Genomic DNA, 71,912 nt, shown 5'->3' on the forward strand with positions numbered 1-71,912 from the left:
ATCAATTGGGATTTACCCATTGTAGATATTCAGTGAAGGGAGTCTGAACCGCCCTGGCCGCGATTATCTCAGCAGCCAATGATACAAATAACATCCCAACCATGCTTCTCAGCTTAGATGCTGAGAAAGCCTTTGACGCTGTTTCCTGGGTACATTTGCAGCTGGTGTTCGAAATCAGGGCCTTCGGAAATGATTTCTCCCAATTCTTTAGGTATCTCTATACTTTGCCATCTACTTCATTGATAATTAATGGCGAAAAGGGCCCCCCGATCCCCAATGCACGAGGTATGAGGCATTGTTGCTACTTGTCTCCCCTCCTATTCAATATAGCCCTGGACCCTCTCTTAAGACTTCTGCAATTATGGCCAACTCTTCCAGGTTTTAAATTAGGTTCATGTGAAACAAAGATCGTGGCTTTTGCGGATGACCTTTTATTATATATTTCACATCCAGAAACCACTTTACCCTCTGTATTACATATTTTGGAAGATTATGGTCAGGTCTCTGGTTTTACCATTAATCATGATAAATCACAGGGTATGGTGAGCAGATCATAGGATCAAATGGACCTCCAATTCCATTAAATATCTTGGAATTTCCCTTCCCAAAAATATACATAATTTATATAGTTTGAATATACAAAAGATAATTAAAGCACTAGGGGAAGGACAGCATTTAATGTTATCCTACCTAGGACGGGTAAATATATTACAAATTATTATATTCCCAAAACTCCTTTATCCATTTCAGATGCTTCCGATACTGTTGTCTGTAGTGGATGAATAATTAATAAACACCACATTTAGAAAATGTATTTGGCAGAATAAGAGACCACACATAAGTTTAATCAAACTACAACAGCCTATAGCCAATGAGGGGGTAAATCTTCCAAACTTAATTATATAACCAGGCAGGTGTTCTCCGCTACATACGAGACTGGATTCATGGTACGGATCATTATACAATTTCGGATATTGATCAATCCTTTTTACAACATCAGCACCTCTTATCATTAAAAAGTGGGAGGCACATATAGAAACCGTAGTAATTCCTACACCGTTCACCTGATTTGGATGTAATTACCCTCAAATTAAATCAGAAAGTCTGCAGGTAAAGCACATCTTGTTTGTTTCATTTCAAAGCCATTGTGGTGGTGAATAGAGGCCAAAATATGAAAATTCTGTCAATGTCCCAATATTTATGCACCTGACTGTATGTATGTACACATATATATTATTTGTTTTATTCTATTTTTCGATTATACAATGTTAATTGTGACACTGTTGAAGAAAGTATACAATTTTGTGTGTCATTTTCCAAAGTTCTTTTCTGAAATAAAAAATAAATTAAAAAAAAAAAAAAAAGACAAGAGAAAGGTGAAATCGATCTCGAAGTCTTGAAAGAAACTAAATGGGGCGGTCAGGTAAATACGTAATATTGCACTTGGGGGTCTGTTTCAGCATAGATCGCTAATGCGATCGCAGCTGCGATTATGCACTGGGTCTACTGCGAAAATATGCTAATGAATGCAATCGCAAAGCCGTTGCACAGCCAGCATAGAGACACCCACTACCGCTATTTCACATCCGTAATACCTAGCAGTCCTGCGTATCGGTAACATCGCCCCCTCACGAGAATTACAGCAGGCCTGACCTGCCGCAGACACTGCAAGTCTTGTTGCACGCAGTGAGTACACAAGCTGCGTGTGCCACCGCACTTGTTGCTAATTTATGCACGCCCAGGCAACGGCGTTCAGACAGGCGCGCCTATTTCTCTGACCACTCCCCCGTCACCACCCCGAAATGCTCACAGCCTGTCACTCATTCTGCGATGGCTTTCATTCTGCATGAGTTATCGCAATGCTAACTCACGCACGCTGCACTGCCTACGCATGCGCAGTACGCACCATCGACCGATCTGCGTACATTGTTGCAATAGCGATCCATGCTGAATCAGGCCCTTGGTCCACACTCTACAGTTGGAAAGGTTTGTGGTCCCGCCTGGCCTCTTCAGCAGTGTCACCTGTTAAACCTCCTCCTCTCTTCATACTGGTCAGCAGTGTCACGTGTTATTCTGCATTGTCTCCATGCATTGTCTGGCAGTGACACACGTTTTTCTGCGCTCTCTCCTTGGACTGTTCAGTAGTGTCACCTGTTACACTGCGTTACCTGTACTATCCAGCAGTGTCACCCTTTACTCTGCATCCTCTCCCCGTACTGTGCGCCGGTGTCACCCGGTACTCTGCGTCTTCTCCCCGGACAGGTCAGCAGTGTCATCCGTTACTCTGTGCACTCTACCCGGATTGTCCGAATGGGTCACCAGTTTCTCTGCGCCCTCTTATCGGACTATTCAGTATTGTGACCCGTTACGCTGTGTCCTCTCCCTGGACTATCCAGCAGTGTCGTTACTCTGTGATCTCTCCACAGACTGTCCAGGCATTGTCACCTGTTACTATGCGCTCTCTCTACAGACTGTCCGGCAGTGTCATCTCTTACTCCAAGCTCTCTCCCCAGGTATGCAATCGGGAAGCCGACTGCCTAAATACCGGCAGCCGGCTTCCCGACTGTCATATCCCGGCAAGGGTGAAATGCCGGGCGTCTAGATGTAGAAGCCCGGCATTTCCCCGACGCCGGGAGAACGGCGCCCGGTATCCCGATCGTAGTGATGCCGGGCGCCGTGAGCGGACAGCCGCGGGGGGGAGGGTTAGGTTTAGGGCTCCCGGGGGGGACTTAGGGTTAGGCACCCCCACGGGAGGGTTAGGCTAGGGGGAGGGAGGGTTAGGCACCCCGGGGGGGGGGGGACTTAGGGTTAGGCACCCTCCCGGGGGACTTAGGTTTAGGCAGTGGGGAAGGGGGTGGTTAGGCACTTAGAGGGGGGATTAGGGTTAGGCACTTGGGGTGGAGGTTAGGGATAGGCACCCCTAAGGAGGGTTAGGTTAGACAATACTTACCTATCCATGATTGGGATCTCCAGCGCTGTCGGGCTTCCGCTGCCGGGATCTCTGCTGATGTCGGGCTGCCGCTGCCGGGAATCGAACCGCTGGCCGTGCGGCCGGCGGTATTTCATACCAATTCCCTCTCACCATCCTCTCCAGCAGTGTCACCCTGTTTCATCTACCTGGACATTATGCAGAGTTCTCTCCTCAGACAGGTCTGCAATGTCACCCATTACTCTGTGCTCTCTCCCTAGATTATCCAGCAGTGTCACCAATTTCTCTGAGCCATCTCCTCTGACTTTTCAGTATTATGACGTGTTACGCTACGCCCTCTCCCTGGACTGTACAGCAGTGTCACCCATTACTCTGTGTCCTCTCCCTGGACTGTCCAGCTGTGTTTCTCTGTGTCCTCTCCTCGAACTATCCAGCAGTGTCACCGATTACTCTCAATCCTATCCCTGGACTGTTCAGTAGTGTCATCCATTACTCTAAGTGTTCTCTACCCGGACTATCTGGCGGTGTCACCCGTTACTCTGTGACCTCTCCCCAAACTGTCTGGTGGGGTCACCTGTTACCCTGTGCCCTCTCACTGAGCTGCCTGGCAGTGTCATCATCAATCTACGCTATCTCCCTAAACTGTCCAGCGGTGTCACCAGTTATTCTGTGTCCTCTCCCCGGACTGTTTTGAAGTGTCATCTGTTACTCTGCGCTCTCTCCTTGGATTGTCCGAATGGGTCTCTAGTTTCTCTGCACCCTCTCATCAGACTGTTCAGTATTGTCACCTGGTACTCTATGCCCTCTCCCTGGACTGTCTGGCAGTGTCACCCATTGCACTGCGCCCTCTCCCTGAACTGTCTGGCAGTGTCACCCATCACACTGCGCCTTCTCCCTGGACTGTCTGGCAGTGTCACTCATCACACCGCGCCTTCTCCCTGGACTGTCTGGCAGTGTCACCCATCACACTGCGCCTTCTCCCTGGACTGTCTGGCAGTGTCACTCATCACACTGCGCCTTCTCCCTGGACTGTCTGGCAGTGTCACCCATTACACTGCGCCCTCTCCCTGAACTGTCTGGCAGTGTCACCCATTACACTGCACCCTCTTCCTGGACTGTCTGGCATTGTCACCCATTACCCTGCGCCCTCTCCCTGGACTGCACGGCACTGTCACCTCACCCGTTACCTGCACTCTCTCCCTGGACTGTCCAGCAGTGTCACCTCACCTGTCACCTGCACTCTCTCCCTGGACTGCCCAGCACTGTCACCTCATCCGTTACCTGCACTCTCTCCGTGGACTGCCCAGCAGTGTCACCTCACCCGTTACCTGCAGTCTCTCCCTGGACTGTCCAGCAGTGTCACCTCACCCGTTACCTGCACTCTCTCCCTGGACTGTCCAGCAGTGTCACCTCACCCATTACCTGCACTCTCTCCCTGGACTGCCCAGCAGTGTCACCTCACCCGTTACCTGCACTCTCCCTGAACTGTCCAGCAGTGTCACCTCACCCGTTACCTGCACTCTCTCCCTGAACTGTCCAGCAGTGTCACCTCACCCGTTACCTGCAGTCTCTCCCTGGACTGCCCAGCAGTGTCACATCACCCGTTACCTGCACTCTCTCCCTGGACTGTTCAGCACTGTCATCTCACCCGTTACCTGCACTCTCTCTCTGGACTGACCAGCACTGTCACCTCACCCGTTACCTGCACTCTCTCCCTGGACTGCCCAGCAGTGTCACCTCACCCGTTACCTGCACTCTCTCCCTGAACTGTCCAGCAGTGTCACCTCACCCGTTACCTGCACTCTCTCCCTGAACTGTCCAGCAGTGTCACCTCACCCGTTACCTGCACTCTCTCCCTGAACTGTCCAGCAGTGTCACATCACCCGTTACCTGCAGTCTCTCCCTGGACTGCCCAGCAGTGTCACATCACCCGTTACCTGCACTCTCTCCCTGGACTGTTCAGCACTGTCATCTCACCCGTTACCTGCACTCTCTCTCTGGGCTGACCAGCACTGTCACCTCACCCGTTACCTGCACTCTCTCCCTGGACTGTCCAGCAGTGTCATCTCACCCGTTACCTGCACTCTCTCCCTGGACTGTCCAGCAGTGTCACCTCACCCGTTACCTGCACTCTCTCTCTGGACTGTCCGGTAGTGACACTGTCACTTCTCCCAGTACTCTGCACCCTCCCCTGTGCAGTCAGACAGTGTCATCTCACCCATTATTATTACACTGCACCCTGTCCCTGGACTGCCCGGCTTTCTCATCCGTTCCCCTGTTTCCTCTTCCCAGACTGACCGGTGGTGTCACCCCACCTGCTGTCACTAACTGAGTCCCCTCTCCAGTCCCCGGATATATTCACCACCATAGTACCCACGTGCTGCTGCGGGCATGCTGGGGATGAGGGACCCGCCGGTGGGCGGCGCTCGGGAGCTGGGTATAAGTAATAGACGCTCCGGTCCGGGGACCTCTCTCTCAGTCACCGCTGCAGGGACAGAGTGGCTGCTGCCTGGGGAGGAGGAGGGAGCCCAGTCCTCGTGGTGCCGCAGCAGCTCTCACCGGCCTCCGGTGCACGATGGCGGATTACCTGATCAGCGGGGGCACCTGCTATGTCCCGGATGATGGGCTCTCTGCACAGCAGCTCTTCGGGGCCGGAGACGGACTTACCTACAAGTGAGTGACCCCCGACTCCCTAACTCCTCTCCCCCCTGCCCCCCCCTGTCTGTCTGCTAAGGAGAGGGTTCAGTCAGACTCCCGGGAGTGCCAGCAGTCAGGAGTTGTGGTACTAGAAGTCCCAGCAGTGCCCAGGGGGTCTGAGCGGACTATGGGTGCCAGCAGGAAGTGCCAGGAGGACTATAGGTGCCAGCAGGAAGTGCTAGGAGGACTATAGGTGCCAGCAGGAAGTGCCAGGAGGACTATAGGTGCCAGCAGGAAGTGCTAGGAGGACTATAGGTGCCAGCAGGAAGTGTCAGGGGGACTATAGGTGCCAGCAGGAAGTGCCAGGAGAACTATAGGTGCCAGCAGGAAGTGCCAGGGGGACTATAGGTGTCAGAAGGAAGTGTCAGGGGGACTATAGGTGTCAGAAGGAAGTGCCAGGAGGACTATAGGTGTCAGGAGGACTATAGATGCCAGCATGAGCATGCCAGGGGACCATAAATCCCAGCATGGTGTGTCGGACTGTGTGATGATAGAATATAAGCGTCAGCCACTGGGACTAGGCCCAGAGCTGGAGAGTCATAGTTTTCCTACTAATGGGTAAACTCTTATCTGCTCCCTATATAATCAGCTGTCCGTATATATCTCATATGTAATGTGTGAGACTCCCATACATTATATAGACTGTTATCATTACGCCTTCTGTAATGGGGTCAAAAGGGTTAAAGGCATATAGGAAAAAAAGCCGCTTTTAATATTTTATTGTTTTATCTCTGATCACTAATGTATGCAGGTTATTGTAGAAATGGGCATGAATTGGCATTTCAAGCCTCATGAGGCGAGAGCTGGGCCTTCCTTTGCTATGTGTAACACATTGTATCCTGCATTAGACCGGAGAGCGATCAAACTGAATTCTCTAGCACGTTGTTGTCTTATATAGGGGTATAACCAACTAGGTGCGAGCTAAAAAAAAAATCTTGCGCTCAATTTTGGATTACTGCGGGTATGCGCACTCCTAATATCCGCGGTATCCAATTTAAAAAAATAAAAATAAATAAAATTGTGGGGTTTTCAAAACTGAAAGAGATGTAGTTCTCCCAGCAGCCGCTACAGGGAGGAATCGCACACAATCCATCACACACTGACATAGTCACCCTACTGTAGGAGACCGGGTCCCGACGCTGGAGGAAGAAGACACCACTTCGAAAGGCGAGTAATTAAGGACTAATTGAGCTAATTGGAAACTTCCAATTGCTTAATTAGTCATTTGGAGGGGTGCTGCCGATGACTCAGAGAAAAGGGGTAAAGCGCATGTCACATGAGCCGGGCCAGGTGAGTTGGAAGGCGATTGGCAATTGTTCGGGGAGAAGACGGTGACCTTTTGTTAAGAGGAGAGAGTGCAGTTCTTTCAAAGTAATGCTTCAATGAAGAGAACTGTCTTTACACAAATTTTGTGCAGAAACAATGACTGAAGTTTAAGCTACGGAATTTGTGCGGAACAACTGGTTGATAATTTGGCCTGAAGTGTTCAACCACAACAAAGAGTTTGTGCGATGGGAACAGTGGGTTGTCAAGGCACAATTTAAGGTCAATAACCCTGCAAGGAATACAACGTATTGTCATCTGTCATTAAATAGTAGGCCAGCAACAAATGACAACTACTTCAGTCATTACAGCATGCCAAAACAGAAAATAGCATACTAAAACTTTAAAATCAAGGATGGCTTGACAATCATTCACCTTTAGTCAAAGGGTTGCTCTTTGGGACAGACTCGAGCCGCGATTGGCCATTTCACTAATCCAACATTGGTGGATTGGTGCAATTATTTATGCAAGGTTTGCAATTGGGCATTGAATGAAGCCTAACCAATGGGTGGTCCAGGGCAGACAATTCAAATTGTCGAGAGTTTGTTGAGGGGACGTTACAGATTCAACAGGGACTGAAAGCTCAAAGGAAGCCATGCTGTCCCTCGAAATAAAAATGATGGATTCTGTGAGGTTGGGTATTTAGCTTGGTTTAAAAACATCTCCATGGTAAGCAAGACTTGTGCATTTTTCAGATCTGTCGCAGAAATTAAGCCATTTTGGGTGCCATCATTTGTTGTCATGTTGCCCCTGGTTCCAACATCATGTCCAACGAATGGGCAGCATATCAGAATATTGGAAAATTACACGGCTATAACTACACTCCATTGACTGAGAACCATCATGAAAATTTGGTTGATCCAATTACCGGTGCCCACACCCAAAGAATCGAAACCCACTGATGTCATGTCAAAAATCGGTATCCGGATGGAAGATCTACAGTGTCTAGATAGTCAGTCAATAGGTTTTTTTCCTGGCGTGTCTTCCTGTGAACGGGTCCTTGGGTTATTTCAACTGGGCCCTTTCACACTGCACAATAACACGGCTTGTTGCAAATTGTGAAGGAAATTCAGGGCGTGCTTGACTTTTTAGGGTCTAATTATAATACAGACAATCGAGTGCGAAGGGGGCAAATGTAGTGTTCCTGTTGGAACGGCAGGCGCTGAGGGAGGGGGGGGAGACAGGATGGGAAGTTCTGTGCGCTTCACAGGGGGCGTGACCTCCCGGAGAGGGGCATGTCCTTAGGACACAACTTTAATTTTGCCATGCTTGGGGGCGTGCCCAGGGGGCTGGGCTTCCCCCAAGCTCTCCCGTCACTGTGAATAGAAGCCGTGTGCGTTCGCATGGCGTCTATTCACCCGGCGGTGATCGATCACTAACTTTTCCCACCCGTTGGACACTGCGGCCTGTGGGTGGGGAAGGCTGGGGGCATGCTGTTTTAGGGGGGTGCTGCTAAAAAAGCAGGGTGCATTTTTGCCCTTTTAATATCAGGTGGGTCCAACTAAAAAAAAAGGTAGCGGGAACACTAGAATTGTCATTGCACCGGCACAGACGCCCGCAAAAGCACAACAATTTTCTTCCCAACCCTCCCGCGGCCTGATCTCACCCTATAAGGCTGCCAACAGAAATGTGAGTCCGTAGGTACCGTAAGTGCGGCATACAGCTTCACTTACTCCCAGGTGTGAGGCACTTGCACCTGATTGGATTGTAATGCCTGTAATTGACTGAATAAGTTGTTATATTGCGCAGTAACCAGGATTTATGACCACACTGAGGGCCTGATTGATCAAGGATCGCAGTTGTAAAGACGCACGATATCGGTCGATTAATTCACATTGCGTATGCAGTGCGCAAACTAGCAATCGAGATGGGAAATGCGTTTGCAGAGGCTACACAGACCCCGAGCAGTGATTGACAGGAAGACCGTTTGTGGGTGGTGACGGGCAGATGGTCGGGCGAACACAGGCATTGGGACGGCGTTGCAGGGGCGTGCCTAAATTAGCCACTGCGATACCATGCACAGCCTGAGGCCTCATAGCATGACCTGAAGTTAGCAATTCCTGAGTGAGGTCTGACCTGCCTTACCTGTGCGTATGGGTCCGATGTTACCGATTATTTCACTATGTTGCCCAAGTATAAAGATGTGAGTAAGGGGAAGTGGGCGTCATTCACACCGACAGCAGTGCTTGAGGGCAGCCCGGCCCCCAAGAGTGACGAAAAGGGGATGCGTTAAAGACGCACCCCTTTTAATTGGCCGTGCCCCTTTTTTGGACACGCCCAGATGTGTCCTCTCTCTAGGTCCGGTGCCGGACCTAGAGTGAACACTATATTGTGTGTATATGTGTATATATGTATATATATGTGTGTGTGTGTGTGTGTATGAATTATATATATATATATATAAAATGTGTGTGTGTATAAGGTTTACAAATTCCTGTATACGTCAGATTAAGCCTATGATTTCGTTTGTCAGGCAGAAACCACAGTACTATTAAGTTAAAACCTTGTTTATTTTGTTATGCGCAGATTTCTGGAAGGACAGTAACGCACATTTGGAAAATCGTTTCTGTAAACGGTGTAAAGCTGCTCTGGAGATATTCTCGCCTATCTCGTGGCTGTTGCCTGTGACTGTTTTCTTATGAGCTTGTTTACATTTACGTGGATATATTCCTTTTGCTGAAATGTGAAAGCATCCTGTAAATTATTGTTATAATCAGCCAGATATGACATCAATTTAGTAGTTATTACAGATGTCCTGTCAGTTCCTGAATTGTTACTAACAAAGTTGCATGATTTATGAAGAATGTTCAAAGCTTTTTACATCGGACCTGTGTTCCTTTAAATCTTTAAGTTATTAAGTTTTATTATGTGATGTCATACAAATCCATCCAGTGGAAGGCCCAGAACCGGCTCCCTGGGTCAAAGTTCTACCCGGCGCTCCCCATGTAAGGTCCGACTGGTACCACAACCACTCCATTAGGCATCCCAGATCAGTTGCCCCCCTTCTGAAGTTTTCATCCATATCCATCCAGTGGAAGGCTCAGAACAGGCTCCCCAGGTCAAAATTCTGCTCCTCGTACATCAACGGGAGGTCCGACCGGGACCCTAACATCCCTAAAACCTGGCCAGGATCCAACTGGACCACCTTGCATTGGGTTCATACCAATCGGTGCAGGGGTGTCCAAATGCATAACCGGACAAAGAAACAGACCAATGCATTTTATATAAGATAACCTGTATGCCTCTGCAGATCATAGTGCCAGACTGCGGTTCCCCTAGTATTGTTAGATGAGGCAAGGGCTTGCTCACTTCTCGGTAATATGGCGACCACACGCTGTCTCTAAATCGTAACGCTTTCATCCAATAATCATTTTGCATGGACACTGTATATGCAGCATTCAATATCACACACAACGCAGGCAATCTGTTCTATTGAATGTTAAGGTAAATTAAATGTGGTTTTTTTTGTTTTTTGTTTTTTATCTAATGTTGCTGGCCTTTTTCAGATACCTAAACAAAGGAAACATTTAAAGAAATTTTAAATGAACTGTTTTATTCTAATTTCCAGCGACTTTCTTATACTTCCCGGGTACATCGACTTCACGGCGGATCAAGTGGTGAGTAATGCCCCTAAATTTGTATTCCTTGCTGGAAGAGCCAATGTCTGTTTTATATATAACCTCTGGGCCTGTTGACTCCCTGCTCATTAGGTGCAATCTGTCATGTGCGTGACTTTGTTTATTGTAAATAACCTGGGATTGGGTGGGGGGGTTGGGTATCGTATGATACTTCTGATTACTTGCCACTGGCCTGTGTGTGTTTTAGGACCTCACCTCAGCCCTTACTAAGAAAATAACACTAAAAACACCTCTGGTCTCCTCCCCAATGGATACTGTGACTGAATCCAACATGGCTATAGCAATGGCGGTAAGCAAACTACTGCTTTGGTTTTTAAGTTGTTGTTAGTTTTGGGCATTCATTATGTTAAAAGCATCGTATCTCTCCCGTCTGCGTTCCAGCTGACTGGCGGCATCGGTATTATGCATCACAACTGTACGCCAGAATTCCAAGCTAATGAAGTGCGCAAAGTTAAGGTGAGCGTCCGACCCCTGTTGCTACTGTGCGATCATTACTGGGGCTAAAACGTAACCCACTTTACCTTAGCCATGGTTACTAAATACTGGTTGGCTCTTTTGAGGATGTGTTTTAAAGAAGCTATAACCTTAAATTGTTCTGTAATGGCCTGGCACAGGGTAATGTATAATGTAGTCACCGTTTTATGTTCGACCTTGCTGGAAGCAATCCTAGGGACTACTTACTGCCTGATTACCTGCTCCTTGTCCTGCTATGTCCACTTTGTGGTGTAAATAAATAAGTTCCCCAGCCACAAGAAAGAGTCTGCCCATGATCTGGATTACCCACTTAGGGCAAATTCCACATTTCAGCCTCTAACACAGGGGTAGGCAACTCTCTTGGCAGTAGTGCCACAAGGTGACACTCGAGGATGGTGTAAGTGGCACATGCGGGGTCAGTCCCTCCTCTGTGAGGTAAGCAGTGCTGAACACACACTCTCTCCCTCTCTCACTGGTCAACATAGACGTAGATCGACAGGGTCAAATGGTCGACACAGAAAAGGTTGACTCATGGTTTGTTTATTTTTGGGGGGGGATATCTGTTATTTTAATCCTAAACCTAACTCCTGGTGCCTAACCGAACCCTTCTGCAGACTAACCCTCCACCAAGTGCCGAACCCTAAAAATCATGAAACAACATGTCTACCTTTTGACAGTTGACCATTTGTCCCTGTCGACCTATTTACTATCTTGTATCTGGATACCGCCTGTTACAATTGCTCCTGTTCAGTCGAATGACAGTACAACGTTCTGAAGTGTCTTCATTTCCAGCCTACAAATTATCAACCTAACCTGAGCAAACCAGCTCCAAACAGGGAAGGACAGGGAAGCTACTGATCTTGTTTTAGTACCCATCTATTACCATTGTATATTCTGTAATGTTGGTGGTGCTCCTGAAACTTTTGGCTTGTAATTTTGAGAGAGACGGAATTTGGGGCAATGTGGAATCACCCATGCATTGTCGTTGCCTATTGTCACCAACAGAAATATGAACAAGGATTCATCACCGACCCTGTAGTATTGAGCCCCTCGCACCAAGTACGGGACGTGTTTGAGGCAAAAGCACGCCATGGGTTCTGCGGGATCCCCATCACGGACAATGGAAAGATGGGCAGTAAGCTGGTGGGAATCATTTCGTCCCGAGATATAGACTTCCTTAAATCTGAGGAGCATGATCTGCCTCTCAGTGAAGTAAGTATCTGGCCTGTGGGTTCTGCACCACAAAAATGGGGGGGATCATTATTGTCAGATTGAGGTTATAACAAGGATTTCTGGATGTCCTTTCAGCCACTGGTTAATATAGTGATATATTTATACCACATTTTTGTTTCCTTTTGGTTTGAATAACCAGATCATGACCAAACGGGAAGATCTTGTGGTCGCCCCAGCTGGTGTTAATTTAAAAGAAGCAAATGAAATTCTGCAGAGGAGTAAAAAAGGTAATTACACGTCCTCCTGTTTGGTATTCGCAAGTTCTTCTATTTTTTTTTTTTTTTTAACTGAAGCCACTTTGCTGAAATTTCTGCCGACTGCAAGGCGGCGTTCAAATCCATTGCGTTTCGTTTTTAGGGAAGCTACCAATTGTCAATCAGGACGATGAGCTGGTGGCGATTATTGCGCGTACAGATTTGAAGAAGAATCGGGATTACCCACTGGCTTCGAAAGATTCCAAGAAGCAGCTGCTGTGCGGGGCGGCCATTGGGACCCATGAGGATGACAAATATCGTCTAGATCTCCTAATGCAGGCCGGAGTGGACGCTGTGGTTCTGGTACGGTGTTTTTTATTTATTTATTTTTTTTCTTTCATAGTTTTTTTAAAACTCCACAACTAACGTGTCCACAGTAAATTTACCAATTGGCATTTCTGAGGCACCGTGGTCCCATCTTCCAATTTCAAAAAGTTGCCTGACAATGCTTCCAATTTCACATAGTCAAAAAGTTGCCTGGCATGGTCCCGGTTATAAACACCAGTGCCCAGCAATATTATTTGGCAGGATTGCCCATTGTGCGTATACTGTAGACTGAAATCTGTGGACTGACATGGTGCAAGTACGTGAATGAAAGACCATGGTTGACCATTTGTTAGAACATGGTGTCCAACAGACCGGTGTTACCTGCAAAGAGCGGTGCTCTCCATCTTGTTACAACTGAATTATACTGTAAAGGGCAGAAAATAAATCCTTGCCAATCATAGAATGGCATCAGGTTTCATAGGGCATTGGTCACTTACACACAGTGGAGACGGCCACTTTCTGGGCCAAACCTTATTTGCATGAAAATGGCCGTGTTCCCCTCCTCAAAGTCTCATTATTGGAAGTCCTACAGTCTAAGTCTGTCCAAGTAACACTGTGGGGGGAGACTTCTAAAGAGGACAAGTGGAGGTGTTTCCAGTAGCTACCAATCGGGTTCTAGCTGTCATTCATCTAGTATATGCTATAAAATGACAGCTGGAATATGATTGGTTGCTATAGGCAATGCCTCCATTTTGTCTTTCGAGTGCTTGCCTAGAAGTATGGTTTGCGTAACTGAAACTATCTTTCTACATTCCAGGATTCCTCCCAAGGAAACTCCATTTATCAGATCAATATGATAAAGTACATTAAGGAAAAGTACCTAGATCTTCAAGTCATCGCCGGAAATGGTAAAAAAAAGGATTTTTTTTGGTGCTGTAGAAGCTTAAAATTCAATTTAATGCTATTATTACGCATGGTGTCTAATAAACTAGAACAGGCTCTGTGACCAATTTGATATTCTGTGTTCCTGAGGTGGCCTGAAGCTGATCTGATTCCTTTAGTATACAGCACATTCCTGCTCTCTACGCCATGTTATTCAGTCTAACGCTGCACCAGTCCTGGTGAAACTAAAACAACCCCCTCCATCTTCTCCATCGAGATATTTGGCAGTTACGCTCATTGTTAAACGTATGGCCAGTCAGCCTTCAATACTAAATCTAATAAGAAAAGAACTTGTGTAATATTCACCAATATCTCTGATTAAAGAGTTAAGATATTTGACATTGCATGCACCTCAATTACCTACTTCAGTAAAAGACATTGGGGCAGATGTATTATAGCGGCACTTAACGCCTCTTTACCGACGCAAAGCAGGAAGCACTAACGATGAGATATATTAACATCTCATCGGCCGGAGCGGAGTAGCTGAAGTATGTGAATCTTGCTTTTTAAATGTATTTTATGTGGTTCTGGATTTCAAAATGAATTTTATGTGTTTTTTAAACCATATTTTATGTGGCTCTGGCTTTTTCAGTGTATTTTATGTGGATCTGGCCTGTATTTTCAATGTGCTGGGCTCGCCCCCAGCGTGACTAAAAACGGGGGTGTAATATATAATATATATATAATGCCCCCTCCCCCTAAAAAATCCTGCGTTTGCCCCTGATACCGACCAACAAGTGTCGGTATGTTAACCATTTTGAGATGCCGGCATACCGATTCCGTTGTGCCTATAATGAGAGGGGGAGGGCAGAAAAATGCGTCATTTCATAAAAAAATAAAATAAAAAGTTAACTTCTTTGCTGCCATAATCTACAACTTGTACAAAATCAGGGAGTTTCTGTGAGGGAGCAGAAAAAAGAAACCTTGCTGTGGGGGCACTCTGGAAAATAAATGTGTTTTAAAATATAACTCTTAATATGTTTGAAGAAAAATGGGGGTTAGGGTCAGGGCCAGTCTCCTATTAGAGTGAACGGTAAACAAGAAAAAAAAATGATGGACAGTCTGTCTTTTATAAATATATACAACTTGCCTATAATGACTACAGTTATATTATTTTGCTTTACCGCCATGATCAAAACTAGATTTATTTTGACTGACGAGCTCACCTATAGACTTGCGAATGAGGAAACAGCGTTTTATTTAATACAACTTGCATTTTGGGTAACATTTTTAGAAAAAGGTTTTTCCGTCAGTACGACCTGTGTATGAGAACTGCGGTGGTCATCAGTCCAGGGCTGCCTGGAGGGTGAAGGTCTGTTGTGTGCTGCAATACAATGCTATGCTGTCATCTCCTGAGACCCCAGGAAGTGTCTGCAGAGTTATATATAGACCGGTGGCACATCCAGCAATGTGACACTAGAATGTAACGCTGAATGGGGCTGACGGGCAGGGACATGTGTCCCGGGATCACTCTGCTATCTTTATCATGTGCCAGCATAATAATTCCCTTTTTAAGTCACGTGTAAAGGAATAGTCATCAATTCTACATGGGATAATGTACCCCCTGCTGTAAGGTATAAATATAGATGGGGAGAAACCCCTGTTACCATATTAAATATGTAAAACTCAACCGAATACTTGTATGTGTATATAATATTTTTTTATTACCCTAAACCATGTTCCTTTAATGTACACATTTGTTTATTTTCATCCTAACTCAGACTCCTAATGACAGTGATTGATTCACAGTGACACACTAGTAATGACAGTGGCTGATTCACAGTGACACACTAGTAATGACAGTGGCAGATTCACAGTGACACACTAGTAATGACAGTGGCAGATTCACAGTGACACACTAGTAATGACAGTGATTGATTCACAGTGACACACTAGTAATGACAGTGGCTGATTCACAGTGACACACTAGTAATGACAGTGACTGATTCACAGTGACACACTAGTAATGACAGTGGCAGATTCACAGTGACACACTAGTAATGACAGTGGCAGATTCACAGTGACACATTTGTAATGACAGTGACTGATTCACAGTGACACACTAGTAATGACAGTGACTGATTCACAGTGACACACTAGTAATGACAGTGACTGATTCACAGTGACACACTAGTAATGACAGTGGCTGATTCACAGTGACACACTAGTAATGACAGTGGCAGATTCACAGTGACACACAAGTAATGACAGTGACTGATTCACAGTGACACACTAGTAATGACAGTGACTGATTCACAGTGACACACTAGTAATGACAGTGACTGATTCACAGTGACACACTAGTAATGACAGTGGCAGATTCACAGTGACACACTAGTAATGACAGTGACTGATTCACAGTGACACACTAGTAATGACAGTGGCAGATTCACAGTGACACACTAGTAATGACAGTGACTGATTCACAGTGACACACTAGTAATGACAGTGGCAGATTCACAGTGACACACTAGTAATGACAGTGACTGATTCACAGTGACACACTAGTAATGACAGTGACTGATTCACAGTGACACACTAGTAATGACAGTGGCTGATTCACAGTGACACACTAGTAATGACAGTGGCAGATTCACAGTGACACACTAGTAATGACAGTGACTGATTCACAGTGACACACTAGTAATGACAGTGGCAGATTCACAGTGACACACTAGTAATGACAGTGACTGACACACAGACTCGCACAGATTCACCCATGAGCAGGGCTGGATTGGGAACTCAGTGCTGCTGGTCTAAATATGAAGGTGACCTGGTGTAGCTGGGACCAACACAAATGTAGATGGGATTAAAATAATCTTTATTAAGACGCATAAAAAAAATCTCAATGACTTCCATAACTTTACCCAAAACTTAGAGCATCCTAGTCACATGCAGTACAGAGAGCATCCCAGCAACTCTCGCATACCGTACAGAGAGCATCCCAGCGACTCTCGCATACCATACAGAGAGCATCCCAGTGACTTTCATACCATAGAGCACATCCCAGCAACTACGAAACAGAGCACCCCAGCAACCTCCACATAATAATATCCAATCATCAACATAAGGGCCAAAATTTACTAAGTGTCGGGTTCTAAAACTTGGCAGTTTGGTGGCGGTTTTGCTATCTGCAGATTTACTAAAGCCAAAAACGTTGCAAAACCGCCATCAAAACACATTTTTAGAATAGAACAAGGCTGTCCTTTTTAGAAAACGTTGCAAAACTACGACCAAACCCCCGGGGTTTAGAACGGAATAGAACCCTCTGTCAAACCTCCACCAAACAGACAGGGTTTAGAACCCGCCGCTTACTAAATTTTGCCCAACCACTCAATTCAAGCTTTAAAGTCATTAATTTCCTCATCCCCACTATTAAATGGGTGTGGTATAAGAGACAGTACAGGTTGAGTCTCCCATATCCAAAATGCTTGGGACAGGGGTATTTTGGATAACGGAATATTCCGTATTTTGGAATATTAGCATTTCATAATGAAATATCTTGGGAATGGGCCCAAATATACACACAGAATGCATTTATGTTTTATATACACCTTATACATACAGCCTGCAGGTCATTTTATACAATATTTCTACTTCAGGGTCCATAGGGGGTCCACAGGGTTGACCTTGGGGTATAGCTGGATCTGGATCCACGGGCACCACGCAGTTAAAGCTTTGCTGCTCCCAGGATGCACTTGGGTCCGCCCTCCTCTATACCCCGCCCCGGCCACAGGCACCTCAGTTTTAGTTGGTGCCCGTCCGGAGTCGGGTCACCCTGTTGCAGTGGGGCTGTTTTTAGCAGCCCCTAAGCTTTATTTTTGAAGATAGAAGATTTTATTTTTTACTCTTCAGAGCGGCAGCATCAGACTGTCCAGCTGGACGTCCACGCTGCCGCTCCAACAACCCCGCTGGCGCTGCGACGCCAGTACTGATCTGGGGATCGCAGCGGGACCCCAGAGTCAGTACTAGCGTGGCTCCGGGACCTCCCACTGACTGCTGCCGGGCTCACGGGGATTCAGGTAAGCCGCGTGTAGCGCTGTCAGCGCTGCACGCGGGGGAAATGCAGTCTCTAGCCGCCGGTCTCTGGGGACAGACCGGCGGCGCTAGTAGCGGCGGCGGGCTCCCCCCTCTGCAGGCATACCCCGCGCGTCCGCTGGACCACCAGGGAATAATGGCTGGAGGGGAACCAGCGTCCCTGGGGTTAATTACTAGCCAGGGGAGGAAGCCTTCCCTGGTTTAGCGGCTCCTCCCCTCAGCTCAGCGCGCCTTCTCTCACGTGTGCTGGCGTCGCTGAGCTGTTCTTCATGCGGCCACTCCTCCTCAGAGCTCTCCGGCGGCCATCTTCAAGGCTGTAACGCAGACTCCCAGGCGGTGCATGGACCGGTCCCCCTGGGTACCTCTCCTCTGCAAAGGGACAGTGTACGCAGCGCTATAGCCCTCCCAGACACTGAATCTGGGAGGTTGATTGTAGCGGAAGGTGCGGTGAGTCAAATCCTTACTGCATTGTATGTGACTTTTGCTAGTGCTGCTGTCTGTGACTTATTTCTAACTTACTGTCAGCTTGTACCTATCCCTTTCCTTTTCCATACGGCCCGACAGGTGTGTGGGGGAAGGGCTTTTTTCTGTGGACCTCGCTTGTATAAATCAAGTATTTGCGAGGTCGGTCACATACAGTTGTGTGCTGCACACTTCCATATTGTGGGCTGTTTGTGTTGCATGCTGTGAGTGCGGAGGTGTTTTCACCATATTCCCTCTGGTGATACGTTTTCATTGAGCATTTCTGTATCATGTCTGATGAGGAGACTGAGCACTCCGGAGCTCCTGTGCTGTTTTCCTGCAGATGCTGTGCTGCTGGAGTTTATAGGGGGGATCTATCTCAGGATGGTCTGTGCGGGCGGTGCCAGCTGGTGCCTGGCCCCTCTGTGCCCCCTATTTCACAGGATCCTCCTTGGGCGATGTTTTCCCAGGTGTTGGCATCTATTGTGGACCGTTTAGCGGTGCCGGCTGCGGTGCCTGTTAGGGCGTTGCCCCAGCCTAACATCCCCCATTCCCCGGGTATTCCGCAATTATTGCAGTCTCCCCCCGGGTCTCAAACCGTGGGTCCTTATGCGGGGGTGCCTGTGTATGTCCAGTCCCCCCCTGTGACTCAGCAGTCGATGGTGCCTATTCAGGGTTATCCTCATGCTGTGCCTCCACCTTGGGTGGATGTACTCTCCAGCTCTGTGCAGAGTCTGGCGGCCTCATCCTCTGTTTTTGTGTTGCAGAGTGATTTGCCCCCTAAGGCGCCCAAGCGTCAGGTTGTGAGTTCTCTAACAGTGCAGCTGTCGGACTCGGATGTGTCTTCGGATGATGGAGAAGTTCATGAAGACACTGACTCTGATGCCGCGGCCCAGGAGATGGAGACTAAATCTTCCATTAATGTGCCGACATTGGTTAGGGCGGTGCGCGCTATCCTTCATATAGAGGATGATGCACCGGCTCCTAAATCTAAGTACCCTAACTTTAAAAAAGCTAAGGTTACGTCGAGTGTCTTTCCCTTGTCTGACCAGTTGACGGATCATATGACGGGTGGCCTGGCAGTTGCCCAGTAAGAGATTCCAACCACTAAAGAGGTTGGCATCGAATTATCCTTTTCCTAAAGCGCATTGCAGGAAGTGGGAAACTCCACCGGCTGTGGATTCCCACGTCACTCGCTTGATTAAGAGCGCTATGCTCCCATTACCGTCTATTTCCTCTTTGAAGGATCCCACAGACAGGAAGGTCGAGATATGTTTGAAATCCATTTACTCCTTTTCAGGGGCGGTGGCGCGCCCGTCCATGGCCATTTCATGGGTGGCTAAGGCCATTGAGAGCTGGGCTAATGCTTTGGACGATACTTTTCCAGAGGATGCTCCGGAGATCCAGAGAGCGTTAATTGGTCAAATGAGGGATGCCGCTTCCTATGTAGGGGAAGCTTTGTTGGATGCTAGTCTGCTGACCTCTAGGGTGTCGGCTGCAGCTGTGTCTGCTCGTCGGTCCTTGTGGCTGAGGTCTTGGCGAGCAGATGCGGACTCTAAAAGGAGTCTGGAGTCATTGCCTTTTAATGGTGAGTTGCTATTTGGTCCGGACTTGGACAAAATAGTGGATACCTTGGCTAAATCCAAGTCGGCCTTCCTTCCTTCGGGTTCAGTGCCGGCTAAGGTTCGGAGCTCCGCCTTTCGGTCCTTTCTGGTTCAGGTAAGGCCAAGGGTCAGTCCTTCCCGAGACATTCGGCGACCAAGGCTGCACCCAAGCCCAAGAAGCAGGCGTGGAGTGCTCGGCGCCCTTCTTCCAAGCAGGAGGATAAACCTGCTGCCTGATGGGATGGGCCTCTCTCTGGGGGACCCCAGAGTGGGAGGCCGACTTCTCCTATTCGCCCAGTGTTGGCACAATACCACCACGGATGCCTGGGTTCGAGAAGTAGTCTCTCAGGGGTACGACCTGTCTTTTCGGTTCAGGCCGCCCCGCCAGTTTTTCTGTATGAGTCCTTCTCTGGACAAGACCAAAGCTGTCCAGATTCAGGTAGCTATAGAATCCTTGCTACAAGCAGGGGTCATTGTTCCCGTTCCGCAGACTCAGCGCGGGACGGGGTACTATTCTACTCTGTTTCTGGTGCAGAAACCCAATGGTTCTCATCGCCCTATCCTGAATTTGAAGTCTCTGAACAAATACCTCAGAGTTCCCAGGTTCAGGATGGAAACGTTACGTTCCATCATTCTGGTGATGGAACCCAGGGATTACATGGTCTCCCTCGATATCCAGGACACCTATCTCCATGTGCCCATAGCCACGGCTACGTGGGTGTTCACCAAGGTGATGGCAGTTATGGCTGCCCACCTTCGTGGTCAGGGTATACGGCTGTTGCCGTACCTGGACGATCTTCTTCTGCTGGAAAGCTCCCCAGAGGTGCTTCTTCGACATCTCCACCTGACCATTGCTTGTTTTCAAGCACACGGGTGGTTGATAAATTGGAAGAAGTCCTCTCTGATCCCATCACAACGGATGGTCCATCTGGGAGCACTTCTGGATTCTGGTCAACAAAGGATTTTCTTGACTCCGGAAATGGTGTCCTCCCTACGACTGAGGATAACAGTTGCCTGAGCAGTGGTAGAGTGTCGGTCCATTCAGCAATGAGAGTCCTGGGGTCCATGGTGTCGGTATTCGACATGGTGGAATTTGCCCAGTTCCATTCCAGGCCCCTGCAGGGGCAGATTCTATCGGAGTGGAACGGGTTACCTCACCGGATCCGATCCCAGATGCTGGTTTTGTCCCCGGAAGTGCGCCGGTCTCTGGCGTGGTGGCTTCAGTCAGCTCATCTCGTCCAGGGTCGCCTCTTTTGGATGCCGGACTGGGTTCTGTTTACGACAGATGCCAGTCTCCGGGGTTGGGAGGCAGTGACCGGCTCGTTGTCACTTCAGAGTCGTTGGTCTACGGAAGAAGCTCTTCTTCCCATCAACATTCTGGAACTGCGGGCAGTTTATCGGGCCCTGCAGTCGTCCGGTCCTGCTCTTCACGGAAGGGCGGTTCAGGTGCAGTCCGACAACGCCACCACGGTGGCGTATATCAACCACCAAGGTCGGCAGCGATGTTGGAGGTGTCTTGCATCCTTGCTTGGGCGGAGTGTCACATTCCAGCGATCTCGGCAGTCTTCATTCCCGGAGTCCTCAATTGGGAGGCGGACATCCTCAGCCGTCACGACGTGCATCCCGGGGAATGGTCGCTTCACCCAGAGGTGTTTCAGCTACTCGTGGACAGGTGGGGGCTGCCGGAGCTGGACTTGATGGCCTCCCGTCACAATCACAAGTTGCCCATTTACGGGTCAAGGACAAGAGACGCAGGCGCCAGTCTGGTAGACACGCTGTCGGTGAAATGGACGTTTCACCTGGAGTATCTGTTTCCTCCGATATCCTTACTTCCTCTGGTTCTGCGGAAATTCAAGCAGGACGGCGGCGCGCTCGTGCTGGTAGCTCCGGCGTGGCCCAGACGTCCTTGGTACTCCGATCTGAGGTGTCTCTCCATCGACGCTCCGTACCTTCTTCCTCAGCGTCGGGACCTGTTGTCTCAAGGGCCCTGCCTTTACCCGGATCTGGGTCGGCTGTCTTTGACGGCGTGGCTCTTGAGACAGCCGTCTTGAGGTCTAGGGGTTTCTCCGGTTCGGTCATTGGTACCATGCTTAGGGCACGCAAGCCTGTCTCCGCACGGATTTACCACAGGGTGTGGCGCACTTTCAGTGGTGTGAATCCGGAAACTATGATCCTCAGGTGTTCTGGGTTTCCAGAATCTTGGAGTTCCTTGAATCAGGTTTGGACCTCGGCTTACGCCTGGCCTCTCTGAAGGTTCATGTGTCTGCTTTGTCCGTGTGGTTTCAGCGACGGATTGCTACACTACCGGATGTTCACACCTTTTTCCAGGGTGTTCTCCGGATCCAGCCTCCCTTCGTGCCACCTGTGGCTCCTTGGGACTTGGCGGTGGTGCTACGGGTCTTGCAGGGTCCTCCTTTTGAGTCTCTTGAGGTGGTGGACCTCAAGTGGCTGACGTTCAAGACCGTTTTTTTCCTAGCAATTGCTTCTGTCAGGAGGGTGTCAGAATTGGGGGAGCTTTCCTGTCGCCCCCCTTTTCTGAGTTTTCATCAGGACAGAGCGGTGCTCCGCACTCGTCCTGAGTTTTTGCCCAAAGTGGTCTCGAAGTTCCACATTAATCAGGAACTTGTTGTGCCAGCTTTTCAGTCACCTGATCTTTCAGCTGGTGAGGATTCCTTAGATGTAATCCGGGCACTTAGAATCTATGTGGATCGGACTGCTTCGGTTAGGAAGTCGGATTCTTTGTTTGTCCTCTTCGGTTTTCACAAGAGGGGTTGGCCGGCCAACAAGCAAACGTTAGCCCGTTAGCTTAGTTCCGTTATTTGTGAGGCTTATGCACAGGAGGGTTTACCTGTGCCAGCCTCTGTTCAGGCTCATTCCACTCGTTCTGTGGGTCCCTCTTGGGCTGCTAGACGTGGCGCCTCCGCTGTTCAGCTGTGTAAGGCGACCACTTGGTCTTCCATTCAAACGTTTTTGAGGTTCTATGCGTTTGACACCTTCGCCTCTAAGGATGCATCCTTTGGGCGCCGGGTACTCCTTTCAGCACAGGAGCGTCCCCGCCCTTAGTTGAACTGCTTTGGGACATCCCCAAGGTCAACCATGTGGACCCCCTATGGACCCTGAAGTAGAAAACAAGAGATATGGTAAGAACTTACCTTTGTTATCTCTGTTTCTACAAAGTCCATAGGGTCCACAGGGCGCCCGCCCTGACGCACCTGGCTTCAAATGGGCTGTGTGGCTGGTCACCGGTTTTCCGTCTCCCATTTCTGTGAGTATGGTTTCTTGTGTGTTCCAGTCTTCCTTCTCTCTGTTTAGTCTCCTCCTCCGGCCTTAGCTGCTTACCAACTGAGGTGCCTGTGGCCGGGGCGGGGTATAGAGGAGGATGGACCCAAGTGCATCCTGGGAGCAGCAAAGCTTTAACTGCGTGGTGCCCGTGGATCCAGATCCAGCTATACCCCAAGGTCAACCCTGTGGACCCTATGGACTTCGTAGAAACAGAGATAACAAAGGTAAGTTCTTACCATATCTCTTGTTTTTTGTGTCTCAAACAAAGTCTGTGTACAGAAATGAAATTCATTTATGTTTCATATACACAGCCTGAAGGTAATTTTATACAATATCTTTAATAATTTTTGCCTTAGACAAAGTTTGTGTACATTGAACCATCAAAAATCAAAGGTTTCATTATCTCAGCCATGCCAAAATAATTTCGTATTTCAGAATATTTGGATATAGGAGACTCAACCTGTAATTAGTTAGACAATGTCTAGATAGACACCAGATATTACACAGTTAATAGTTAGACAGGGATAAAAGTTCGTCACAGACAAAAGTCAGACACACTGAAGTTAGACATGTAAAAAGTTCGTCGGGTACAAAAGGTCAACAGGATCACAAGTACGACATGAAAATGGTCGATTTTAATTTTTTTTTTTATTATTATTATTATTATTTTTTTTTTAACCCTATACTTCACCCTAACCCTCCCTCCTGGTGCCTAACCCTAACCGTCCAGTAAGTACCTAACCCTAATCTTAAAAAAAAAATACAAATAATAATAATGTGACAATTTTGTTTTTTGTGCCCTAATCACCTGAACTCTAATCCTGCCCATGGTGCCTAACCCTCCCTCCTGGTGCCTAACCCTAACCGTCTGGGTTAGTACCTAACCCTCCTTTAAGTGCCTAAACTTTAACCATAATCCTAAAGAAAAAAAAATGTGTTGACCATTTTTGTGTCGATCATTTTCATGTCGAACTTTTGTACCTGTCAAACTTTTTACATGTCTGACTTTTGTCTGTGTCGAACTTTTATCCTTGTCTAACTATCAACCGTCCAACATTTGGTGTCGATCTAGACATTGTCTAACTAATTACTGGGTATCTATAGTCCGGAACCCTTATTAAACTCCACTTTGTTAATTCCATTAATGCACATTATCTTTTCTAATAACCTACATTTAATAACATTAACTTGATCATCCTCCATATAAAACCTAACCGTAGCCCCTTATTCTTCTGATTACCTTCACATAGCTATACCCATTAGAGCCCCTTTTTCTCGCCAGATAAATTACCATGTTACCCCATGGAATCTGGAATAAGTTCCCGGACCTATGGGTTAACAAACTGGCTATTTGACACAGATTTCTTTTACTCTGGCTCAAAAAAAAATTCCTTGTGAATAGCCCTGCTGCTTCAATTAGCCTGCGCTAAATTACCATGGCTAATCTAATTCCCCCCCTTAAATGTATTTAGGATGAAAATATGATCGAGCTTCCCAGAAATCCTCATTTAATTTCTTTACAGTTGTGACCGCAGCGCAGGCGAAGAACCTGATTGACGCCGGAGCGGATGCCTTAAGAGTAGGAATGGGAAGCGGCTCCATCTGCATAACGCAAGAAGGTAATGTTACAGATGATCCATGAAGTGCCGGTGCCTGTGATCGCTACCCGGGTTATCATTGTTGAGCGCACCAGCAACTGCGCATGGTTTTGTTTGGTGGGTACTGCTCTCAAAGGAGAGACGGATGGGGAGGGGGGTGTAACTTTAAAAAAAGAAAGCTATATGGTACTTTTTTTATGGTGGGTTAGTTGGGTTGTCATTCCAGCTGCTTTGTACCTAAAAAGTGTTGTCATAGCGAGAAGCTTGCTGGGCATGCTGATACTTATAGTGCCTCAGCTGGAGGGATGCCAGTTGTTTTAACTTTGGTTAGGGTGGTGCTGAATTTAAATTTTTTTATTTATTTTTTTTCTGTGATTTTTGCTGCGGGATGTAAAACAGTTAATAATAAAAATATAAAAATAAAATTATTATTATATATATATATATTTTTTTTAAATAAGTCACAACCTGGCATTTTAAGTATTTACACCCCAAAACAATAGGTTTTGCTACTTTAAATCCTCCAAAATAATTGTTGCAAATTGCTGACTTTAGAAAAATGCTGTTCGTTCAATTTCCCCCTAAGTGAATATTTTGTAGGCCTCTTCATGCAGTGTCAAATAAATGGTTCTCTGTTTGCTGGAAAACCCTAATTCAAGGGGTAAACTAACTGAGCTGCTTCAGTTCATTCTAGGAAGCCAGTATTGCAAACTAAGGCCCTCATTCAGAGCCGTATGCTCTGAGCAGAGCGCACGCTCTGAATGAGGGCCGCCCTCCATTATTTTGGAGCGTCCTCCTGGACGCTCGTATAGCTGTGGGTCACCACCCACAGCCTATACAAGCGTGCAGTTTGATGGCCGCGATGGTCGTGACCATCGCAACCATCGAAACTGCGAGCCGGAGCCTGCGGTTGAGGTTTTCAACCGCAAGGCCCGGAGTGATTTTGGCTCTATCAGAGCCAAAATCACTCCCACTGACATCACTAGTGATGTCAGTGGGCCGGCTTCCGTCAGGGAGGCACGCCCACCAAAGGGGGCGTGCTGTCAATCATCATCGACAACACGCCCCCTTTGATCAGACACAACGAGCGAAGGACTTTCCTTCGCTCGTCGCGTCTGGCGCATGCGCACGACGGAGCTCCCGCCGTCGTGCGCATGCGCAGCATCGACCCACTTGCGAGCGGGTCTGAATCAGGCCCTAAGTACAAATTTTTCCTTTACAACACAAGACACGTCATTGAATTATATGGCTTCTGTAATGTGAGCAGCTAGTTTACACCTTTTATGACCTATAAGCTTCTTGCCTTCAAGAGTTATTAGTTTGTCCTGGTGGGCCGGACTTATGGCAGGAGGGCCTGGATTTGTCTAGAAAGACACAAAACCTACCAATGAGCTCCACTTTAGTAGTTGCCTGATTTGGGTGGTTTTTGGGTTTCATTGAAGGTATTATCTGGTTGTACGGCCAGAACGTGTATCTGAAAGAAGTTTAGGGATGAGCGGGTTTGGATTTACTCTGTTCTTATCGCCACTTTACCGCAAGTTCGGATTTATTTTATTGGCTATTCAAAACACGTGATCGCCGATAGCCAATAAAATGCCGATTTGAGAACCGAGTAAATCCGATTCCGCTCATCCCTAGAAAGAACTGGAATGCTGCGATCATATATGGTCACGTTCTCACATGAAACAGAGTTTTTCATTTGAATGTATTAATGTTATTAGCAGCTCGTCTCCAGCCAAATCCCTCATGCAATAACACTGCCATTGCTGCTTAATGTGGATCTGTCATCTACATACGGCTGACTCACCTACCGCTGAATCTAGCCCTGTAAGTAAACTTGCACTGCGTGCATAAAACTAAATTCCGAATTTATTTTTTACCTGTATGCATTAATGCGACCGTACTGCCCTGTCCATAACCTTTGTTTCGTTCATTATCATCGCGCGCTTGCAGCAGCCCTATCCTTTGGTGAAAATCTGATAAATCTCCACATGCGCACCATTCTGTATAACTCACGATTCCATCTCGCGCCCCGTTGCCACCCCTCAGCGGAAGGTGGAGATGATAAAGAAAAAAAAAATAATAATGTCTCCCATCCTCTACACCTCCGCATAATAAGACTCAGGAAAAAGCTAGGTGCGCTTGTGTAAATCTAGGCCCGAGGTGAGGCCAGAGCTGACTCTGTACAGGGAACACTTTGTACTTTATAAGTGACCATTGTCACGATCCGCTGCTAGGAATTCCTCGGTGGTCTTCACCAGTGACCCCTCCTCTTGGGATTTGGGTTTTCGCTGCACCAAATGAGCAGATCGTGGTCCTCTGGTTAGGTACCTGGGAGTGACGAGGAGACTAGGGAATGACACTGAAATAATGAATGTAATGGTGCACTGGTATGATTTATGAAACTTGGAAGCTCTGGAATCATTAGGTGTACAGTGGACCCAGAAGCAGGTCAGTGCATAGGCCCTCTGTAGATTCAGTCACGGAATACAAGTAACTGTGCAGGGAACTCAGACGCTGGTGAATGAACTTGATACAATCGTGTGGATAAGGGAAGGTGCTTCGTTAATCCAGACGCAGGGAAAGCTACAGAAACTAGTGCTTGGGAATGATACAGGAGGAGACACTGGAAACTGGTAAATGAGCCAGAGCTGAATAAACACGAGGATTAACTGAAGCAAAACTTGAGGTTAAACTGGTGTTTTAACACAGAGAGGTGCTGACATATACACAGGAGAATTAGATGCTGATTAGTGCTGGAGTCTCGGCATAGAGACAAATATTGAAGAAATCACTGGAGGAGTCTGAGCCTCGGAAACACTAGAAAGAGTCACTGGAGATAAACAGTATAAAGCTAGTTGCGAATCCAGACACTAGGATATAACACTGGTAGGAAAGAACGTGGAACTTGGAAAGCTGCAACAGCTAGTAAACTCAGTAATTGGAAAAGCGAAGTTGAACAGCAACTTCCTGTTCCTGGAGTCAGGCTAATTACCCTTAGGTAGTTGGTCATTGGGTCAGAGGATCAGCTGAGTGACTGCAGGACTACCATTGGGAAAGACTAGTCAGTTGGTATAGACCAACATGGCTGCGCCCATGCCCGCCAACATGGGAACCAGGACATACGCACGGAAGCCCTAGTAGACCCCGGGGAGAATACTCAGCCACCACTCTCCTCCACTCCCAGCGACTGAAAACCTAAGCCCAAGGATGCCAGCGCGGAGGTGAGTAGCTGCCGATCCCAGGCCGCATCCTGACAACCATCCAGTGACTGAATTCTGTAGGCTGAACTAATAAAGTAGCTTGTTGGTCCAGGCCACAAAATGGCCACTCCTCACTCTGTGTCCTCATTTATTTGTTCCATAATGCTCCGATGTTCCCAGCTGAGATAATAAAACATTCTGTGTGATTTGACGCTGTGGTATCCACCCATGAGTTCTACCACTATAAAAACTCTAGTGAATTGAAGTTACTGCTGCTGAATTTATTTTGTTTTTCTATTTTATTTGTTTTATTTGATTGTTTTTCTATTATAGCTGCACCCAAGATCCCCCCAGACCTAAAGTCTCACAGCCCCAAATGCCCCTCTAGTGTGACAGGCACTTATAGTAAGTCACAGGTTTGTTTGGCCTGAGCCCCGAGGCGGTGCCCTGCTTGACTGATTGGTAGTTGTAGATGCACTTGGGGTTTTGCGGCTTTGGGAAACTTGCTGAACACTGAGGGGGAAAGGCCTTTATGTAAGCAGGGTTCTACCTATGTGGTGTTTTTGTTTTTTTGTTTTTTTCTTTTCCTTTTTCACCCAACATCCTCCATGTTCCTTTGATGGCACTGTGCTCATGGTTGATGGGGTCTCAAGCAATAAACCACCCAAATGGTTTTGTTATTTATTTAGATTTCCCTTTCTTGCTATTATGGGAAAAATTATTCTCGTGTGACTCTTTTTAAATTCCAGACCACGCTGTAAAAGTACTATGTTCAGAAGCTCCTGGTGTGAAGCAGCCATAAGTGGGAATAATAAATGAAGGCCGCTGCCAGGCTCTGATTGTCATCCTGCGCAAGCGAAAAATCTCCTTTCCACCGCTCACCACAGGGTCTTCCAAACACTGCGCTTTTCTGACTGGCAAACTTTTTTTTTTTTTTTTCTTATGCAGACTTATTTTGATTTAGAGTACTTTTATGTCTCTCTTAAGCAGGAAAGGTGTTTAAAAAAAAAAAAAAACAACAATCCTAGGTCCCTATATGCATAATGCAGCTTCTCAATCCCTTGCTCTAAACTAAGACTAATTCTGTACCAGATAATCCCCTTGAACCCTGCTTTTTTTGTTTTTTTTTCCTGGGGAAGTGTTTATATCGTCCTAACCCCCTATCAATCCGTTTTGGGAATTTCTGACACTTAATAATAAAGTTGTGATGTGGAGCCTGTGTATTGTCACAGGCCTTCTCCATGTTTATCACCAGGCAAGTCCCATCCCCTCCTGCCTGCTCATCACGGGCAGCATCCTAATGGCTTAGGGCAGGGTTTCTCAAACTCCATCCTCAAGGCACCCTAACAGTCAAGGTTTTACGGATATACATGCCTGCATAATGAGACAGACTGAGGTACTAATTAACTTCTTCACACCCTTATGCAGGGGCCATTTTCTGACGTTGGCACTTGTCACATTACATCAATATCACTGTTTTTGGGGGGATTTTTGTAATGCAGTACTCACAATTTTTTTTTTTTTTTTTTAAAGAAGACCCTGTATTTTCAGAAAATACCATTGGTCTTTTTACTCATTCTAACATGGCCCAAAAAAAATTTTTAACCCACATGGCCAAAAAAAGTTTGTTTTTTTTGTTTTTTTAATTGTAATTTTAAGAAAGGGAGCCAAACGCAAACTTCAAAAAAAAAAATTTTTTTTTTCATCTTATAAGCACCACAAAAAATACTTTATAGTTTCATTTTGCCAATGAGTCACCACTTTCAAATTATGTGGCCCTACCTTAAGCTGGGCATCCACTATACAATTTTCTGTCAGATATCTGCCCAATCTGGCTGGTTGGAATGAAAACCTGGTAATGTATGGGAACAATTGACCATTTGCTCACAAACACTGGAAAATAGCCAAAAATGGTTCTTCAGACAAATTGGTTAAAACACAAATTTAACCATTTGAACAATTTTTTTTAAATTTTTTTTTTGTCCTTTTTTCAGTGTTTAAAACCATATGATCAACTGTCATTTGCTCTCAGCTTTAGCAGCTATTGTCTGGTGATCACCAAACAGTATCGCCCAGCGCTACGGAAAAAAATAGTTTTCCATAGAATCCTGCTTTTTAATATTTTGGATAGGTAACTTTTTCCGTAGCGCAGGGTAACATAATCCGTGATCACCAGACAAAAAGTACATTTCTAAAATGCCAGGTTGGGGGAGATCTTCCCCATCCCTGGACACCATAATTTTTCTATAGTGCAAGTGGTTTTGCCTGGTGATCACACTGATGCTGGGGTTGAGGAAATGGAGGGACTTTTAGTCTCTTCCATGTTCCATTTTTAATTTATTCACAATCTGGCCTGGAAACTGCCAGGAATTTCCAGCTCTCCTTAGGACGAGAGGTAAAAAAAATTAAATAATTTTTTTAGGAAAAAAGGAATCTGCACACACTTGCAGTCAATATGATAAAAATTTATAATTGAGGTGCCAGGTCCAGATAGATAATATAGAAGAATATCCAACGTGGAATATAGACCAGCACACTCCAATATAAAAAAAAAATATATATTTAAAAAAAAATATATATATAGAAGAATATCCACCGTGGAATATAGACCAGCACACTCCAATACAAAATATCATTTAATATCCATGATATTACAGGGGAAACAAGCCATCCATATAATAAATCAGTACTTATCATAGCCAACTTATAGAGGCTCCATGATGTCACCATGCCCATAGCATGCAGGGATGGCTTGTTTTCCCTGTAATATGGATATTAAATGATATTTTGTATTGGAGTGAGCTGGTCTATATTCCACGTTGGATATTCCTTCTATATATATTTTGTAAAGTGTTATTTTTTTTTTTTTATGTGGACCTTAGCTGTGGAGGACAAGTGGGGCTCTTCCGCCGCAGTCTAGTTGTATATCCGGGGGGACGAGCCGCACTCATCATCCCCAGTGAAGGGGTTAAGTCACCTGTGCCCTGAGGACAGAGGTTGGGAACCGCTGGCTTAAAGGATATTTTGGGGGAACGGACCATTGCCTTGTCAGCCTGCTTATTTCGGAGCACGAAAAACCCAGAAAATGTCATCTTTCAGCATTTTTTTTTTTTTTCTTCTTGCTCCGGTTTGAAAATATTATGTTACTGCACTGTAATTACTAATCCTGCATGTGTTTAGGGGACTTGCACAGTAGAATGCATGAGACAAACATTACTATTGTTAAAGCTGAACAAAAATATTAGGAAGTAAAAAAAACTCCCCCCTCCTTAATTAACGCCCCATCCCACCTAATATAACACCCACAAAAAGAGCTGGACACAAGGTTGTTTTCTGCTGCCAAATTCTATGTTTGATTATAGCATGTCACTGTGATCATCCTCATGTGGGCTTAAGTGTACTTGTCACCTACATACAGTGGAGGCGGTGGTTGTGTTTGTTTGTTTTTTTTTAGCTTGAACCCCAGCCTCTCTCTTATACCCCTTTTACACCGGAGCTAAAACCCGGGTTTTTGAAGGGTTAACCCGGGCAGCTCCCTGGTGTAAAAGGGCAGAGGGTTGGATCGCCGGGTCCAACCCAGGTAACTAGCAGGGTTTAACACGGGCGTAGCCCGTGAAACCCTGCTATGGGAACAGCGCACTCCGGGTCACGATGACCTGGAGTGCGCTGCTAGCCGGCCGATTGGTCCGGCTTCAGTGGCGCTTGGAGATGACGTAATCTCCAAGCGTCCACTTTCACTCCGCAAAAGTCGGGTCTCCCGAGTCAGCGCCGGCAAAATTCCGGGTCTGATCCGGATAGGAACCTTGTTCCAACTCCGGGTCAGACCCGGAATTTAGGTGGAAAAGGGGTATAACAAGAAAGGCCTCATAGGCATTAGGTCAGTGCACCTAGGTGTGATTAGGTAAAGGGTACGACTTCAATGATACAGAACGTGAAATAAAAAAATATTTTGATGTCTTTTATATGGCAGTGTTTCTCAACTCTAGTCCTTAGGGACCCCGTATAGGGCCCCATACATCAGCCTGGCCGATTCCCTGATCCAACCGGAAACATTGGTTGGAAATCCTAATCGATGGCCATCGATGACCGCCGATCTGTCTGGGAATTGGTGAAATTCTTCATGTTAAAAATCCCTGATTTGCTGATCATGATCATATTTTGATCTGCAAATTGGTGAAATCCAACATGCTGGATTTTACCTATGCCCCGACTATGGTGTCTGGGGAATTGGCCCAATGCATCACAGGTGTATGAGGGCCTTTAAAACAGTGCATGCTTTCCAGATCTCCTAATTGGTGCACAGTTGTGTTCATTACTGGCTAGCACATGTTAAGAGATCCACAGGTTGAGCTCATTTCAATTTGGGATACTGAGGAATGTAAAACATACACTGTTGGGGGGAGGGGTCCTGAGGACTGAACTTGGGGAAACACTGTTATACGGGCTAATAGTAAGATTTTGAATCTGCTAATCGTACGTACCTCTAATGATTACATTAATGCTGGCGGCGATGGATCGGTCTGATGTTGCAGTCTGTGCAGCCCACCAACAATGATGCTTAAGAACAATCCACTTGTATTGGATCATTAATGGTCCTACCAAGCCCCAAAAGGTGCTAGTAGTGACCGGACCACTCAGCCGGGGTAGACCTGTTGCCCTCGTGTACGGCCTTACAATTCATAGGAGGTTTCCTGATGCTCAGGCCTTACAGCAGGACTGGCCATTGCATGGGTCAGCTTCCCAGATGTAGCCTTCCAGATTAATGTCACCAGTGTAACCTAGAAAGATCATTTCACTGACACCGTATTTTGCAGTCCTTAGTTAGCTGATGGGGTTGATAACCTCTGTAATAAAATGAGATGTCATGTTTATTTTACATTTAATATAGTATAATGTTGATTACAGCGTGCTGCCTGTTCTGTCCTGTTAGTAGGTTAGGTTGATATCCCTATTGAATGTATTCGGTCAATAGAAACCTTAGCTGTAATCCCCAATTATGGAACCCTCTGCTTCTTGTGTCTGTCTATGCTTTGCAGGTGACAACTCAATGACGTAGTAAAAATAAGGAACATGCATTACAATGACACTAGTGATATTCCTTTAGGGCTATTGCTTAGACTTCAGCGCAATGTACGTTATGTTAGAAGCTTGTCTTCCTGCTACTGGCTATTGTCCCACAATTATAATGCTATTGCTAGTTATGCAATCACAGGCTTAAAACGAGACCAAACACCGGCTCCTTTTCTGTGTGTGAATGAATAATCTGTATAATACCTATGATGCTGAGACCTCCCCAGTCTCTAGCAGATTTATTGTGTGTTGTTGTGTTGCATATTGCTTCTCTGGAACAAAATGGCCGCCGTTTCAGTCTGCAGGCGACAGGTACACTTAGACGGGCAGTATTGTAATGCTACACAACACCCCTTTTTAAAAACCTAATTGCTCTTTTTTTTTTTTTTTTTTTTTTCAAGCTGATTTATCGATTAACTGTACAGACATTTGAATGTCCTCTCCTTGTGTCCTCACTGCAGTGCTAGCGTGTGGAAGGCCCCAGGCAACGGCTGTGTACAAAGTTTCTGAATACGCAAGAAGATTTGGCGTCCCAGTGATCGCGGATGGCGGGATTCAGACAGTCGGACATATCGCAAAGGCTCTCTCCCTCGGTGCCTCTACAGGTGAGTCTAATTTTAATATTTTATCATCAGAAAATGGCGGTTAACAATAGATGTAAAAGAAGCTGCCTTGTAATGTTCACAAGACCTACTGAGGTATGTAGGCATGCTGGGAGTTGTAGTTATTTGCACTCTGGGCTCCAGTCTTATCAGATGTTAGGTTTGTTGCCATAGATTATTATTTCTGCCAATGGGTCGGGGGAGAGGGAGGCAGGAGGAGTGTGCATTGAGGTAAATCCTCTTATGAATGAGTAAGGACTCCATACTCAGTGGGTGACCACTCTCCTTCTTAGGCTATGACAATCATGATTTATATACTGTTTTAATCTCTCAATTTTTGGCTGCAGTTATGATGGGGTCATTGTTGGCAGCGACCACAGAAGCGCCCGGTGAATATTTCTTCTCGGACGGCATACGGTTAAAGAAATACCGCGGCATGGGATCACTGGACGCCATGGACAAGAATGTGAGCAGCCAGAAGAGATATTTCAGGTGAGATTTAGGTGCATGTACTGTATCACTCACTGCACAACAGCGCCCTCTGCAGGCTGCTGGAACTCTCCTGTTTCCTCACTCATGTTTCTCTTCTCAGCGAGGCCGATAAGATTAAAGTCGCACAGGGTGTATCTGGCGCCATACAAGACAAGGGATCTATTCACAAGTTTATTCCATATCTGATAGCTGGAATCCAGCACTCCTGCCAGGATATAGGTGCAAAGAGCGTAATGCAACTCAGGTGAGTGATGAGCCTACAATATACTCCTTTTCCGCACGCTAGCTAGGAAGAGATTGGGATAACATTGGCGTGAGAACGGTGCTCTTACAAAGGGCTTTTTTTATGTACCTGTCATGGGCGATTTGGTATCTTCTGCCACTGGTCTCTAAGCGTACGATACCCATTCTCGAAAGAGTTCACGTCCATTTTTGTGTACACAGCCCAGTAATTATCCGTATTTCACAATGTGTCTGATCGAAGCCCAGCAAGCGGTCAAATCCTACTTGTATCTGATCTGTCCCATACTAGACCCTGATGCAGTATTAATCATACACAGCCCGAGTGGAGAAAGTTCTATACACCTTACTCTTGTGACTGCACAGACCACCACTCCAGGATAGTGCATTGGTGCTCAGACCCCCTTTGTCAGGGTTGATTCTTGGCACAAAGCTGCCCCTACACTAAAAGTTGCGATCGGCAACTTGGCAATATTCCTTGGGTGCCTTTTACCTGTATCGTGATGCAGGCAAACGCGCAGACTGAAGGTCTGAATCAGGGCGGATTTAAAAAAAAATTAAAAATCTGCCTCCAGGCCGCTTGCATAGCTGTGGGTGACCATCCACAGCTTTTGCGAGCGACCTGGCGATGGTCGTGATTATCGCGACCATCAGGCTTGCGACGAGACCCTTGTAGTAGGGTCTTGTTCCCGCAAGCCCAAGCCCATCACGAATGATGTCAGTAGGGCCGCCCACAAATGGCAGGCATTCCTTTGGGAACACCTCTGGGTGTCCAGCCACCCTACCTACAAAACGGGGCGAGCTGTCGATCAACATCGACAGCCGCCCCGTTTTGTAGCGAGCCCTGGAACGAGTGAAGTTCTCACTCGCTCTGGGGTACGCCGTGCATCAACCCACTTGTGAGCGCTATACATCAGGCCCCGATTCCGCAGTGGCACATAGAAAGAGCCATAAGAACCAGTTAGAGGAAAGTCTCCATCACTCCTTACATTGTATAAAGCTGCGATAGACCGTAGGGAGGAAATCTCACTGTGCTTGTATGGAGTGTGAGCTTCCGCTTTGTTACAGGGCGATGATGTATTCCGGAGAGCTGAAGTTTGAGAAGAGGACCATGTCTGCACAGGTGGAGGGAGGCGTGCATGGGCTCCACTCGTAAGTCTCAGACTTCATGTCTTGTGTTCTTACCTGTCTGTCTGTCTGGGTGGAGCTACAGCTATAATAGATATAAAATTATATATATCTATATATAAATAAACTTGATTGGCTATCTAAATAAATTATTCTGAGGCCATCTAGGGACACTGGGTACCTTGGATATAGAGGCTTGGCCAGCAGTGTGTGCATTTTACATTTATACACTAACACAGAGGTTCCCAAACTGTCCTCAAGGCACCCTAACAGTCCAGGTTTTAAGAATATCCATGTTAGACCACAGGTGACTTAATTAGTACCTCAGCCAATTTGATTTAACCCACATGTGCTCAACCATGGAGATCTCTAAAACCTGAACTGTTGGGGAGCCTTGTAGACCACGTTTGGGAACCTCTGCACTAAGAGGTAGATTTACTAACCTGCGCTTTGGCAAAGCTGCTATTGATCAGAGCCTTTGAAGGATTTATATTGGGAACTGTAATAAATGCTAAACCAGCTCAGGGCTCCCTCAGATGTACAGTGACTGTAGGACTCCACATCCAAGGGAGAGATATTAAATGAAACAAACGAATGTGAAAGTATGTAAACAGCAGGTGGAGATCACACGGAGCTGCACTTCCGGTAATGATTCGTTAGGAAGACAACTGAACAATCATAGAGCGAATGGATGAAGCTGCCGTGTTTTTGTTGTTGTATAACTCTGCAATGTAACGCCGGGTACACTCTAGACAATATGGCATGGCATATTGTCCACAGCGGGCAGTGTCAGCGACATCGCCCATCGGACCTGCATGCAGTATAGTCAGTGAGGGCCATGCTGCTGGCATCGGTCAGTGTGTACCCGGCGTAGAACTGTTCAGCAACCAGTACAATGGCTGCCACATACTCCTGTTACTCACAGCAAGTCCCCAGAGAACTAATCCAACCACCTCTCTGTTACCGGATCATCCCCTATCTAATGGGTGTAATAAAGGCCTCTGCCGCCTTTAAGAGCTGCTGTGTTCGGAATGGTGGTGGGCCTGGTTATCCACACAATGCGTATCTACCTTAGGAGGAGACACCCTTTATCCTCATGGAAGAGGGGGTGGTGGTATCTGTAACATATCTTAGACCTGGGACTTAGGGCCTGATTCTGTAAGGATCATAATTGCAAAGCTGCATGCAGGCTATAGATATGATGTATGCAATCAGGCAGCTTTGCAATTCTTTGCAGATATGGTAACGGAAGTTGTCGCCGCCCCCAAACGGCAGCAGGCTGTCAATCACTGACTGACTGCTGACAGTTTGCAAGCCGACTCTCAGACCCGTTCTGCACATGCGCAAAATGGGTCAGGCGCCTGTGCAGAGTCCCAAACATCGGGAATCTGTGTTCAGCAGTGCACGCTGAATCGGGCCCTCGTTTCTGACAGGTGATTGTTAAGTGAGAACTATCAGGACGTCCGTGTTCTGAATGTTTAATATGTGAACTGAATCAACAACTTTCTGCTGTCTACATCAGTGGTCGGGGAACGGGTAAATTACCCCATTTGCGGTAAAACTGAAATTCCTGGGGGTAATGGACGGACAGCTAGGCATGCATATGAATCATTGCATGCCCGGCCGTCCGTCCATTACCCCCAGGAATGCATCCGGCGTCAGTGACCTCCAGCCCGGCGCCGCAGGGAGGCTCTAAGCCAGACGCCCGCTGAGATGTTATTACCAGTGGGCGAGCGACTCCTTCCCTGCAGCGCCGCGTTAGCCGGAGTTCTCTTCTGTACTCCAGCTTCCGCCCCTCTCCATGCGCACTATGGGAGAGAAGTCATGACGTCTCTCCCATAGTTCCGAGGAGCAGCCGGGCAGACAGGACAGGACGGTGGCGGATGCAGGAGCGGGGATTAAGGTGGTTTTTTTTTTTTTTTGTACAAGCGGCACTACAGGGGCATTATATGGGGGCACTACTATAGGATTTCCTTCCTTTCAAATCAAGGGGCTAACGTCAGCGTATCTAAATATATTTTGGGGTAAAAGGTAAAAAAGTTCCCTGATCTACATGAACTTTTCCCAAGTGGAGGAATCCTCATTCGCTGCTGCTGTTCCGCCATCCTCCTGGGCAGAACAGTCTGATGGGTCACAGGACTCTTGTGTAAGATGTAGCTTGAGCAGCTCTCCCCAAGGAGTCACTGTCGTCTGTGACAAGTCCCTGCTTAGACATTACCAGGCTTCTAGCACAATGTGCTCTCATGTGGAGCCCCCTACTGGCTCCAAAGACCCTTAGCCCAGCTCACACAGGTGGTTCATTCCCTGCGGATGCTGCAGTCACAGCTGAGAGTGCTTAGCTACATTATAAACCATAGGTATTCAACCTGTGGCTGTCTAGCTCCTGAGGAACTACACATCCCATCATGCCCTATTAGTAAAACCTGCTAGGGTATGCTGAGATGTGTAGTTCTGCAGCAGCTGGAGGGCTTCATGTTGACTACCCCTGGGATGACACTTTGGGCAGGTAAGTAATAACAGACATGGTCTCTCTCCCATCCCCACGCTTAGGATGTGCTCTATGGATCTTGCCTGACAGGACAGCTGCAAAATACAGATTGGGTTTAGTATGGTAAAAGCCAGTCACTGCTGTGCGCGCTGTAACACTACGGCCTTCGATCTGGCAGAGGGCAACATGGGTCTGCACTCTTGGCTATCGCAGGGTACCCAGCATCTACAGCTGGATATGAGAGAGAATTTAAGGCCATCATAAATGATAACACTTTCCTTGACTGGTGCATTATAAGTGTATAGGAATTATTATTCTATCTGGACATGAACATTGGTATAAAGCAGGGATGGGGAACCTCAGGTCCGGGAGCCGTATAAGGCCTGCGGGATCATTTGGTCTGGCCCTCTGAGTTTTGTTGTGCTATCCTCATCTGGGTAGCAGGGTGCGTAGAATGGCACCCGGCAGCCAGAATCTATGCAGCAGTACCGCCTGGAGCATCCTTAGGACGTTTCAGACAGTCACACTGCTGCCCTTACAGCTCCCCGGAGCATCCTCAGGATGCTCCGGACATTTCTGTAATCACAGATGATTGTGGCCCCGCCCACATGTGGCATCACAGACAGGGGGGCGTGGTCTGCACCAGACCCGCTATTAATGTTATATATAGTAAAACGGCCCTCGGCAGAAAAAAAAAAAAAAGGTTCCGGTTCCTGGTATAAAGGAACTTTCTGGAAGTGATCGGTTGTCTCCTATAAAGGACTTTCCAGCCTTCTCTCTCTGTGGATCACTAAGAGGCGTGGGGGAGAGGACAAGGACCCCTTAGATGTTAAGGGTACAAACGTTTAATTCTAATCTATACACTTGTCTTTGACTTACATATCATGTTGATAGAGGTTTTATTTGGCAGCTCAGGTGTGTATGTGGCACAACAGCATCTCATCCATCCGTGTAGTAAAGAGAAGTCTGATGCACGTAATGAGAAACGCGCTCTGTAACCTATCCCTAGGGTGACATTCGCAATTCATCTTTATTTCTTCTAGATACGAGAAGAGACTCTTCTAACCAATGCCAAAAATCTGCACCCACCGCACAGAATGTAGCTGCTGCCGGCATTGCATGTTCCCGGTGCGGAGGCGGTTACACCAGGAGCTGCCTTGTCCTCATCCGCCTGCCCTCACAGTACTGTAGCAGTAAAGAATACCAATCACTACTGAATCTAGCGTTTTGCAATAAAAATATGAAAACCGGCTGTTTCTTTACTTGGAAATCAAACATGAGAAACTTATTTTTTAGTCATTTTGCATTTTTTTTTGTTTTTATAAATACAAATTCTTATTTATGCCAATACAGAGCTGATGGTAATATCTATAAAAGGAAGGAATATTCAGTAACGAGATGCCAGGAATTGGCTGAAATGTCAGTCTTAGTGGAAATCTGAGGATCCGGAGAGCTGCAGTAATATGCATTCAGCGGTCAGACCCATCACAGTGCCTCCTCCTGGGGTTATGCTGTTACCAGGTAGCAATAGTACACAAGTCTCTGGCTGGTTCCAGCTTCTAATCAGAGTTGATTGGAATAATCAGAGTTGATTGGAATTAGCGCTGCTGCTACTATCCGTCGTTCGCTGAGCATAAAGTTGAAGGTAGCGCAAGCGTTGGGCTGTGGAGTGTACAGAACAGTCACGTTATCTACAGCCTATTAGAGTTATACTAGATCTACAGTACTGTACATATCAAACTTGTTTTTGTTCATTATAACACAAATAAAGCTTGCTATATTATCCCCTTAATTCGGGACACGTGAATTACACAGGTTCTGTGGCCGATTATAAGATGGTGAAATGGAGACAGCCAGCCACAGAACCTGTGTAATTCCTATGTTTCCTGAATTAAAGGGATGATATGGCAAGCCTACACATATAGGGCCACACTCCCAATAGGACACGGAGCACTTCATATAACAGAGGAGGGTGAGGCAGCCATCTTGGGCACGCCCAGTTGCTGTTCTAGGCCCTGCTTCTATAGCGTGTACAGTGTAAATTCCATACGTCATATTTGTCACAAGCCAATTAACCAATGTATTTGGAAGCATGTGTAGAACATACAAAATGGGGACACAATTGGAATTAAACCTGTGAGCTCATTGATTAAATACATGGAGTAATATACTGTAACCTAGGAGGTTCCCAAACTCTCCTCCAAGGCACCCTAAAGCTAGGTACGCACTATAAGACAGAGGTTCCCAACCACGGCCTTCAAGGCACACTAATGGTGCATACACATGGTCAGATGAACGATTTGAAAGATTTTACCAATGATTTCTGACTGCATTAAAATGAATGGAATCGTCCAAGTCTGACTGCAAACACATCAGATGTCAGATATCGTTATCTGACCATCGGGAACGCACATGGTTCATAGGCCCTCAAGCAGAGCGCACGCTCTGAATGAGGGCCGGCCTCCATAACTATGGAGCGTCCTCCTGGACGCTCGTATAGCTGTGGGTCACCACCCACAGCCTATACGAGCGTGCAGTTTGATGGCCGCGATGGTCGCGACCATCGAAACTGCGAGCCGGAGCCTGCGGTTGAGGTTTTCAACCGCAAGGCCCGGAGTGATTTTGGCTCTATCAGAGCCAAAATCACTCCCACTGACATCGCTAGTGATGTCAGTGGGCCGACTTCTGACGGGAGGCGTTCCCTTGGGAACGCCCCCGTCAGGGAGGCACGCCCCCAGCACGCCCACCAAAGGGGGCATGCTGTCAATTAACATCGACAGCACGCCCCCTTTGATCAGACACAACGAGCGAAGGACAGTCCTTCGCTTGTTGCGTCTGGCGCACGACGGAGCTCCCTCCGTCGTGCGCATGCTCAGTGCAGAACATCGACCCACTTGCGAGCGGACAGCCACTCGCTAGTGGGTCTGAATCAGGGCCATAGTTTAGACATGTCAGATTTTCTTTTTTTAAATCGTTATCGTTCAGATCTGAAGAAAAATCTGACCGTGTGTATGCAACATAACAGTCCAGGTTTTACAGAAAGCCATAATTGAGCAAATTAGTACCTCTGTTATTTTGATTTAACCATCTGTGTTCAAACATGGATATCATTAAAACCTGGACTGTTAGTGTGCCTTGAGGACCAAGGTTGGGAAACACTGCTATAAGATCTGTCTGGTTGAAACGAAAATCTGGTAATATATGGGAGCACATTACAATCAGCCATTTACTCCTAAATGGCAGAAAACAAACAAACCAATTAAATCAAACTGATAAGTCTCAAAGTGTTGCTCTTATGGTGCATACACACGTAAAGATTTTCTGTACAACCAGCCAACTAGTTGATTGGTTGGAATGAAAACCTGGTAAGTGATGAAAGCAAATGACAATCAGCAATTTGCTCCAAAACACAGGAAAATGGACAAAAACTGTTGTTTGAACAAATTGTTTAGAGCAGTGGTTCTCAAACTCGGTCCTCAGGACCCCACACAGGTCACTTTTTCCAGGTCGCCCAGCAGCTGCACAGGTGTATTCATAAAGCTGCATACACACGCAACGATTTTTTTAATGAACGATTTTAGTAAACGATTTTTTCCCTTGAAAAAATTTACTAAAATCGTTTACTAAAGTTGTTCATTTACTAAATGTCATGAACGATTTTTATGAACTACAAACGATTTTTGCATATTCCCTTAATGAAAATCGTTGAGTTGACAAGTCTGACTGAACGACGAACTACAAACGTGAACGCGCATGAACGATAATCGTTCATCGTTTGACTCACAAAGTGAACGATTTTTGCCATCAATTATCGTTAAACGATATCGTTTAACGATAATCATTAAAAAAATCATTGTGTGTGTATGCAGCTTTACTCACTGACATTTTAACAGATACACAGGTGGAGCTAATTATTTCAGTTGTGATTCAGTGAAGAGACCTGGAAAACATGCACTGTTTGGGGTCCTGAGGACCAAGTTTGAGAACCTGTGGTTTAGATCAAACATTTAACAAACTTGTCTGACGACCATTTTCATCTGTTTTCTGGCATTTAGGAGCAAATTGCTGATCATCATTTACTCCCATAAATTACCAGATTTTCATTCCAACCAATCAACTAGTTGGATGGTTGGACAGAAAATCTTTCCGTGTGTATGCAGCTTTAGAATAGGTCTATCTAATTGATTACATTATGTTTTTTGTTTTTTTTGTACTGTTATTTATCCACTTCTCTTCAGACCACCCCAGTGATGTCTGGTTCAGCCACATTTTCTAGAATATTGGTTAAGCCCACAAAATGGCTGCCTCCAACCAGCTGAGCTAAACGGGCACATTTTAATCAATTAAAAACTATACTGAAGAATTGATTTAATTTTAAAAATGTTGCAGAACCTTATGTACATACCGTGTCCTGAACCTCAATAGCCATGCCTTTCTGCCTCATGAGCTTCAGCAGGGTGGGGTCCAATCTCTCAACGCGGTCTCCCGTCCCCACAACCAGCATTTCTGCCAGAAGAAATACAATTGTTTGTACGTATACCGTGCCCAGGATTTGAGGGCATCATATAGTCTGTATGTTACACTTATACATATGAGAAGATCTTGAGGTGGTTTGCAGGAGGCACCATTTTAGAACGGTAGCTGGCCTCTCTGTTCCTATTAGGACCGTATTCAATTAGAAGCAAAAAGTCCCGTACTTTTCACCGACAACACTGGTTTTGTATGCGACAAAGTATCGCGCTTATCCCCGTATTCAATTCCAAGGACCGCGAAAACACGTCCCGACCAAACTTAGACAGGCGAAAAGTGCTGGCAGATAAGGGGGAATCAGTCCGCCACCCCCCCTCCAAAGATGCACTGACATGGGGGATCACTATGGATACCTCCGAATAGCCCTGCTGAAGGTATGTGGGGTGCTTAAATGCTCTAAATTGGTGCTATTTAGCGTCTTTGCACAAGTGGTGAAGAATAGCATTTGCAGTTTTTATTGGCAAAAATAAGTAGTCCCAGCAAATTTGGGATACATGAAAATGGGTGCAAGCATGGTTTTAAATTGTTAAAGTGAGGTCTCAAAAAGCGTTGAAAACGCACCTGCAATCAAAAACACACCTCCCCCATGTCTATGTCGCTAGTTTTTAAGTTTGTACCCCAACTTTGAACTTTTTCGCCCCCTTTTTCAAAGTCATTTTTTGAGGTGTTCTTTCATTCTTTTTTTTAACGCAGTTTAACTTTGGGGACCTGTCCTAAGGGTGCAGGGTGGTTTCCCCACCTTTGCACCCCAAAACCGCAATTCTGCACTTTTATCCGCCGTCTATTCATAGGGAAACCTTTTCCGCCGGATACATTGCATTGCGTTTCCGCACCAACGAAAAGTCGCAACAATTGCATACAGGGATAAGTTTCCGCCGGCAAACTGACATCACCGGCGAAACTTTTTTGCAAAAAACGGCTTTTCGCTGCTAATTGAATACAGCCCTCAGTCACAGTAATGGACTATACTTCTCCATTGTCTTTGGAGGTGTAAAACATGGCCGCAATATAAAAGAGCGTATTTCCTGCTTGGTCTGTTTTCATATATTCGCTCGTGGGAGGGAGGAGCTGAGAGCAGAATAGGTGGTTACTGAGGGGAGAGATAATTAAGGGAATGGTGTCCAGCATAAAGGTAAGCCTACCCTATGTATTATGCCCCTTTCTGAGGTAATTAAAATGGCTCCTTCAATTATCACTTCAAGTTAAAGCAGCAAAAAAAACAGTCTGTGTTCTATAATCGTGGCGGAGCTAAAAAACGACATATACAAGCCTCAACCAGAAAGCCAGCTACACGGCTAAAACAGGCCGAAATGGTGTCGTCTGAGCCCGAAACCAACATGATTTAGACGGTCCTGGACCATAAGAGACCGGGGACTAATGGAGCATCTTGCACTAAAAACCTAAAAGCTGCAAATTAGATTTCTACTTCAGGGTCCATAGGGTATCCACAGGATACCTTGGGGTATAGGTGTGACGTCAGTCGCAGGGCACCAAAGAGTTAAGCTTTCAGCCTCCCAGGATGCACTAGGTCCCCCTCCTATACACCGCCCCCGGGCCAAGGCACCTCAGTTTAGTTTGGTGCCCGGCCGGAGTCGGGTGCACCTGTTGGAGTGGGGGCTAGAAGAGCCCCTGAAGCTTTTTCTTCATGCAGCTGTGGCTGCACATCTGGATGAACAGCATGGACAGTCAGTCCTGACGTCCATGCTGTCTTCCCTACACCCCGCCGGTACCAGAACGCCGGTACTGATCCGGGGATGCTGGTGGGCGTCTGGGGTCACAGCTAGCGGTGACCCCAGATGCTCCGGACCATGGCCGGATGCAAGGGGGACAGAGGTAAGCAGCGGGGTCCCGCGGTGGGTCCCCGCTGATCACATGGTCCTAAGTCCCCAGGCAGGGGGCTCCCTGGGGACTGGCTGCAGCGTGGAGCCAGGCGACCAACCTGCGCTTCCACTACCCCCTGGGACAGCGGACCGCAGCAGAGCGGTAGCGCTGCGGCGTCCCAGGGGTTAAATGCATGCCAGGGGAGCGCGCCTTCCCTGTCTCACAGCCGGCGCCTCCCCCGCTGCACACAGCCCTCTCTGCACTGTGCTGACTGGTCCTGTGTCAGCGCTCCTCCCCCAGGCCAGCTTCTCTCTGCTCCTCGGCGGCCATCTTCTCTGCAACGCATGGTGAACGCTGCTGGAAGTCTGGAAGGAAGCATCGTGGTCTGGGTCCCCCCGCATACCTCTCCTCCGCTGTGGCTCAGGTCTGTGTATGCAGCGCTGTGTCCTACCAGGCCCTGTGTCTGTGTAGTTGAGTGATCAGCGCTGTTAGTGCAGGAATTGTTATTTCTCTGCATTGTATGTGACTGTGCTAGCGCTGCCTGTAACTTTTCTTCTCTAAACTGTCAGCTTTATTACTGTCCCTGTTCTTTCTGCTAAAGCCCTTGCGGTGCGGTGCTGCAGGGTGGTCTCTCGCCTATTTAATACTTAATTGGTGAGAGAGGTCACATACATGGTGCCATCATGTCTGAAAGTGATTTTCCCCTCCGGCTACAGTGTACCACGTGCAAAGTACCGTTAGCGGAGGGGGAGGGTAGCGCGGAGGGCCTTTGCCGGCAGTGTTTGTCCATGGCGCGGCCTATTACGGTTACAGCACCGGTACAGGAGCCGCCCTGGGCTTGTTTCGCTCAGGCGTTAACAGCTTTAGTGGGCCAGTTAGCTCCGCAGCCCGCGTTTACTCCGATGGGTTTGTCCCAGCAGTCTGTGGTGTCGTCACCCATGCAGGGGTTCCCACGACAATTGGTGGTACCCCACAGTCTCCCTATTTCCCCGCTCCCGGGTTCTCAGGAGCCAGCGTGGGTTAACTCCCTGACGAGTTCTGTACAGCACTTGTCGGATGTGTTGCAAGGGGAGTCTGTGATGCGGCCTCATAAAAGGCCGGTGGCGTCTCTGTCCGCTCCTTATGAGGATGACGAAGGGACGTCTGATGATGGGGAGATTCTGGATCCTTACGATCAGGAACCTTTCCATACTAAGGACGCTGATGCTAAGTCCAAAGTATTTATATCCTTGACTTATTCGGGCGGTCCGCACAGCCTTGGTGATTGAGGACGAAGTTCCCCCAGCGGCTAAATCTAAGTATGCCTTTTTCAAAGATGTGAAGGGCGATGCCACAGTCTTTCCTCTTTCGGGTCAGTTGGTGGACCATTTAGAGGAGGCGTGGAAACAACCTGGCAAAAGATACCAGCCGCAGAGACGCCTGGCGGTGGCTTATCCGTTCGCGGATAATTATTTTGCTAAGTGTGAATCCCCTCCACAGGTGGATTCTCACGTGACCCGTCTTGTCCGTAGTGCCACATTGCCGATGCCATCCATGTCCTCCCTTAAGGATGCTACGGACCGCAAGGTAGAAATCTGCCTGAAGTCCGCTTATTCCCTTGCAGGGGGGGCAGCACGGCCGGCTATGGCCATTTGCTGGGTTGCCAGAGCGATGGAGCGCTGGGCGGATTCATTAGAGGCTTCTTTTGAATCCGACTGTCCGGCCGAACAGGCGGAGTTGATTGGCAATCTCCGTGATTCGGCCACCTACATCAACGAGGCGGCTCTAGACATTAGTACTCTGGTGTCTAGAATTTCTTCAGCAGCGGTAGCTGCTCGTCGCACCTTGTGGCTGCGATCCTGGAAGGCGGACGCAGATCCAAGAAAGGTCTGGAAGCGTTGCCGTTTACCGGAGAAGTTCTCTTCGGTCCGGATCTGGATAAGATTGTGGCCACGCTGGCGGCAGCCAAATCTGCTTGTCTCCCGTCGGCCGCTGCTCCTTCTGGTTCTGGACCATCGTCCTTTCGGTCATCTAGGGCCCAGGGCAGGCCCAAACCACAGTCGTTTCCTCGACAGGCTGGCCCTAAGAAATCAGTCAAGCCCCGGAAACAGGCATGGAGTACCAGACGTCCGGCCCCCAAGCCAGATGACAAGCCTGCGGCCTGACGGTCCGGGTCTCCCCTTGGGGGATCCCAGGGTGGGAGGCCGCCTGCTGCAGTTCTCCCGGTGTTGGTCGTTCACTACGACAGACACTTGGGTTCTGGAGGTGGTCTCTCACGGGTACGCCCTCTCCTTCCGGCACAGACCCCCGGCTCGATTCTTCACCACGGGTCTACCATCAGACCGGAACAAGGCTACGGAGCTGCGGAAGGTATTGCACACTATGCTCCAGGCTGGAGTTATAGTGCCTGTTCCATTCTCCCAGAGGGGCCAGGGTTTCTATTCAAATCTATTTTTGGTACAGAAACCCAATGGGTCATATCGTCCGATTCTCAACCTCAAAGCACTCAACAAGTCTTTGCGGGTCCCGAAGTTTCGGATGGAGACCCTACGGTCCATCATTCTGGCGCTGGAACCTGGGGACTACATGGTGTCATTGGACATACAGGACGCTATGGCGGTCATGGCGGCTTCTCTGCGGCTGCAAGGAGTCCGCATGTTGCCGTACTTGGACGACCTGTTATTGGTGGCAGGATCTCCAGAGCTCCTGTTACACCACTTGGACCTGACCATTGCACTGCTGCAACGGCACGGCTGGCTAATCAACTGGCAGAAGTCCACTCTAATCCCGTCTCGGAGGATTCTGCATCTTGGAGCCTTATTGGACTCGGGACAGCAAAGGATCTTCGTGACGGAGGACAAGATCTCTGCTTTACAGTCAAGGGTGCGCAGTTGTCTGCACAGCCGCCGGGTGTCCTTACACTCGGCGATGAGGTTACTGGGCTCCATGGTGTCGGTGTTCGACATGGTGGAATACGCCCAGTTTCACTCCAGACCTCTGCAGCACCTGATCCTGTCCAAGTGGAACGGGCTGCCTCAGTCTCTGAAGTTCCAGACGATTGTGCTCACCCCGGAGGTTCGCCTGTCCCTTGCGTGGTGGTTAAAGACGACCCACCTCAACAAGGGACGTCCGTTCTGGGTTCCAAATTGGGTCCTGTTGACAACGGACGCCAGTCTTCGGGGCTGGGGAGCAGTTTCGGGTCCACACTTGTTCCAGGGCAGGTGGACACCGACAGAAGCGGAGCTTCCAATAAATATCTTGGAACTCCGTGCGGTCTTCAATGCTCTCCTGCAGGCACAGCGGTTTCTCCAGGGTCACCCGGTGCAGGTCCAGTCGGACAATGCTACCACCGTGGCCTACATAAACAGGCAAGGAGGAACTCGCAGTCGGGCGGCTCTCGTAGAGGTCTCTCGGATCCTGGTTTGGGCGGAGCGCAATCTTCCGGCCATATCAGCGGTCTTCATCCCGGGAGTGCTAAATTGGGAGGCGGACTTTCTAAGTCGCCAGGACGTTCATCCAGGGGAATGGTCCCTGCACCCGGACGTTTTTCAACTACTGGTGGACAGGTGGGGTCTTCCAGAAATCGACCTCATGGCGTCCCGGCACAACAACAAGTTGCCGGTGTACGGGTCTCGCACAAGAGACGAAGGGGCGTCTCTGGTGGATGCTCTGTCCGTCCGGTGGACGTTCAGGTTCGCATACCTGTTCCCTCCGGTCTCCCTTCTTCCACGGGTAATCCGGAAATTCAAACAGGAAGGAGGGACGCTCCTGTTGATAGCTCCCGCGTGGCCCAGACGGCACTGGTTCTCAGACCTTCAGGGTCTGTCCATGGACAGTCCTCTGCGGTTGCCGCTACGACCGGACCTTCTGTCTCAGGGTCCTTGTCTTCACCCGGACCTGACTCGGCTGTCTTTGGCGGCGTGGCTGTTGAGACGGCCATGCTGAGGTCCTGGGGGTTTTCCAGCTCTGTGGTGCGTACCATGTTACGAGCTCGGAAACCGTCTTCCGCGAGGATATACCATCGCGTGTGGCATACGTTCTTCCAGTGGTGTCGACCGAGAGGTTATGCACCGCGGGAGTTTCGTCTGTCTCGGATTCTCGCCTTCCTGCAAGCGGGACTAGATCATGGGCTTCGCCTTGCTTCTTTGAAGGTACAGGTTTCGGCCCTATCTGTCTGGTTTCACCGTAGGATTGCTACAATCCCGGATGTGCGCACCTTTATGCAAGGTGTTCTCCGTATTCAGCCGCCCTTTGTTCCACCTGTGGCGCCTTGGGATTTGGCTGTGGTCCTGAGGGCTCTCCAAGGACCGCCGTTTGAACCACTGGGCTCAGTGGATATTAAATGGCTAACAGCTAAGACTGTTTCCTTCTGGCCGTTGCTTCAGCCAGACGTGTTTCTGAGTTAGGGGCTCTTTCTTGTAGACCCCCTTTCTTGGTTTTTCATGGGAACAGGGCAGTGCTCCGCACTCGGCCCGAGTTTCTTCCCAAAGTTGTTTCCCAGTTTCATGTTAACGAGGAAATAGTTGTTCCGGCCTTTAACTCACCGGGTCTTTCCGTGGGTGAGGCCTCTTTGGATGTTGTGCGGGCCTTAAGGACTTATGTTGACCGCACTTCTTTGTTTAGGAAGTCGGACGCTTTGTTGTCCTCTATGGCTTCTGTAAAAAGGGTTGGCCTGCTTCAAAGCAAACTTTGGCAGCCTGGATCCGTATGGCTATTTCTGAAGCTTATCTTCATGAAGGCCTACCGGTCCCTCCTTCTCTGAAGGCTCATTCCACTAGGTCTGTGGGTCCTTCGTGGGCAGCTCGACGTGGTGCCTCGGCAGTTCAGATCTGCAAGGCTGCTACGTGGTCTTCTGTCCATACCTTCGTGAGGTATTACAGGTTTGACACCTTCGCCTCTCAGGATGCTTCCTTCGGGCGGCGGATTCTCCTTTCTGCACAGGAGCGTCCCCACCCTTAAAGGATACTGCTTTGGGGCATCCCCAAGGTATCCTGTGGATACCCTATGGACCCTGAAGTAGAAAATATGAGATATGGTAAGAACTTACCCTTGTTATCTCTATTTCTACGAAGTCCATAGGGTTCCACAGGACTCCCGCCCTGTCGCACCTGTGCTGCAGATGGGCTTTGCTCTGGTCACCGGTTTTCCGTCTCCCTCTGGTGAGAATGTGATTCTTGTATGTGTCCAGATCTTTGTTCTCTCTCTTCCTTCTCCTCCTCCGGCCTATGGCTTGGTAACTAACTGAGGTGCCTTGGCCCGGGGGCGGGGTATAGGAGGGGGACCTAGTGCATCCTGGGAGGCTGAAAGCTTAACTCTTTGGTGCCCTGCGACTGACGTCACACCTATACCCCAAGGTATCCTGTGGAACCCTATGGACTTCGTAGAAATAGAGATAACAAGGGTAAGTTCTTACCATATCTCATATTTTTCAACTACACACGAAAAAAGGAGATAAGCAACAAGATGGCGCCTAGGTTAATACAAGAAGTAAAACTAAACTAACATTAGCATATGTGACAAGAGAACAGCAGCATATGGGCCAGGTTGCCGTCAGGAGATCTGGGCGACAGTGTTCGTATACTAAAGTAACAATACAGGATTTGTACACAATATAGAACTTTTAAGAAGGATACATAAGACCTCTTATATGTTTGAACAGTGACTGTAAAAGATAAAATCAGATTACAAAATAAGTATTAAGTTCAATTAAATATAAACATCCATCGTCTTCCCTGCTAAATAAAAAAACAATATTGGGAATCTGCTTTCATGCTGCAAACTGATTGCAACATAAATAATTAAAATCAACTGCAAGAGCCACATGGAGAATAGTTATAGTAGCAGAGGATCAAGAAGCACTCAGCCAATCACAAGTGGCTGCCAAGTTTCAAGCGCCTGCAAGTTATACAGCTCCCGAGAGGCACATATGGGTCTTTACGACTGTATGAGGCGAATTTTCAAGATGGCGAACTAACTGTATTTGGCCAGTACTATGCACTGTATAAAAGCATTATTTGTGCCAAAAACGTCCAACTCCACCGTCAGCCCCTAAGTATTTATTTTTACTTAATTCTTGCATTAACCTTGATGTTCCCCATTCACACTTGAAGCACCTTGCGGCGCAGTCAGTCAGTACACCGCACAACGGGGTCAAACCCCAATTTCTGGCCGTAGGCAGCTAATTATAGTCACAGATTAGCAGTCACGCTGATTGCAGCCTGCGTAACCAACATCTCAGCCTAGCCATTATTACATCAGATAAAGATGGAAAACAACAGGTAAGTGCAATTTCCCGTAGGTGCGGGATTTTTGCTATTCAATTAGGTGATTGTTTTTTTTCTATTTTCAGCACTGGGAGGTTTTCTTTTCCTCGCACCTCCAGAGCACGTCTGGTTTTTCCTAAAATCATTAATTTTAGAAAAAAAAATCAGTGGGACTGGCTCTGGGACCCTGGCGGCACCCCCCCCCCCCCCCATGAGTACTAATTAAGCAATTAGTCCTTAATTACTCACCTTCTGCAGCGCTGTCCTCTGCATCCAGAGCCGGGTCTGCAGCAGCGGTGAGTATGCAGCGTGAGTCAGTTTTGGTAAGTGTGTATAAGTGACCGTGTGACCCCCCCCCAGTGTGTTGCCTCCCCCCCAAGTGTATGTATGCACCCCCGTAATGGGAGCTGGGAGAACTACATCAGCCCTTGTGCCTCCCTGGAGCCTACCAGAAACCCCCGGGACTCCCAGCAGCCGCTGAAAAACCCTGCAACCACTTTTTTAAATAACTGGATACCGTGGGTATCGGGAGCACGCATACCCGCGGTAATCCAAAATTGGGCGTGAGGGGAGAGAGAATTTTCCTCGCTAAACCACGTGCTCAATTGAATATGCCCCTTACTCTGGCACATTACCCTCCCACATAGGAGACCCGTACTTAGACAACCTAATGGCCTTCCTTGGCGGATCAACTTCTTCGCGTCTTACTAACTCAAGGTCAATTCGTTCACTCCGCTTTACGTCAACTGCATTTAACGGTGCAGCGGAAACTGGACGCCCTTCTAACGCTTTTGTGTTATGTTTGTTCGTGTTTCTGTTCTGTCGGGACGGTTGGTTCTGTGTTTTTTCTCTCTTCACCCCTCCTTTCTCCCGTCTCTGGGTGGGGCTTGGTTAGAAATAAGGAGGAGTCCAGATTCAAATCAATCAACTTCTTAAAGTACCGCTCCTCACACACCACCATCTGTACCCCGGTGTCCCCCATGGAATCGGAGAAATGGATTTTACGCTTTTGCTCTATGGCACTTACAGTAGCTATACAGTATAACAGATACGTTGTGTGTTGCCGCCGTATCTGAAGGCAATGGAAATAAACAGAAGGACCTGGAAAGCCGTAATATTGGAGATCGTTCCTGTCTAAGTATCTCTTCCAAAAGTAAAATAATGCTGTTTACCTATTTTGGGGACCAGCAAGCGAAACAAGGATAAACTTTCGTAGGAGATGTCTTTATAGGAGCCCACCTGAAAGCAACACAGATTGGTAAAAAACTGATAAAAAAAACAATGAGCACCAAAGTTAATTTTCTTTTTGATCTGTCTTCATTGCTTCGTTATGGTCTTCCCCGATCCCTCCAAAGACTTCAGTGAACGTGTTATTAAATGTATCTCATTCGTTTTTAGTATAAAGAAGGACGGGGGGCGATTTCCTCGCTGCAGGTGGAAATGAGACTTATTTTTACTGATCGTTAAATGTAAACATTAAAGCTGGCAACCATAGGTGGATGCTGAACTAGGACCAACCAATCAGATTGCAGCTCTCATTTATCTAGTGCATTCTATAAAGAGAGAGCTACATGCCAATTGGTTGCTATGACCACTTTAGAAGGCTTCATACCATAGGTGGGCTACTAACGGCCCTCGGTATTTGTGGGACTGGCAGTCCCAGCAGGTGAGAGAAGGGAGCTGTGACATAGGGGGCTCCTCATATTATGGCTGCAGAGCAGGAAATGGAGAAGGGCTTATATAGAAGTATTAATCAGTGCACTAGATGAATTGTCCGTTACCTCGTCCTTTGCTCAGACTGGAATATCTCAGTGTTGGCACAGGAAGTATTGGGGCAGATTGGGAAGATAACGCTAGGGCAGTGGTTCTCAAACTCGGTCCTCAAGACCCCCAAACAGTTAATCAATTCCAGGTCACCTGTGGATCTTTAAAATGTGACAGTTGGTAATATATGAATATTAATCCTTTATTTATATGGCACCACAATGGGTCAGCAGCGCCTTACAATGTACATAAACAGGAATAGTATGAACATAACTCCCCCTTAAAAACCGTGACCGAGTACAGAACATTGCAGAACACGGACAAGGTTTATAAACAATGCTGCAACAGGCAGGGGCGTAAATATAGGTGAGCGAGCACTGCGCAGGGCTCTGTGGGCGGCACTGGTACTGCCCCACAACCCCAGGATCTGGCTATCAGGGTGCCTAGAATGGCAGGACAACTGAACATATAAGTTTGGTGCCGTTAATGCCGATGGGAAGGAGAAGACGGTGGGAAGGAGATGCCAGTGGGAAGGAAGGAGAAGCACAAGAGCTAACACCTGATAGGTGCCCTGGAAAATGGGAACTGTTTGGGTTCCTGAGGACTCAGTTTGAGAACCACTGTGCTAGAGAACCAGAGTGGCTATAAGCAGCCTCCGCACTTACATTCCAGTGCAGGATGCTCCAATGGATCACGGCACAGGGCCCAACCACCCGGTTTCCATTGATGACAAAACCCTGGGAGCTGTAGCCCTCGATAAACAGCACGTTAGGAGAGTCCTTCTCCAGGCGTGTCACCGTGGTCTTCTCGTACAGTTCGTCACCTGTCGGCCACAAGCGATGGGACCTTTTCTGCTGCCTAGAAGCAGGATAACAATATTTTAAAAGAGGATTTCCAAATTCAGGTTCAATTCAAACAAAGGGCTGTATTCAATTAGTTTTGCACCCGCGGAAGAGCTTTGCCTGCCCAACTTTTCGCCGGCATCGCGTGTTTTGGATGCGGAAACTTATCGCGCGCATCCTCACTATTCGCCGTATTCAATTACAAACCACGAGAAAATGGCAAGCGGCGAATTCAGAACAGGTGTTGTCAGAATTTGGGAAATCAGCCTGAACCCCCAAAAAATATGCACTAACATTGGGGATCAATGTAGATGTGTCCGAATAGCCCTAATAAAACGGTTTGGGGTACTTAAGTTGTTTCAATAACTTCTTATTAGTGTCTTTGCACAAGTGGTGAAGAATGGTATAAAGCTGTATCTTTTGGTGAAAATAAGTTGTCCTGTAAAATTTGGGGTACTTGAAAATGGGTGCAAGCATATTCCTAAGTCTCTAAAGTGAAGTTTAAAAAATTTCAAACACCCCTGCTACATGCACCTGCAATCCCAATAACTCCTGACCCCTCCTTACAGCACCCCAAGAAGTCTATTTTGCTAGTTTTTATATTTGTCCCCCCACTTTGTACTTTTTTCGCCCCCAAAATTAAAGTACTTTTTTGGAGGTGTTCTTATGTTTTTCCACGGTATTTTTTAACACAGTTGTCTTTTGGGGGGGGGGGGGGCTGTCCCAAGGGTTCTGAGAGGTTTCCCCACCTTTGCACCCCAAAATAAAAATGTTGCACTTCCTTTCACCTACTATTCTGAGGCGAATCTTTTTTCGCCTATCACATTGCATTGACTTTCCGCGTAGGCGAAAACCGTCTGGAATTGAATTTGGAGATAAGTTCTGACCACGCGAAAAGTCCCGATCGGCGATACTTTTTCACGGAAAACGGCTTTTCACTTCTAATTGAATACGACCCAAAGTCTGGTCTGCTTCCGTGGTCACACAGCAGAAGCAGCCACGAATTCACTGGCCATGTAACTTTGTGCCTCATGTGTCAGTGATGTCACTAGCTAACCCATAGGCTGATGACAGGTTTGGGCAGTAACAATTATACAATGTTATATCTTGTTCCTGAGCGTGAGTGTGGAAGTTCTGCAGAAAGCAATGATTTGAGGGTTTGTACTGTTCGGAGTAATTTTTCTTTAATGAAAACCGATGCAATTTAAATACAATTCCTGGGTCACCCTGTCAGGATGTGTGCAAGGGGCGCCTGTATGATGGGGGGGACAATTATACAAATTATCATTACTGGGGGGCTTATGTAACACAACATTTAATAACGCTGCTTTTTTTTTTTTTTTTTTTTTTTATTCCTCAAAGCCATCCAGCAGGTGGGCAGGTTACAGCCGTTAAAAAATACATGTTCTAGGTTACTACTAAATTCACTTCGTATGGGTCTATGTACTAAGCCCTGGAGAGGGATAAAGTACCAACCAATCTGCTCCTGTCACTTGTCATGTCAAACACAGTTCTGTCCAACTTTATTGGCACCCTTGAAGTTTAAGTACAACCTGCACAATATCTCCTGAAGAAAAGGACTGCATGGATCCAGCTTTGGCCTATACACCCATAGGCCAAAATGCGTCTTAGTGGTAATGAGATGCGACTAGGATGCACCAGGAGACTGTGCGGATTTATTTAATATGTGACACTTGTATATCTGTGCGCGAATGGATCTGTAAAGGGAGCTTGGCGTGGAAAAAAAATCTGTGGCCGCTGCACGGTAGCATTTTGCGTGCTAGTTGAGAGAGTCAGTCGCACACAGTTACACAATCGCATTGCAAATTAATCAGCACTGTCTCCTGGTGCGTCTTAATCGTATCGCATTGCGGCTTACACACATTTTCGCCCAAAAAAAATTAAATATGCAAAGAAGATGCCCGGGTACTAGCAGAATAACATGGGACCAGGCGCCCTGAAAGGGGCAGTTCGTCGCGACTGCAGCAAAGACGAGTGAGGACACATCTGTATTAAGAAGTTTACTCCTTGTGGAACTGCGAGGAACCTCCATAGACATGGCGGAAAAGAGGAAAATCAACGAGAGAACTCTTTGACAGTTGGTCTGAACTGTGGAAGTTGGAACAACGGGGGAGATGTACTAAGCTCAGAAAAGTGATAAATGACCACCCACTCAGCTCCAAACTGTCATCTCACAGGCTGTGTTTGAAAAATGACAGTTGGGAGCTGATTGGCTGGTGGTTTATCACTTTTCAGAGCTTAGTACATTTGGCCCAAACACCAAGCAAAGCATCCAAAGAGCAGAAGGCTGACTTGGAACAATCTGGAGTGATGGATTCAACCTGTACCATACACCGCATGCTAAACCAAGATGGGCATTACGGGCGGAGGCCAAGGAGGACCCCACTGCTGAAAAATAAAAGACATAAAGGAACAAATGATCTTTGCCAAAGCCCAAAATGTACCTAGACAGACCCCAGCCCTTCTGGCCAAATGTCCTGTGGAGCAACCAATATTTGATGTGCAACCAAATATTAAGGAAGGGTACCTTGGGCATACTTATTATATCATCTTTGACATTACTACTTGTAAGTTGAAAGGGAATTTTTGGGGGTTTCATAACTTTGGATATCCTATTAAAATATTCTGATAATACGAAATTTATTTCGGAATATTGTACAGGTTGTTCTTAAAATTCAAGGGTGACAATAATGACGACCAGGACTGTGTGATTTGTGACTCTTTATACATGTTCTAATTACACTTATAGCCCAGTTTATATTTAGGTGGCAATGGCAGAAATATGCACAAAAGCTGCTGGGATATTAAATCCCCTATAGGTTAGTGTAGGAAGACGCTGGAAGAGGTCACGGGGAGGTGATATAGGGGCTTCAACGATTGCAAATTGTTAAAGAAGAACCTGATATTTTTAGAACGACCCAGCTTAGCAGCGCTACAGGTTTTCCTGAATGACTTATCCCTATCCCATGGTGTGATGTATAATGACCTCTATGGCAACTCAAGGGGCTCGATTCAATTGCCCGCGATGTAAGTAGCGCCGGGAGATAGCTCCCGGAGCTATTCTATTCTGCGCGGTGTTTAGTCGGAGAATGCCCGGTCTCGCGACTAAACACCCTGTTTAAGGCACGAGAACGGGCATTCCCCGACCCAGGCGCGAAGGGCAGAAAACAGCCTCGTGCCTGGACTTTTGTCGGCTTTCTGCTCGCATCCCCGGAGGGGTACAGGAAGAAATCCTTAGCCGGGCTTAGCAGCGCGGTGTATTGAATAGCTCCAGGTAGCTGATTCCCGGCGCTATTCACTTCGTGCAGAATAGAATCGAGCCCAATGACAAGTTCTGATCATATAGGAACTCAAGATCATTTAGAATGTTTCTGTTTTCCTTTCCTCTCTCACATCTTGGGTCCGACTTACCACGTCAGCGCGGTTATTGCTGGCGCACATTTTGTCCAGCGTGTGGGTGATGTGCGCAGCAGAGAAAGTCCACGTACAACTAAAGGAATCATGGGGACGGCTGGGAGGAATCCTGTAGAAATAAAACACAGCATTATTTCCCAGCTAGCGATATCCTACACTCTAATAAGGTAACAATGTGCACTGCTGGGGGTGGATAAAGGAAGTGTACAGCGCTGCATATATGGTCAGCATTCTCACAGTTTAGGAGATGCCTAAGCTATGGACGTGGATCTCTTATTGGACCTCATGGGGCAGATTTACCCCGCGACTAATTGCCGGCCTAAATTCCCGCGGCGCAGGGAAAAGCCATTCAATTAAATAGCCTTTTTCCTGCGCCGTAAAATCATGACTCGTGCACTGAAACACACTAATTCCGCGAAAACAGCGGAATCAATGTGTTTTATCCTTGCTCGCGACGCCGACTTGGCGTTTTGACATGGATTTTACCTCGCACCTACATGAGGTGCGAGGCAAAGTCCGACTGCGGCGCCTCCCACATGAGGAATCCCCGCTAATTGAATAGGTCCAGCACAGCAATTAGCCGCGAGGTAAATCCGGCGGCTAATTGAATCTGCCCCCATATCTGTCACGCATACAGTATATTGTACCAGGTGACTTAAGAGTCGCACAATGCAACTTGAGGTTCTTACTACCACTGATAAAATTTGACTACAACATCCCCTCGGGCTCTTGGGCTAGACCCTCTATATATCATCTAAGCAGCCCACAAGGTTGCAAACTAGAACGATACACAACAATACAACTTTCTGATAAGGAAGGTACTAGGGGGTCTATGTACTAAGCCAGCTCCTAACTCATTTTTTAAACACAGCTTGTATAGTGGCAGTCAGGAGCCGATTGGTTGGTACTTTATCTCTCTCCAAAGCTTAGTACATATTGGTCTCTTAATTAATAATCACTGTTAATACCAGATATTGATGATATTTTTTTAAAAGAACTGGTGTAAAACAAGACAGACCACCCAGCCCCCAACATCGCCTGGCCTCAGTATTCCAGCTAATTATATTGCATTCGGAGCTCAGGATAGACGGCACTGTGAAGGTTTGCTGTGCAGTCTGGTGCATTATAAAGAATGCGGCTGTACCCAGTAAGGTTGTCTTAAACAAAAAAAAAAAAGGAGGATATATCCAAGTTCTAGATTATTTGTAGTCTTCCTTTTACCACCCTGCACCTGTCACTACCCATTCAGTTCTTCTATCCTACCTGGGGGGTGTCACACACTGCTCTGGTGCTTCTAGCACACTCTGCTGATACAACAAACTGCTGAGATTAAGCAGTTTGTGTGCTAGAAGCAGCAGAGCAAAACCCCAGGCAGGAGGGACTGCACGAGTGCTAGAATGAACACTAATTTGTATTTTCTTACATACACACAATCTTTTACATATTATAATAAGAACACAATTCAGCCAATTACAGGTTTGTCAAGTCCGCAACACAAACATTATCCATGTGAGCACAGACATCAACACTTAGAGGGGTAGTCAATTAGGTGCTAGAATAGCAAAAATGACGTAACTGAATAGCAAAAAGCCTGCGCCTGCAATTATTATTATTATTATTTGCAGGTTTTTCAGTTTTTGAGTGTCGGGAGGTTTTTTTATCTCGTACCTCCAGAGCAAGTCTGATTTTTCCTAAAATCTATGTTTTACGGAAAACTGTCTGGGAAGTCCGACGGCACCCCTCCTAATAACTAATACCTCTTTTCCACCAAAAACCCAGGTCCGACCTGGGTATTTAGACATGGTTCCAACCCTGGTCAGACCCATTTACACTGCACCTTCGATCTGGGTTACTCCCAGGTCAGCCCTGTTCACACTGAACTCAGGTCTGCCCTGCTAAACCTGTGAGGTCATAAAAAGTGGGAGGTTAATGCTCCACAACCACCAATCCGCTCATTTTAGGCATGACCCAGGTCAGATAACCCGGGTTGCACCGTTTACACTGCATCATTACCCGGGTCCATCCTGGGTCCAACCCTGGTAGCTACCTGGGTTGGATTGCAGGGTCACTTGACCTGGGTTATTTTTCAGGGACCCTTTTACACTGAGCTGCTACCCGGGTAGACCCAGCAAAATCCCAGGTTTTTGCTCTGGTGTAAAAGGGGTATAATTCTGCAATTGAAAGTTTTCACTTAGCTTAGTCATTAATGACTCACCTACCGAAGTGGTGTCTTCTTCCTCCAGCGTCAGGAGCCGGGTCTTCTACAGCAGGGTGAGTATGTCAGTGTGTGCGAGTGTTTGGAAAGGGGCATACACACTAGACTATAAAACTGAACGATAACGATATCGTTCAACGATATATCATTGATATAGTCTGGTGTGTATGGTCCAAACGACCAACGATGCACGCTCCTGTGGGTCGTTAACGATATCCCCAGTCGGCTGTACATGCAGCCCAATCTTGGAATTTCGTGAGTGATGCCATGCTGCTGAATGGGGGTAAGGTTTTTTACCTCGCCCCCAATTGAATATACCTCTTAGGGGCGGATTCCTCATCGCACCCAGCGGTGCGTGTCTACGTATACAAGCCTGTCCCTGGTGCACAGCTCATTGTGAGAGTCTTTAAACGCCACCATCGGTTGCGCCCTGTGTACCAGCCCTTTGCTATGTGCAGATTCTCCGTCAGGTATCTGGACCTGGCATGGGGATCTGTGGGTCCGATTGAGAAGTGAGCACTAACGCTGCTGCCGCTGTGTATAAATATGCAATTGTCGCATACGCCTAGATTTGTATTGAGACGCCCATCAGCGCCTTTGCAATTCCAAGCATCGGTCTACAAAGACGCAGCATTTGTCGCAGATCCTTCGAGAATCAGCCTTATGAGTAACCGTAAGGGGCGCACAGAATGGGCTCCTGTATTGAGACGCCGGTAACCATTTTTATTGCGTACGGGATCTGCCATACGCCCCAAAAACTATTGCGACATGCCCACATTTTAGCCGCCACTCCTCGTTACCTCCCCCCAAATGCTGCTTGACTGTCAATCGCACTGCGGGCAAATAGTCGATGCAAGCGACGGCAATGTACCTCGGCGCATGCGCAGTGCGACTCACACACATGCGCAGTATACCGATGATCGCTCAACTAAATATCAGCATCGTGTACATTGCTCGATCAGGCCCCGTACACAGCGATACGTCAATGACACTCCCATAACGCACCCATAAAACGGACCATCTCCGTGCGTCCGAATAATCACCGCCCAGGATGCCCAATACAGTTCCACGTACGCACACATTCGGGGTGTGTGCACATTGCATCTTACACGTGCTCAGTAATAAAAACGCACAACTATATCCGACATTAAGGGCGACACAGAACCAGGTCATTCTCGTTTACAAAAGCGATGCGTATTTTCACACACTAGAGAAATACATGCATGAACCCCGTACTGTCACCTTTCCTGGAACGTCCTGGATAACTGGCCACCATTCATTCTGCACAGGACATCATTCAACCCAATTTCTGACCACCAATCACCTCTACAGAGTGGAAGCAGTAACGGTGCCTCATGCCTCAGTGATGAGGTCCCTAGCTGACAGTGCAGTGAGTGAGGAGATGCCCTTCAATGCCATTAATGCCTCTGCTGGCAGGGAGAATAAACATGCAATGTAGCCCAGGCACTGACTAACGTGCCAAGCAAAGAGCACATGGTGCAATCTAATGGATAAAGTCAACATTAGCCAGGCACAGCTCATGCATGCAACAGAGAACGCACATTACATCAGAGGGCATAGAACCAATAGTACATAACCTATTGCATGCAGGTGGGTTAGCAGCATACCTATATGTGGGGCAGGAACATCCTCAGCCTAGCAGGTCATTTGTCCTTGTACACACACAGCATGGCAGCCAGGAGCTGACATTTACCATAGAAAGCGGCTATTGTAGACAGTCCATGTAACATTAGACAGCTCCTATCGTCCTCGTGTGGCCGGGAGGCGCACAGCATGCCCTACAAGCCCGCTCACTACTTTCTATACAGTGTAAAAAAATTATTTTCTGTCACATTGTCAGAATCATTACACATCCTGGATCTTAAGGGGCCCATACACGAAGCGATAGGCACCTCGCGCTGCCGATCCAACGGCCGACATATCTGGCGGTCCCCACACAAACAGAGCAATCGACTGCCCGACCGCCAGATATGCCGACAAACCCACCCTCCCCCTTCGCATAGCGCTGCACGGGATCGTACATCGCATCACCAGATCTTATGTGCAGCATGTAAGATCAGGAGGTGCAATGTACGATCCCACGGGAGCCCGCACTGGCCGATATCATGCCCACGCACGGTACAATATAGCAGCGATATCGTACCAATCCGTCGGAACGGCTGCTATATCGCACCGTGTATGGGGCCTTTACAGTTCCCCTTATCAGTGGTGTCTTTTTGCAACAAGTGTTGAAATGTTAAATAATAATTCCTCTATGGGCCATATTCGGTGATAATTTATCACCGATGACATCATTTTCGCCTGTTTCAATTATCCCCATATTCAATTTCAAAGGCTTTTTGTCGGTGCGAAGAGTCTTTGTTAAAAAACAAGGATAAGTTTTCACCATCTTATACATGGGCAAAAATAGTGCAGAATTGGGGTTTAGGGGTGCAGAATAAAAAAAATAGCCTGCAGCCTTTAGAATGTCCCCTTAATGTAATCTGTGTCAAAAAAAATAATAATAATAATCCCTTAGGACACCCCAAAAAATGTACTTTCATTTTGGGGGCGGAAAAAAAAATGTTGAGGGACACAATTAAAAACTAGCGAAATAGACTCAAGGGGAGCCCCCAAGTATGCGGCAGGTGTGTTCTTCATGGCGGGTGGTTGCGGCAGGTGTGTTCTTCATGGCGGGTGGTTGCGGCAGGTGTGTTCTTCATGGTGGGTGGTTGCGGCAGGTGTGTTCTTCATGGCGGGTGGTTGCGGCAGGTGTGTTCTTCATGGCGGGTAGTTGCGGCAGGTGTGTTCTTCATTGCGGGTGGTTGCGGCAGGTGTGTTCTTCATGGCGGGTGGTTGCGGCAGGTGTGTTCTTCATGGCGGGTGGTTGCGGCAGGTGTGTTCTTCATGGCGGGTAGTTGCGGCAGGTGTGTTCTTCATGGCGGGTAGTTGCGGCAGGTGTGTTCTTAATTGCGGGTAGTTGCGGCAGGTGTGTTCTTCATTGCGGGTGGTTGCGGCAGGTGTGTTCTTCATGGCGGGTGGTTGCGGCAGGTGTGTTCTTCATGGCGGGTGGTTGCGGCAGGTGTGTTCTTCATGGCGGGTGGTTGCGGCAGGTGTGTTCTTCATGGCGGGTAGTTGCGGCAGGTGTGTTCTTAATTGCGGGTGGTTGCGGCAGGTGTGTTCTTCATTGCGGGTGGTTGCGGCAGGTGTGTTCTTCATGGCGGGTGGTTGCAGCAGGTGCATTTTTTAAGAATTTTACAAAATAACTTTAGGGACTTCAAAATGTGCTTGCACCCATTTTCATGTACCCCAAATTTGACGGGAGTAGTTAATTTCCCCCCCAAAAAAGCGAAATGCTATTCTTCACCACCTATTTAAATACGCAAAAAAACACCTGTCAACACCGTTTAAAAAGCCCTAATACCTTTAGCATGCCAATTCGGGGATCCCATAGTGATCCCCCATGTCAGACCATATTTGGGGGGGTGACAGGCTGATTTCCCGAAAACTGACAGGAGTTTTAGCTACTTACCTTTCTGCCGGGTCCCGACTCCGCAGATTCTTAATTGAATACGGGGATACGCGGGCACACGGCCGATACTTTATCCCCAGAAAAAGAACCGATGATGGCGAAAAATCCGTCCTCAGGGTCTCATACAGACCCGCTCGTGAGCGCTGTACGCTCGCAAGCGGGTCGATGTTACCCAAATGCGCATGCGCACGACCGAGGCGCCTCCGTCGTGCGCATGCGCGAGACCCGAATAACAACGGGGTAGTCATCGTTATGGGTCTTGCACCAAAGGGGGCGTGCTGTCGATGGTTAGTGACAGCACGCCCCCTTTGGTGGGCGTGCCGGGGGCGTGGCTGCCCAGACGGAGGCGTTCCATGGGAACGCCTACTGTCTGGGTCCGGCCCCACTGACATCACTAGTGATGTTAGTGGGAGTGTTTTTGGCTCTGATAGAGCCAAAAGCACTCTGGGCTTGCGGAAGACGAGACCCTACCACAAGGGTCTCGTCGCAAGCCCGATGGTTAAGACCATCGCGACCATCTTTTTGGCCGCTCGCATAAGCTGTGGGTGGTCACCCACAGCTATGCGAGAGGCCAGGAGGAGGCTCCAATTTTAGGTAGGCTGGCCCTGATTCAGAGCGAGCTCTCTGGTCAGAGCGTCCGGCTCTGAATCAGGCCCTCAGACTTTTCGCCTGTATTTGAATATGCCCCTATATATCACATTTCCTTATTTTCAGATACACACATAATTGTTAAGATACAAGAAGGAATTTATGTAACACTCTTGAAAAAAGAAATACAGATTTTTAGAGTAACTCTGGGCCTGATTCAGAGGCGCTCGCAAAAAGCGAGCGCTCGCTCTGAATCAGGGCGGGCGCTGTTTTTTTAGGAGCGGCCTCCTAGCCGCTCGCATAGGTGTGGGTGACCACCCACAGCTATAGCGAGCGGCCATGATGATGGTCGCGATGGTCAAGACCATCGCGACCATCAGGCTTGCGACGAGACCCTTGTGGTAGGGTCTCGTGGCCGCAAGCCCCAGAGAGCTTCTGGCTCAAATAGAGCCGGAAGCTCTCTCACTGACATCATTGGTGATGTCAGTGGAGCCGCCCACAAACAAGCCACACCCCGGCCACGCCTACAAAACGGGGCGGGCTGTCAATCAACATCGACAGCTGCCCCTTTTGTAGTGAGTCCCGGAGGGAGCGCTTTTTGCGCTCGCTCTGGGGTTCGCGCACGCGCAGTGCACACGCCGCGCGTGCGCACTGGGCCACCATCGACCCGCTTGCGAGCGGGTCTGAATCAGGTCCTCTGTCTCTGCAAATAATTTCTTACAGGAATTGTATTTTTATCATTTCTTTAGCTTTTTCCATGACTGAGTTTATGTTAAGTGTAATTATGTCTAGTCCGGTAATATACTGTAATGCATCTGAACCAAACAGAAAATTGGGATATTCCAGCTTATTTCCAACCCTGATCGCTCCCTTGTTTATAACTCTAGTCCAACATGCAACCTGTCGGTTCATAATATTAAAGTTTCTTACATTCTTTTGTATAGGTCAGTGACCAGAGTGAAACTGTCATTGCTTCCTATACTATGTGACACTTACTATGTTGCAACAATACACACTTAGGCAGACGTTATGTGCTGTGGTTTTCATTGTGTCACAATGGTGAATTAATTGTCTGATGTCAGTGGAAACAGCAGTTACCAACTTGTGGATAGATTTCCTGTTGCATCGATGTAAAGAGACTAGTGCCTAAAGCGAACCACGTGTGTGCGTGTGTGTGTGCGCTCGTGCGTGTGTACACACACACACACACACACATATATATCTATATACTGTATATATACATATATTTATCTATATATATATATATATATATCTATACTGTATCTCTCTCTCTCTCTCTCTATATATATATACAGTCTAGTCCATAAATATTGGGACATTGACAGAATTTTCAGATTTTGGCCTCTATTCACCACCACAATGGTTTTGAAATGAAACAAACAAGATGTGCTTTAACTGCAGACTTTCAGAATTAATTTGAGGGTAATTACATCCAAATCGGGTGAACGGTGTAGGAATTACAACGGTTTATATATGTGCCTCCCACTTTTTAAGGGGCCAAAAGTAATGGTTCTATCAACTCAAAAGCTATTTCATGGACAGGTGTGGGCTATTCCCTCGTTATTTCATTATCAATTAAGCAGGTAAAAGGTCTGGAGTTGATTCTAGGTGTGACATTTGCATTTGGAATCAGTTGCTGTCGACTCTCAATATGAGATCCAAAGAGCTGTCACTATGAAGCAAGCCATCATTAGGCTGAAAAATGAAAACAAACCCATCAGAGAGATAGCAAAAACATTAGGTGTGGCCAAATCAACTGTTTGGAACATTCTTAAAAAGAAAGAACGCACCGGAGAGCTCAGCAACACCAAAAGACCCGGAAGACCACGGAAAACAACTGTGGTGGATGACAAAATAATTATTTCCCTGGTGAAGAAAAACCTCTTCACAACAGTTGGCCAAATCAAGAACACTCTCCAGGAGGTAGATGTATATGTGTCAAAGTCAACAATCAAGAGAAGACTTCACAAGAGTGAATATAGAGGGTTCACCACAAGATGCAAACCATTGGTGAGTCACAAACACAGGAAGACCAGATTAGAGTTTGCCAAACAACATCTAAAAAAGCCATTACAGTTCTGGAACAACATCCTATTGACAGATGAGACAAAGATCAACTTGTACCAGAGTGATGGGAAGAGAAGAGAAGGAAAGGAACTTCTCATGATCCAAAACATACCACCTCATCACTGAAGCATGGTGGTGGTAGTGTCAATGGAACTGGTTCCATTGTATTTATTGATGATGTGACTGCTGACAAAAGCAGCAGAATGAATTCTGAAGTGTTTCGGGCAATATTATATGCTCATATTCAGTCAAATGCTTCAGAACTCATTGGACAGCGCTTCACAGTGCAGATGGACAATGACCCGAAGCATACTGCAAAAGCAACCAAAGAGTTTTTTAAGGCTAAAAAGTGGAATGTTATGCAATGGCCAAGTCAGTCCCCTGACCTGAATCCGATTGAGCATGCATTTCACTTGATGAAGACAAAACTGAAGGGAAAATTCCCCAAGAACAAGCAGGAACTGAAGACATTTGCAGTAGAGGCCTGGCAGAGCATCACCAGGGATGAAACCCAGGGTCTAGTGATGTCTATGCGTTCCAGACTTCAGGCTGTAATTGCCTGCAAAGGATTTGCAACAAAGTATTAAAAAGTGAAAGTTAGATTTAGGATTGTTTAGTTTGTCCCATTACTTTTGGCCCCTTAAAAAGTGGGAGGCACATATATAAACCGTTGTAATTCCTACACCGTTCACCTGATTTGGATGTAATTACCCTCAAATTAAATCTGAAAGTCTGCAGTTAAATCACATCTTGTTTGTTTCATTTCAAAGCCATTGTGGTGGTGAATAGAGGCCAAAATATGAAAATTCTGTCAATGTCCCAATATTTATGGACCTGACTGTATATATATATATATATATATATATATATATACACACACACAGACACATATATACATGCAAGGGTGGTTCAATAAGTAAGGTAACAAGACCTCTGGCGTGTGTAATGTTCTCTACTTCCAGGCCAGAGCAGGTAGACCGCTGCTTCCCCTCACGGCCATTAGACTGCACCTCATATCAGTCCTAATGTCCCAACATCAGCTGTAAGATGGCGGGGATGGCAGAAACATGGTCAAACATTGAGGTGCGTAGTGTGATCAGGCTTCTCCATCTAAAGGGCACATCAGCAGCTGAAATTCATCGCCAGCTCGTCGATGTGTATGGCGATATCGTCATGTCACAGAAACAGTTTTGGGTTTGGTGCGCTGCCTTTGATATCGGCAGATGAGCAGCGATCCGGCCGGCCAGGCACGTCCACCACAGATGACAATTTGTGCCGCATCATCAGAATGATCGGCGCATTCAAGTTAGTGATGTTGCTGACGAACTGAACGTCTCCGTGGTTACTGTGCATTATATCGTTCATGAGCAACTGGGGTACAGGATAAACTGTTCACGTTGGGTAACGAAGCAGCTCACAGAGGTTCACAAACCAATAGGATGGGAAAGTCTCTCATGCACTTGATGCGGTTCTGTGAGGAGAATGCAGTTCGTTGAAAACTACCTGGGTTGCTGCAAACAGGCGTCATATTGCTGCACGATAACGCCAGGCCACACTCAGCCAACCGCATGCATGGCTTTTTACGGCGCTACCATTGAGAGGTACTGGACCATCCTCCCTACAGCCCTGACCTGGCACTGAGTAATTTCCATCTCTTTGGGCCATTGCAGAAGTGTCTGGGTGGAAGGCAATTTGCAACCGACGGTGAAGTTCAGCAAGCCGCCATGTCCTGGTGTCAGACGCTTGACAATGATTTCTATGCAATGCGAGGTCTTGTTACCTTATTTATTGAACCACCCTCGTATATATAATTTTTATATTTCTTTTCTTTATCACTATTATCTGTGGGGGGAAATGTACCCAAATCACAAGTAAAAGCAGAGTTTAATTTGCAATTATATTTTAAATACATAGGGGCCTATTTATTAATTAATATTTGTGGGGAACCTGCAATATTAAGTATCCCCAAATGTACCTCTGGGGGACCGCCGCAGATGTAGGAGATATTTGCTGTGACCCCCCATTCTCGATCACAAAATCAGACCCCACAGAAACCTACGGGTCTGCTTTGTTGCCTAATTTACCAAGCTCCGGAATACAAATATGATGTTAGATATTATAGCCTATAGCCTATAGCCCATATCCCCAGCTATTTATGCGATATGTAGCCCATAGTCCGGGGCGTATCTATAATGGGTGTAGGGAGTGCGGTGCACACGGGCCCCTGGGCACACCCAGGGGCGTAGAGAGCCACGCTGGGCCCCAGGTAAAGAGGGGGTGTGGCCTAATCGCGGGAGGCATGGCCACGTCCCCTTGGGGAGAAAAAAACAAACATTGTTTTGCAGCGCCGGGGAGAGGGCGCTGTGAGCCCCTCAGCCCGGCACAAAGCCAGAGGGGGGCGCGATCAGTGTGATCGCTTCCCCCTTCAGGCATAGGAGACTGCTGTGGCTGCTACTTAGCATCCGCAAGCAATCTCCCACTGCAACGTGTGCTGGGCTGCTGCAGAGGGAGGGAGGAGGGAGGAAGTGAGGGGGGGGGGCTTTCGCCGGACCTGGGCCCCCGCCGGGCCCCTCTGGAAGCCCGGGCCTGGGTAAACTGTACCCGCTCCCCCCCCCCCTCTCGGCACCCCTGGGCACACCCTGCACCCATTTATGAAATACTTACTTCTCTAGAGTCCCGCGTTAGCGGTACCATTACAGTATAAACAGTCTGGAAAATGGCAGCTACGTCCATTTTCCCGTCATTTTGCAAAGGCGAAGTGGGGAGATCACCAGGAAAATGGCGGCTGGACCATTTTCCCGGTGACCTGCGCATGTGCAGTAAACTCCGGCAGAGCACTAGAGTCTACTCTAGTGCCCGGAGTCTTCTGCGCTCAGTGGGTCTCATTCAGACCCGCTCGCGAGCGCAGGACGCTCGTAAGCGGGTCGATGGTACCCAAATGCGCATGCGCACGACGGAGGGAGCTCCGTCGTGCGCATGCGCGAGACCCGGCGAGCGACGGGGTAGCCGTCGCTCGGGGTCTCGCACCAAAGGGGGCAAGCTGTCGATGGTGAGTGTGCCGGGGGCGTGGCTGCCCAGACGGAGGTGTTCCCATGGGAACGCCTACCGTCTGGGTCCGGCCCCACTGACATCACTAGTGATGTCAGTGGGAGTGATTTTGGCTCTGATAGAGCCAAAATCACTCCAGGGCTTGCGGCAGCGAGACCCTACCGCAGGGTCTCGTCGCAAGCCCGATGGTCGCGATGGTCTTGACCATCGCGACCATCATCATGGACGCTCGCCTAAGCTGTGGGTGGTCACCCACAGCTATGCGAGCGTCCAAGAGGCCGCTCCAATGTTAGGTAGAAGGGCCTTGATTCAGAGCGAGCGCTCTGGTCAGAGCGTCCCGCTCTGAATCAGGCCCTGTGTGCTGCCGGCAGCCGGGAGGAGAGGAGGGTGCCCCAGATAGACTGCACAAGGGTCTCCTTCTCTTTTAATACGCCCCTGCCCATAGGCTACAGCAGCTTACACCATCGTGTTTTGCATTCTGGAGCTTGGGAAAAATCTGACAGCATCACATCCTTCCTTAGACACCTACGGGGGTTAGCTGGAGGAAATGGAGGGACAGTAGCCGATATCAGAGATTTCCACTGCAGACCTGCCATAATACATCTGGGGGTTATAGAATATTTGCGGGTATTCTCCCGAATACGGGTGTTTATGTGGAATACACTGCAAATATTAAGGGCGGGATGTATTAACCTTGCGTAGTACATCCCGCCAGACACCGCATTCGTACTGATCGAATATGCACTAACATATGTGATCAGTACAGCAAAGGACAGCTCTTCCGATAAGAGCTGTTCTTTGCGATCAGCGCTGTGCCCTGGGCTTCCGGGTTTATGACCCGGGAGTCCATCTGTGCATGCGCAGAGTGATGCGGCGGCCGCGGGGCATGCTGGGAGGCATCCAATCGGATCCCTCATACCAGCGCGATGCGGTAGAAGCCCATAGGCTTCTATAGGGTAACGCCAGCAAAAGCTGGCGTTAACCTCCACATCGAAGCCTCGACGGCCAGCTGTTTGATGCATACGGAAAATGCGGTAAAACCCAGAAAACGGGGGTTTTACCGCATTTTCCATTTAGTACATCCCAGCCTATATGATAAATAAGCCCGTGAACATTAGGCAGGAAAACGGAGACAGACAACTTCTAAAACTATTGGTCTGATTCAGCAGCAGACGCAGTTTACGCAGATTGTGCGATCGTTTGCCATTGCGCATACGTATAAGCCACACTGTGTGCGCGCAGCGATTACAGACGTACAGAGGAATCCATCGCATAGTGAGTGACAGGTTGTCCGCTTTTGGGGGTGGTGATGGGGGGGTGGTCAGGAAACGTAGGCGTCTCTAACTGCTTAAACGCCATTTCATTTGCGCGCATAAATTAGACTCAGACTTGCCGTACATGTTACGTGACTGCTTGATGTGCGTTGATGGTACCGATGTTTACGCAGGAGTGCGACATTGGACGCATATGAGAAGGCCGCAGCGGGCGTCTTTATGCCGGCTGAGCTTTGGCAGGTAGTAGCATATTTTCGCAGCTGCGATCACATTACCGCCCATTAGCTGCTGAGTCAGGCCCTATGTGCGCTGTACATAAATCTAACATGAGAATACCCTCCGGACTAGAAATATAATCTAAAACACCTATATACAGGATTCTGTCACTGCGCAATTAACGAGGGCGCTTCAATTCAGCGCGATCCTGAGGGAGCATGCGAGGGAGCTCCTGGGGCTTTTGAAGTCACCGCACTGCTTGGTCCGACTAAAGGATTTCTTCTCGCACCCTCCTTAGGGTCAGAGGAGAAATCCGACTAAAGTGCCGGCCGCGTGCCTGTTTTCTGGCTTAGCGCAGCGCTAACAGCTGTGCGGCCGGAACATTAGTTGGAGAATGCCGGTTCTCGCGACTAAACACACAGGTTAATTCGTGAGAACCGGCATTCTCCAACTTAACAGCTTCCCGACCAAGTGAATAGCTCCGGCAGCTCCTTCCTGGGGATATTCAGCATCGCGCTGAAGTGAATTGCCCCCAATATATGTGATAGCAGTTAAATTGCAAATGGAGTAACTAATTTGATGATGAATGCATTGTACTGACTGAGGGGCCTATTCATCATTACAAAAAAATCGATGGAGGTAATTAGGTTTAGAACTCGCATGGAGTTCTACCTAATTACAGGAGGAATTCATCATTCCTCCTCTCCATCAGTATCTATTCCGAAAAGCTGTCATTTTTGCGATGACAGCTTTTCGGGAAATAAATACTTTTCCCTGCCTACACTACCTTATCGCAGCTGTAATCAGTGCTGCGCATGTGCCATTACGTTCACAAAAGCGGCACATGCGCAGCAGTGATTACAGCTGCGGTAATTCTGTGTCCGTTCGCCCCCCACTACCTGGCCGCCTGTCAAAGGCTGCAGCCGACCTCCGGCCCGCGGACAGTACGGCCAGGCAGAGGGGGCGGGCTGAAGATTTATTTATTTTTTTAACTATACTGTGTTCTGCCGGGAGAACACACAGAGCAGCAGCTGGAGCAGGAGGAGGGACCAGGGAGCGACAGAGGGAGCCGAGGAGGACCTGCTCACACCGACAGCAGGTAAGTATATCCCGCTATACGTCATCTGAGAGTGGCGTATAGTAACACCATCAAATTCCGAAATACATAATGTTCGGAATTTGAACAATAGCATAATTTCTATATCCCCGTACTAATGTATGGGGAGTGTGGAAATTAACGCAGACGGACTTAACCAGGAGATATCAGTGACACTGTATATCCTGTGTTGTGTGTTAATGAATACTAAAAAAATGGTAATTAAGGAAAATGTCCTTAAAACCGTTATTTTAGTGTTGATAATTAGGCCCCTGAGGCTGCAATAAATACAGAGTGATAACTGCCACACAATATACTGTAATACTATAATACATGGTGTTAGGCCAATGATAATCATGACATTATTGGAACTGGTCATATCCTGTTTGGGTCTTGACTGTGGTCCTGATTCAGTCTCACGTTATGCCAGTAACCACACAAATGGACGCTGTTATCGCTCCTGCGCCTGTGTCCTAGTTACACCGCATATATGTTGAAATTTTGTTTGTACAGAGTCGCAGCTCAAATTTATAGGCACGGTAGTAATGTCAGGGCCCGGCGTTCCTGGGCAGTGACTGGGAGGTAACAGGGGGTGGCTCAAAAATGCAAGGAGACTTTGCGTCTTATAGGGGTGTCAGGGGCGTGTCGCAGAGAGCATTTGCGCACAAAGACGCTGAACCGCTGGCATAGAAGGCCACTATCAGACGCATAATGTCATCTGCCATAGGGCTGGTGCAAGTTTCAATGGTGGCGCCTAAAGACTGACCAAACAGTATTTCAGCGTCTTAGTCCTTGCACACCAGGGAAGGCCTTTGTAGCGGCATTAGCATAAAGGCACAGCCACGACGGTGACCCCTATATGTTCCTATACATTGATTATACTTAGAAGACCTATTTTGTACATTGTTAATATGAAAGCGTTACTATGACCTTGAGATGGAGGTCAGGCCATCTATGGGAGCCCAGCCAGATGGTGTCAAAAACACATCAAGCGTAGCCGCCTAAATCATGATTCCAGAAATCGCGCATCGTTACAAGAATTACCACATGTCCGCTGCGGATGACTGCAAATTGGTTTTCCCAGTATGCAAGGAATGAGTCCCACTAAAGTGCGGAAAGTACCTAGGACTTATAGATGTTGGGTTTTATGATGTTGCGGTGTAATATTTCATTACCAGCCATCCATATCGTGTCCATAAACTCATTCATCTTAATTCTTCTTGTCATGAAACACAGAGATAGACGCTCATAACACAA

General features: G+C 47.4%; 2 protein-coding genes across 4 annotated transcripts; one reads left to right on the top strand and one right to left on the bottom strand.

Annotated features, from left to right (window-relative positions):
• Positions 1-5,384: 5,384 nt before the first annotated feature.
• IMPDH2 (inosine monophosphate dehydrogenase 2) lies at positions 5,385-39,214 on the top strand. 2 transcript variants are annotated; one of them, XM_088453998.1, is made up of 15 exons: positions 5,385-5,602; positions 10,518-10,566; positions 10,775-10,876; positions 10,969-11,043; positions 12,067-12,273; positions 12,434-12,521; positions 12,652-12,851; positions 13,633-13,723; positions 24,667-24,762; positions 28,278-28,349; positions 33,476-33,619; positions 33,964-34,108; positions 34,209-34,352; positions 35,417-35,500; positions 39,008-39,214. In XM_088453998.1, the coding sequence occupies exons 1-15, from the start codon at positions 5,505-5,507 to the stop codon at positions 39,027-39,029; spliced, it is 1,617 nt and encodes a 538-aa protein (XP_088310124.1). In that variant the 5' UTR covers positions 5,385-5,504; the 3' UTR covers positions 39,030-39,214. The 2 variants fall into 2 exon arrangements, with proteins under 2 accessions (XP_088310124.1, XP_088310125.1); XM_088453999.1 differs by lacking the exon at positions 28,278-28,349.
• On the bottom strand, positions 38,626-60,540 carry NDUFAF3 (NADH:ubiquinone oxidoreductase complex assembly factor 3). 2 transcript variants are annotated; one of them, XM_088454000.1, is made up of 6 exons: positions 60,442-60,540; positions 56,596-56,707; positions 52,987-53,179; positions 51,730-51,796; positions 42,370-42,470; positions 38,627-39,626 (listed from the first exon to the last, which is right to left on the bottom strand). In XM_088454000.1, exons 2-6 carry the CDS (start codon positions 56,685-56,687, stop codon positions 39,528-39,530), a joined length of 552 nt encoding a protein of 183 aa, XP_088310126.1. In that variant the 5' UTR covers positions 56,688-56,707; positions 60,442-60,540; the 3' UTR covers positions 38,627-39,527. The 2 variants fall into 2 exon arrangements, with proteins under 2 accessions (XP_088310127.1, XP_088310126.1); XM_088454001.1 differs by lacking the exon at positions 60,442-60,540 and having other exon boundaries at positions 38,626-39,626; positions 56,596-56,706.
• Between the last annotated feature and the right edge of the window lie 11,372 nt (positions 60,541-71,912).

The sequence above is a fragment of the Taudactylus pleione genome, unplaced genomic scaffold, assembly GCF_031769625.1.
Source record: "Taudactylus pleione unplaced genomic scaffold, aTauple2 ptg000607l, whole genome shotgun sequence".
NCBI lineage: Eukaryota > Metazoa > Chordata > Amphibia > Anura > Myobatrachidae > Taudactylus > Taudactylus pleione.

Coding starts and splice junctions, on each gene's coding strand:
- IMPDH2 (XM_088453998.1), top strand. CDS start 5,505: ATGGCGGATTACCTGATCAGCGGGGGCACCTGCTATGTCCCGGATGAT. Junction 5,603..10,517: donor GGAGACGGACTTACCTACAA/GTGAGTGACCCC, acceptor TCTAATTTCCAG/CGACTTTCTTATACTTCCCG. Junction 33,620..33,963: donor CTCCCTCGGTGCCTCTACAG/GTGAGTCTAATT, acceptor TTTTGGCTGCAG/TTATGATGGGGTCATTGTTG.
- NDUFAF3 (XM_088454001.1), bottom strand. CDS start 56,687: ATGATTCCTTTAGTTGTACGTGGACTTTCTCTGCTGCGCACATCACCC. Junction 53,180..56,595: donor GCAATAACCGCGCTGACGTG/GTAAGTCGGACC, acceptor TCCTGCTTCTAG/GCAGCAGAAAAGGTCCCATC. Junction 42,471..51,729: donor CTTGCTGGTCCCCAAAATAG/GTAAACAGCATT, acceptor TTCTTCTGGCAG/AAATGCTGGTTGTGGGGACG.